Source organism: Hibiscus syriacus, unplaced genomic scaffold, assembly GCF_006381635.1.
Source record: "Hibiscus syriacus cultivar Baekdansim isolate YM2019G1 unplaced genomic scaffold, ASM638163v2 tig00110840_pilon, whole genome shotgun sequence".
Classification (NCBI taxonomy): domain Eukaryota; kingdom Viridiplantae; phylum Streptophyta; class Magnoliopsida; order Malvales; family Malvaceae; genus Hibiscus; species Hibiscus syriacus.
In genome coordinates, this window is record NW_024062887.1 from 794,023 (window position 1) to 860,774 (window position 66,752).

At 33.7% G+C, this 66,752-nt stretch overlaps 5 protein-coding genes and 2 long non-coding RNA genes across 7 annotated transcripts; 4 read left to right on the top strand and 3 right to left on the bottom strand.

The window, feature by feature from the left end:
* Positions 1 to 2,840: 2,840 nt before the first annotated feature.
* On the top strand, positions 2,841 to 4,876 carry LOC120143244 (putative protein NRT1/ PTR FAMILY 2.14). Its single transcript, XM_039157619.1, has 4 exons — positions 2,841 to 2,967; positions 3,066 to 3,283; positions 3,374 to 3,948; positions 4,048 to 4,876. The coding sequence occupies exons 1-4, from the start codon at positions 2,841 to 2,843 to the stop codon at positions 4,874 to 4,876; spliced, it is 1,749 nt and encodes a 582-aa protein (XP_039013550.1).
* A 1,989-nt stretch (positions 4,877 to 6,865) lies between these two features.
* Positions 6,866 to 10,908, top strand: LOC120143234. The gene is made up of 4 exons (XM_039157614.1): positions 6,866 to 7,687; positions 7,773 to 7,963; positions 10,105 to 10,179; positions 10,264 to 10,908. Exons 1-4 carry the CDS (start codon positions 7,015 to 7,017, stop codon positions 10,657 to 10,659), a joined length of 1,335 nt encoding a protein of 444 aa, XP_039013545.1. The 5' UTR covers positions 6,866 to 7,014; the 3' UTR covers positions 10,660 to 10,908.
* A 4,077-nt stretch (positions 10,909 to 14,985) lies between these two features.
* LOC120143295 (thioredoxin H2-like) lies at positions 14,986 to 15,963 on the top strand. The gene is made up of 3 exons (XM_039157653.1): positions 14,986 to 15,163; positions 15,388 to 15,510; positions 15,745 to 15,963. The coding sequence occupies exons 1-3, from the start codon at positions 15,068 to 15,070 to the stop codon at positions 15,880 to 15,882; spliced, it is 357 nt and encodes a 118-aa protein (XP_039013584.1). The 5' UTR covers positions 14,986 to 15,067; the 3' UTR covers positions 15,883 to 15,963.
* Positions 15,964 to 16,665: 702 nt separating this feature from the next.
* Positions 16,666 to 17,756, bottom strand: LOC120143297. Its single transcript, XR_005517921.1, has 3 exons — positions 17,477 to 17,756; positions 16,952 to 17,301; positions 16,666 to 16,859 (listed from the first exon to the last, which is right to left on the bottom strand). It is a non-coding gene; the product is annotated as an uncharacterized LOC120143297 (long non-coding RNA).
* An 8,226-nt stretch (positions 17,757 to 25,982) lies between these two features.
* LOC120143235 lies at positions 25,983 to 31,976 on the top strand. Its single transcript, XR_005517917.1, has 4 exons — positions 25,983 to 26,182; positions 26,288 to 26,358; positions 27,336 to 27,487; positions 31,803 to 31,976. It is a non-coding gene; the product is annotated as an uncharacterized LOC120143235 (long non-coding RNA).
* A 668-nt stretch (positions 31,977 to 32,644) lies between these two features.
* Positions 32,645 to 34,763, bottom strand: LOC120143333 (glycosyltransferase family 92 protein RCOM_0530710-like). Its single transcript, XM_039157682.1, has one exon. It carries the CDS (start codon positions 34,640 to 34,642, stop codon positions 32,843 to 32,845), a length of 1,800 nt encoding a protein of 599 aa, XP_039013613.1. The 5' UTR covers positions 34,643 to 34,763; the 3' UTR covers positions 32,645 to 32,842.
* A 14,413-nt stretch (positions 34,764 to 49,176) lies between these two features.
* On the bottom strand, positions 49,177 to 51,992 carry LOC120143286 (TORTIFOLIA1-like protein 4). Its single transcript, XM_039157648.1, has 4 exons — positions 51,069 to 51,992; positions 50,757 to 50,865; positions 49,805 to 50,316; positions 49,177 to 49,720 (listed from the first exon to the last, which is right to left on the bottom strand). Exons 1-4 carry the CDS (start codon positions 51,879 to 51,881, stop codon positions 49,217 to 49,219), a joined length of 1,938 nt encoding a protein of 645 aa, XP_039013579.1. The 5' UTR covers positions 51,882 to 51,992; the 3' UTR covers positions 49,177 to 49,216.
* Between the last annotated feature and the right edge of the window lie 14,760 nt (positions 51,993 to 66,752).

Consider the following 66,752-nt stretch of genomic DNA (forward strand, 5'->3'; position numbering starts at 1 on the left):
GAGTTTAGTAATAGTGTCCTTACGCTCTCTCGAGTCAAGGAACTTGACATATACAAATACCACTGTAATACCTCTTGACGTAAACAATAATATCGAACCTATCGAATCTGCACTACTCCTTTTAGTTGCTAAAATCCTAGCCTTATCTCTAAGGTGGATTAGGTTCTAGTTGACAGCTAAAACCCGTTGCTCACGTAGATCCTCTTTTAGTTTCTATCGAACACTTAGGATCTTAAACCTTGTTTCTCTCGAACACTAAGTAGTATACTTAAGAAATGGACACTCTCATGCCTCCTACAATCTTAAGTAATTAAGCATAATGAGCAAAACAAATAGATAAACACAAACAACTCAAATCATTCATTAAAGTAAAAAATTAATTATCCATGATAACACACACCAAATAAAGTTTAGTTCATGGTGGGGTTCGAAACATCCATGAAAATATTTCAAACCATACAACCCAATAAATCAAAAGAAGAATAAAGTATAAGGGTGGAGGACACTCCCAACAAATGCTATCGATTACTTATCAGACCACCACGAACGACACCTTAGTAAGTTAGTTCCTCTCGGTAACCTAGCATGCCACTCCCTTGAGCTTGACTATAGAGGAACCCTTCGAAAATATTAAAGGGGAAAGAAAGTTGGCAGCTTTCTAGTCATCTTGCTTAGCTCACTATTTCCTTTCAAGAATCATTCTTTATTTTAATGGCCACATTTTCTATTTATACTAGGGGAATATCCTAGGTTTTAGTGCAAAAATTCTCATAGTACCCTAAGGTATATTCCTCTCATATGAATTATGGTACAAATGTGGTAGTGATGTCCTCCAAGGTGGTTAACAACACATAACACATGATTGTTGGATAGTTGGCAGCTCATATGAAATTATCTTATTCGTTTTTATCTTTTCTATGTACATGAGTCATCCCAAATTGCCATGACAATTCTCTATGCTTACCCTCTGCTTTATCGACTTGCACATAACCAACAAAGCACAAACCTTCCCCATAAAATAACATAATTTACACAATAATATACCACGATAAAGCCAAACCACTAAATACAGTTATATGCTCCTATATGCATTTAAATAACCCTATATACGCCTTAAGATAACCAACAACTTAATTGAAAAATCCCTAAATATAGCCTTTTTATAGAGTTATCAGTTATATTCTCAAATTTCTGCAACTTGGATTGACAATCGATATTTCCTTTAAAATCAAAATGTTTTCATTTCAAAATGTGCACGTTGACTTGATTGTTGTTTCGATTTAAAGTTGAATCGGCTGGTAGCAAGTTCGACTTCCTGGGAATACACTTAGTGGCAGTCTGTTAAGAGAAATTGAGATCAAGTTCGATTCTCATTGAGACAACATAGCCCAGGTCATGTTTTTTCAAATTTTAAAATGAGTTGGCGCTAACGACGATAGTCGTCGTTAGTCCAAATAAGGATTGAGATCCAAAGATTGATTTTGGATTATCGTTTACCTGAGAGAAAAACAAGTTACAAGGTTGCATGTTATCGATTACTTATCAGACCACCACGAACGACACCTTAGTAAGTTAGTTCCTCTCGGTAACCTAGCATGCAACGTTCGAGAGACTATCGTTAATTTACGGTAATTTTCGCCCAAATCAGAATCAAAAGCCTATTATACCATAAGCTTTAAAGTCCATGTGGATCAACCCTTTTTTCTCTCTACTACGTTAATTTACTATTTCTTTTATTTGAGATTAAGGAATATTATTTGAAAGTAAAATGACGCTTGAATTATTTATAATTAAAAAATAATTTTATATACTATTATGTTATTTTAGAAATTTAAAAAAGATATTCTTGTTTCTAATAGTTTTTATTTTTATTTTTTGTAATTTTTAAAATTATTTAAAAAAATACATTTTCATCAATCATATGTTATCACATCAAAATTCTCAACAATCAATGGAAAGTTCTCACGTTAACACTTTAATGTACATTATATATAAGTCAGTTGAGATGCATTGTTTCAATAATTTATTTGATTGTAGATTTTTAAAGGATAACCCAACTAATATGTCGTATCAACGTATACTTAAGATTATCGTATTTCAAAAAAATCATTTACACGAACCAAATTACCTCAATAATTAAAAATATTATTGTTACTTTTAGAGGTATTAGTTCAAGCACGAGAGATAACATAATATTTGAGTGTTCATTGTTAAATGGGTGAATTTTTAGAATAAATAATACCATTTATAAATACCCTAGATTAATAAAAAAAATCAAAAAGTCGAATTTATTATATAAACAATTTAAAAACTTAAATTTGAGTCTTAAATTTATGTCAAAGAAAAAAATAATTTAGATCGTCTGAAAATATTTTTAAAGTTTACTTGTAAATCATTATTTAGTTTAGCTTTCATGTTAATGAATAATTCTTTTATCAATTTCGAAACGAATAAAATTCTAAAACCAAAAATAGAAAATAATTTTAAATTAGTCCAGGTGTGTGTAGTTTGTAATGAATGAATGAATACAGAGAAGTATCGGCTGGGTCTTGATATCCATGATCACATCTTTATTAAGAAGTTAGATCGTTTAATTAATTCAATTATAAATAATTAATATACGCAGACACAAATACAAAAACAAATCCAAAAGAATCCAAGTGAGTTCTGTTCACCAAATAAAGAACACAAATACAAAATCAAATCCAAGATTTTGTTCCTCTTGAATCAGTAACTTATTCAATACCTCATTCTATTTCTCTATCTGTTATAATATATATATATATATATATACCTGAGTTAATTTCATCACTATCGTCTGAGTTTCTTATTCAACAAAAATGGTGGACGAGACTGGCAGGAAAATTCCCGATACCTGCAGCTTGATTCCTGTTTCAGATGAAGAAAACGGCTCTTGTTCAAATCATAGAAGGCCTGCAGGATGGAAAGCTGTTCCTTTCGTATTAGGTGATGTAATTATCGTATTTAATTTACAAAATTTGTTATATAATTTAAATATTTTCTTCGTATATAATAACGTTTTCGTTTTCAATTTACGGTTGCAGCAAATGCAACGTTCGAGAGACTTGCGTCGTACGGATTGATGGCGAATTTTATGGTGTACCTACAGAGGGAGTATCACATGAACCAGATTCAGGCAGCTACCATCCTTAACGCCTGGTCAGGCGCGTCGAACTTTGCGCCGGTTGTTGGAGCGTATGTCTCCGATTCATTCATCGGCAAATTTTGGACCATCGTTCTTGGATCCTTTGCATCTCTATTGGTACATGTATCTCTTAATATTTTATATATTTCCTGTAATTTTAACACCGTTCTTAACATCGATTTCAATTTTCAACCCACCAATTGGCAGGGAATGATGATCATGACGTTAACAGCTTTATTACCGTGGCTGCGGCCTCCGCCTTGCACCGGCGAAGAACTTAAACACGGCCAATGCATGCCCTACAATAACGAGCAACTTGGCGTTCTGATCGCCAGCTTATGCTGGTTGTCCATCGGCACCGGTGGAATCAAACCCTGCTGTATTCCCTTCAGTGTCGATCAATTCGATTTGACGACGGAAGAAGGCCGGAAAGGAAACAACAGTTTCTACAATTTATACTACACCACTCAAACAATCGTCTTGATGATCACTCAAACTATTGTCGTCTATATCCAAAATGATGTTAGCTGGGCGTTAGGGTTTGGGATCCCAACGCTTTGCATGATCTTCTCAATCGTTTTGTTCTTCATCGGAACAAAAGTTTACGTGTACATAAGGCCGGAAGGAAGTATTTTCACCGGTGTCGCACAAGTTTTCGTCGTTGCTTATAGAAAACGTCGGCTTTATCTTCCGGTCGACGGAGTTGGTGACCGATTCTATGATCCTCTATTGACGAGAAGCTTGCTTAGGGTTAAAGAACTTCATCTCACTACACAGTACAGGTAATGCATTTATTTCTTACTTTATGCGCGCGCGTGTGTATATAGATTGTTTAAGAAATGAAACTAAAAAGAAACTATTTTATTGTGGATATTCATCAGTTTCTTAAACAAATCGGCTCTAGTGATGGCTGATGAAGTGAACTCAGATGGTTCATGTGTAAATCCATGGCGGTTATGTACTATCCAACAAGTCGAAGATGTTAAATGCCTTTTAAACATCATCCCAATATGGCTAACCAGCATCCTCGGCTTCCTCGCCATGAATCAACAAGGTACGTTCACCGTCGCCCAAGCCCTAAAAATGGACCTCAGATTCGGTTCCCTCTTTAAAATCCCCGCCGGTTCGATCGGCATCGTTACACTCATCGCCATCGCCATATGGCTACCGTTCTACGACCGAGTCCTGGTTCCAGCCATCGAGAAAATCACGAAACTCGAAGGCGGGATAACGGTCCTTCAACGGATGGGGATCGGAAACCTTTTCTCGGTCCTAACGATGCTGGTTTCGGGACTCATCGAAATGAAACGAAGAAGCTCGGCCCTTTCCCACGGTGGCGCAGACGGAGTTTCTCCCATGTCGGTCATGTGGTTAGCACCGCAGCTCATCCTTATTGGCTTCTCGGAGATCTTCAGTATCGTGGGACTCATCGAGTTTTACAACAGACAGTTCCCTGAGAATATGAGAAGCATTGGGAATTCACTGATTTACTTGACGTTTTCATTGGCGAGTTACGCGAGCAACTGGGTGATCGCTATTGTTGATGATGTTACGGGGAGAGATGGAACCAGCTGGTTGACGGATGACATAAACACGAGCAAATTGGATAAATTTTACTTCTTGATAGCTGGGATTTCTTTGCTCAACTTTGTCTTCTTCATGTTTGGAGCTCGAAGGTATCATTACAAGGGCAGTGTTACAATCGTGTAGTAATAACTGGTGAAATTTGCCTGGAATACTTTTTACTTTGTGGTTTTTTACATATGAAGTGAAAATGCATAAATCTATGTATACTATTTATATAAAATTTAATAATTGAGTTGGTGTGATTTTATATTTTTTCGTTACGAAAATATTATATTATTGTTTTTAAATGATGATAATATTATTATATAAAAATAATTATAATTCACGTATTTAAAGTCAAACATATGTTTGATAAATATTTATATTCTTTACCGCTCCGCTAAAAATTAAATACATAAGTTCCTCTACTAACAATCATAAATCTTACACAATCTAACCGCATACATAACAAGATACACTACAAATTATGAGGGGAAAAATATGTAGAAGCATAGTATATTTACGCATCATTACATCAACAATGTTTACTAAAAATTATGTAGTCTTGTTTCTTGATTAAATTTAATTTTTTTCTTGTATGGTCGTTATGTGATCTTAAGTTATTAGTTTTGTTTCAATGATTACAGGAAATTTTCTTAACTAAATGTTTAATTTACGATTGTGATTGTAAATATTTATTATAATTTGTGATATTTTCTATTTGAATAAAATTAGTTGTTTCTATAAAATTTTTTTTATCTAGTATCATATTGAAATCAATTAAATAAATTAAAATTTTAATTATTTAAAAATAAAATAAATATATAAGAAATTAAAAAACTTTTAAAACTTTAAATATATTAAATTATTAAATTTTATAATTAACCTTTTTACATGTGGTGAAAGATAAGTTGCAAAAAAAGTGAATGGTAGAACAAATTGTGCATTTGTACAGTAGTAAAAGTTAATTCGAGATAAATTAAAATTCTAATAATATATGTGTATCATAGGTAAAATGAGTCATTTCCATAAAGAAAAAAACCCTTTTCCTAAAGAAAAATCAATTATCTTATATTATAGGTAAGGTAAAGTATATAAATAGTCCCCAAAACATTTGTATTTTGATCACTTAACTTTTGAAATTAATAATACAATTATTAAACTTTTAGTTAATTTTTAATAAGGTCTTTGTTATTATCTCCAGTCAATTTTTACTGATGCGACACTTAAGTCTCGTTAGCTCCTCATCATCTTCTTCTTTTTCTTCTTCTTCTTCAAGTCCATGGCTATGCGTGATTCAAACTTTTGGTCTTCTTCTGTAAAAGTCCATGGCTTTGCGTGATTCAGACTTTTGGCTTTTAATTTTTAGTTTGTTTTACAGCAGCAAATAGTTTTAGGTCTTGATTTACATTTGGAAATCTGGGTTCCAAGTTTAGCATTAGCTAATCATGTCCATTCCTCCTTTGAGTTTTTTTAGAATTGCAATTCTATAGAAACATGTTTACTACTAATGTTTTTAAGTTTCATTGTTTCATTCAACAGGAAAATTTTATTGTGATTTATGAAAATTTGTTATGGGCTTTCTTTGTCGTATATTTCCCCGTTCTTTTCGACGAAGCAAACAAATATTTTACTGATCTTAAGATTCTGTATAGGTTTGAGACTGTCTACCTTGACCACGAGATTCGTGAAGGATATCAGGGACGATTTTTAATTGTCGAGCTTGCTCCATATAGCTGGAAAGAATAAAGTTGAAGCACCTTGTTTCTCAATGGAAATTAGGGACGAATTTTAGGATTTATAGGGGAAGGTTTTGGGATTCTTGAGTCGAATTCTCCTATTTTATTTGGATTTAAGATTTGGGATTTTGATAGAGGAAGAAAAAGAAGAAGAAGGGGGAGGAGGGAAGTTAACGAGAATTAAGTGTCACATCATCAAAAATTAATGGGAGGTAACGGAACTGATTTTATTGAAAACGAACTAAAAGTTTAATTATTGTATTGCAAGTTTCAAATGTTAGGTGAGCAAAATGCAAGATCTCTAAACAGTTGGGACTGTTTATATACTTTACCCTTATATATTATCATTAAGTTGTAACTATTACTTGAAGCAGTGTTTTACCCCCCAAAAAAGCCCAATCCAAGACTATTCACTTTCCCATTCTTTTCCCAAAAATCTTCTCTTCCCGCCGCCCACTACCACCAGCGCTGCCGCCACCACATCCCAGTGGTTCTCTTTCAAACTACGATCGGGTCGTTACCACAACTGGAAACAAACCTTAAATGGCGACCGCCGCACCGACAACTGTTTCCTCTGACACAACAACCACCACTCCTTCTGACGGTCCCGTCCTTAACCTCATCAACAAACGCATCCGTGCGTTACGTAAGAAATACAACCGCATCCTCCAAATGGAAGAATCCGTCTCGCAGGGAAAAATCTTAAACAAAGAGCAAGAAGAAGTCCTCCGTTCAAAACCCACCGTCTCCGCCCTAATCGACGAACTCGAGAAGCTTCGCCAACCTCTCTCCTCCGCCGTTTCCGAAGAAATATCACTCGCGTTACAGCGTCAAACCATTTCGACTGAAGAAACTACCTCGCAAACCCAAGAGCAGCCGCCCGATGAGCCTGATCATACCATTGAGGATCTCCTCAACCTGCTCTATTTCGGGTCGTTGTTCGATGTTAAGACTCAGAATGATTTCACTTCGACGATGTTGACTCGGACTCACGAGAGGGGCTGTTGCCTGACCTACGATTACGTCACCGACGACGCCACCGACCTGCTTAGTGAGAAAGATTTGGATTCGATTTCGTCTCTGAGTGGACTATTGACTTCGCGTCCTGCTGATTCCAGTTTGTCTCACAAAAACGCTTTGCACCGTTGTGTTCAATATGCTAAGCTTTGGCTTTCGAACTCTGACCAGCCCATCGACCCCAATGCCGGAGTTTCCTGTAACAATTCACTCTAATTGTGGGGTTTATTTTTGTTAAATTTCTGGGTTTTTTTTTTCTAACTTGGTATTTCTATGCGTTGCAGATGCTGGGTTGAGAGAGAGGCTTAACAAGATTATGGCTTTGGAGTATTTTACAACCACCCCCGAGATGAAGGCACCGGTTGAAGTGGCTGCGGCTGCCGGGACTTATACCACTTTTCAGGTTCCACTGCAGAGTGTCCCCATCTCTGTGCCTGTTGAGGTGGAAGATTCAATTGAGCAGTATCAGCAGAAGGTATTATTCTTTATATAAATGACTAAAGAACCACAGAATCTGACCCTGCCTCTGGAACTAGGAGTCCAGGCACTCTACCAACGGACCACTTGGTTGTTGGCATTGCTATTTGTTATTTATGTATGCATAAAAAGCTGAAATACTCTATATATTTTACCAGACTTGATCAGTATGTTAGTTTGTCGGCTATCTATCATTATGAATTTACGACTACTATTGGTATTTTTCTGCTGTCTGAAACTATGTAATTTGCACTCGGGAAGTAAAGGGAAACATTAGTCCTTGGTTGCGAGATCTTTTGGATGTCATCATTGTCAAACTCTATCAAATCTTATACTCATATGCACACACACACACACACACACACACACACACATTATTGGACATGATGCCTAAGATTGAGCAACTTAATAACTATTCTGACAATCTCTGGAAATAATTTCTTATTAGTAGGAAAAAGTGCCTAAATATCCATTGAGTTCTAATATTATACTTCTTGATTCCAAAGTAGAGTTTGAGCCAATCCAAAAGTAGAGATAAAATCTTAAACTCAACAAATAAGATGATAAGAATTAAGAAGAATTATCTACTCATGGGGATTTTAAGACTGTTTTTTCTCTGGACTTGGGTGCACGCAAACACCCTTGAGAAGCAATGTTGTCTTTCTATTTTTCCTTTGACTTCTTCATGTGTATGTATATGTCCTATTTGGGGTCGATGAAGGTTGCCCTGAATTCCTTGATTTTGTTATTTTGCATCCTGTATGTGTTGCATTCTGAACATTTAGGGCTTTTGGACCTTCCGGGCTACTTTTTTTGTTATATTTAGGGATTTGTAGCAATAATGAATATTATCAGGACAATAGTAATTTTAAAAGTGGGGATGGATTGGAGCAAGCATTTACCAAATTTGCCCCACTCATCTTTACATATCCATCCTTTTTAAAAAAATCCATTCAAAACAGATCAGTGCAAGCATTAGGGTTTTGCATTACTAAGTTAAGTTATTGGTGGCTGTGACTTCAATCAAGTCATCTAAAAGTTGGGTTCTAAAAAATTTGTTCGATCTGAATGATGTGATCAGTTGTCACTTGTCAGTTGTCACATTAAGTATCCTTGCTCATTCATAACATTTAGTTGTCTTTACTCATTCATAACGTTTCATTCCTCGCTGTTGATTATTGGAATTGCCAGCAGATTTGATTGAATTTATTCATATGTTAGTCCCTTCTAATACATCAAAATTCTGTTGGTTCACTTGCTTGGTGCTCACCCTTAGAACAGTATCAAGCAGCATGATGTACCTTTTGTGGGTCTCGGTGACATTTGATTCTACACTTTTGATACAAAGATTTGCGGAAGGGCAAGGTTTTAGGTTTTTTTAGAAGAGAATACTCATAAACGAGTTGTAAATGCAGAAGTTGACTCTGAAATAATACATGGCTATTTCTTTTGTTAGGTTGTCTTTAAAGAAAGAATGTCATTTATTCATTTTTATTTCACAAGGTGAAACTTAAAAATCTCGATTATGAGTTTGGATTGTGTAGGATGGGTTCATGAATTGGCTTAAAGATAGACTAATGGAACCCAACTGAAACTAGATTCACCTAAAGAAGTCACGTTGTTAGAGGAAATACAGAAAGGAACAGAGGGTTGCCTTGAGTTTTTACCTTCAGTTTGTCAAGGAGAGCTGTGAGATACTACAAATTTGATATAATTGAGTATTCTGCTATTCTTGATTAATCAGTATGGGGTTTTAAACGATTCTTATGATTCAGACCTATAAATAACACATTGGTCTGATGGTCTCTAGAATAAAATCTTTTATGGTAGCTGGATTCCTCTGCCTTTGCATGACAATGCGATGGTTACGTTTTTTTACATGGTGAAGTAGGAATGACTGTAGGAAGGATTTGCATGTCCTGGATGTGATGTTTCGTAGTTTTCATTTCCCTCAGACGGACATAGGACTTGATTTAATTGTTTGGGATGGCTTCTTTTTTAAGGCCTTCCATTGATACAGTTTATTTGTTTAGCATTAACATACATGTTTAAATTTCAGCTGGAGCTGTCCTTTCCCTATTAGTTTTATGATTCCAAATGGGGATAAAATGTTTCAAATTGTTTTTGTATTTGATGTAGGAAGCAGATACATCCAATTATCAAGAAACTGAGACCAGCGGCAGTCAATTTAGTCCTGCAGAGGAACTTCAAAAGGTTCTTTCAGTTAGCTGTAACATTATATATGTTCCTTTAGGATTCCATTTATTTGATTTAATATAGGAGGTTTGTGCTCGTTAGGATGAACCGGAGTTGGAAAATCATCCCGAGGCCACTGCTGTTCAACAAGAAGGTGGCAAATTTCAGTTGGATATGGACCCCAATCAGAGAGATGTAGAACCCAGGGAGCAGCAGTATGTTCCTCGAAGACCCTATCACAACCAAAGAGGGAGTCGTGCTACTGGAGGTGGTCGTAGGGGTTACTCCAATGGTCGTGGAGGTCGAGGCAGTGGAAGGGGTGGTGGAGCCAACCAAAATGGTCGAAGCCAATACTATGATCAGCCCGGCAACAACTATTCTAGGAACTATTATAACAACCGGGGAAGAGGTGGCAGAGGCAGTGCCCACGCTTACAACAATCAGAGCTCGACGGCTCAGGGTGGTCATGCCTCGGCCGATGCTAGTGTCGCCTCATGAGTGCTTTAGGCCGTGTTTATGAGGTCGGCCTCTCGAAGTGGGTGGTGAAAATGCACCTTTTGGCTTTTGGCTTTTGAGTTTGCTCAGAAAGCATGTTTTGAAAGTGGGTTCATGTTTATATGGTATCATCCAGGACAACCCTAATTTACTCATTTTGTAGTTGAGAGAGTCGGTGACTTGCATTGGAAATCATTGAAAACCATAGACTTCTACCAATATCCTCCTTGCTTTTTAACATGCACTTTGTTAGTAAATAGCCGTCGTCGGTATTACCTCTTCATGGTTTTGTTCGTATACATCGGTATTACATGTTCGTTCCAGTCCAGTCTGAAATAGCTTGTCCAAATTCCTCCTTGTTTGTATAATTTAGGTTTATTTATTACTTCTTTAACTAGCTTTTTTCAAATATAAATATATATTTTTTTAGGTTATTATCTGATATATATGTTATTTAAAAAATTTTAGATTCAATCTAAAATTTTGAATCTTAAAGTTTAAAATTTTAAATTATAAACCTTAAAATTGACAATATTATATAAATCAAAATTTATACCATCCTATCAAATAATTTCTTATTTTTTTATCTAATATTATTATCTTTATATATGTTTCTCTTATATTAATTTTAACATAATTTTGTTTTATAGAAATATTCAGATTGTAAATTTATTTTTTATATGATTCAAATCCTATAACAATAAAAAGGAGCATCTGGGAGATTTGAAAACGGGTCAAATGATTTGGGCTTGGGCCCTAAATATGAAATCTTAAGCCTGACTATGTTTTAAAAAATGCCTTTTTCTCGGGTTCAAAACGGGTCAAACTTGTTTAAGGGTCGATAATCGATTCAAGTTTAAAGGAAATTTAAAACGGAATGAGAAAAATATTAAGTGTGAAAAATAGATCCGATTTAGGCTTTTTAAGATTTAGGGTTCGAGTTTAATTTAGTTTATAGTATACATATATTTATAATGTTTGTAATACGACAATATTGTTCATTATAAAAATAATATCAACGTTTTAAATACCTGAAAGAAAAAATATTACTAATTTATTTATAATAGTATAAATTTAATTTTTTGTCCTCTCTTAAATTTATTTACATTGATGTAAATTGATACATCATAAAATAAAAAATGGGTAATATTTCAGTAAGGTCACCGTTTAAAGATATAGGTTAAGAAAGATTTAGAGTTTAGAGTATTAAGAAGAGTGAACATCGAAAAAAATCTTAAAACATTTTACATAAAACAAACATACCCTTAAAAATCATTTAAAAATGTTGAAAAAGATTTAAGATCATATTTCAAATTGATGCATGAAGCGTGATAATACCGTTATGCAACTGATTCTGATGTAGATTCATCCAATGCCATTGATAGGTAGCACTAATATTGAGCAGCAAGCGATTGACTCATTGGGTAAATTTAATATGAATACTTTGGGGTTTCAGTATACAATTGATGTTTAAGTCAACGGTTGTCGTGGGAAGATGGTTGATGGGAATCTCTAAGATTAGCAATGTTAAGTCTCAATAATTAGGGTTGTTCATTCGGTTAAAATCGAACCGAATTAACTATAACTGAATTAACTAATTTTTTTTAACCGTTAACTGAACCGAACTTTTTTTCAAACATATTAACCGAATCGAATAAATTTCGGTTAATTCGATTAATTTTTGAATTAACCGAATTTTTTTAAAATTTTCTAATTTATATAAAAATTAAATGTTTTTTAATTAAAAAAAGTTTATAATTAATTTAAATAATATATAATTATAAAATAAAAATTTCAGATAAATTTTTTAATTAATTAATATTGATTTAGGTTTAAAAGTTATTGGATCTTAAATTATTAATTGGGTTTTAAATGGTTTGAGCTTAGCCCATATGTTATATATATAATATATTTAATATTTTTTAATTAAAAAAACAGTTTACAATTAATTTAAATAATATATATAATTATAAAATAAAAAATTTATATAATTTTTTTAATTAATTAATATTGATTTAGGTTTAAAAATTATTAAATCTTAAATTATTAATTGGGTTTTAAATGGTTTGGGTTGAGCCCATATGTTATATATAATATATTTAATATTTAAAATTTAATTTCAGTTAATTCGATTAATTAACCGAATTCGAACCGAATTAACCGTTAACCGAATTCTAAAAATTTTCTTAACCGTTAACCGACCGAACTAATTCGATAACCAAACCAAATTAACCGAATTAATTCAGTTCGATCGGTTAACCGAATTAATTAAGTTATTTGAACACCCCTATCAATAATGGCCACAACTCCAATTCTATTCCCCATACGTACCACGATTCCTGCTAAAACCCCATTACTACACTATGTCAAAATCAAATTATTCTCCACATTATTCTATCTTCTAGAAATATATATATATATATATATATATATATATAGACTTTTCAAATTTTTGAAGAGCCAAAATATGTTATTAATAAAATCTATTATAAAAATTTAAAATATACAATAATTTAAACTTTTTAAGAGAGCGATTACCTTCACTCATTCTTTCGATCCATCCTTGTATATGTTGTCATCCTCCCTTTAGTTTATCAGGCGTGAGATGCTCCTTCCGTAACAAAACTCCTTTTCTAGTGCTTTGGACAACTCCTCTACGAGATAAAGGTTCCTTACGGCTGGAAATGAAAAGAAAATTAAAGAATCTTAAAAAAAAGAGGCATCGAAAATCAATTCCTAATTTACGTGATTGTTTTTAAAATATAAAATTTGAATAATTTTAAGCTTTAATATAATATATGTTATAATCTTTTTCTTATACCCGATGTTCTATATTCATTATTTATTTAGGTGACATAAAAATGTAATGTTTTTGTTATATAAAATATACTTAAAAATTGATTTTACTCGCCGAAAATATATTAAATATGACACTATTGTAATTTATAAGTCCAAATCGATTGAAATTAACACATAATTATTAAGAGAAAGATTTAAGATGATGTCTTTTACTCAAAATAAAAAATTAAGATGCTGTCTTGTATCAGCCCCAAGTGAGTGGGTGAGGCATCTCCTGCTTTTATCGACTCGGTTACGTGATATGTACTCTTGTATCATCCGCACGTATAATTATTCGGTACAAAATATATAACTAAAATTCAGCTCATAATAGCCCATCAAATAGTTTACTGTTGAAGAGAGTATTTTTTTTAAAGATTTTAAATTTGATACCTATAATTATAGAGTGTGTGTTGTTAATAATTAAGAATTTTTTTTTAAATAGATACTACATTGTAATTATCTCAAACTATTAAAAAAATCAATTCATTAAGTGATTTCAGTTATAGCAAGAAATATTTTTTCAATAATTTTCAAATTTAATGAATTGTATATGAAAAAAATATATGGTCAATTGCATCAAATACATCAAATTTTATATCATGACATTAAATATTATTTTTATTCACCCGACCCGACCCGACCCGACCGAAACAAGGTAAAATAATAATAAAAATATTATTTTTATTCAATAAAAACAATGACTTAGTTGAAAAAAATAATATATAGAGGGGTATTATTGAAATTATTTCTAAATATATATAAGGTAAAATTATTTTTTTCGGGTCTAGTCGGGTCGGGTATTTTTCACTCTAAACTTGAACCCGACCAGAACATCACATTTTAAAAAATCCCAATCCGACCCAACTCAAACCCACTTTTTTTATAAAAAAAAACTTACCCCGATCCGATCGGGTCGAAACCATTCGAGTTCGGGTCGCATGCCCATCACTAATCTTATATAGACTATTTAAAAGAAAAAAACATATGATGCCACCTAGAAGAATCATATTCTTATATGTGTGTATATATATATATATATATATATATATATATTATTCTTTTACAAAAAAATTATGTTTAAAGCATTAAATTTAAATTTACACTCCAAATATTTACATTTACGAAACACTATCTTAGTATTGGTTTTTAATAATATCGAGTGATTATAAGATAATATTTTTTTATATTTTTTTGTCTAATTGACAACGCGCGCACACCTTAAAAATATAATTAGTTAAACCTGATCGAGTTTTCATTAATAGTATTACTTTAAAATATTATATATTTCTAAACATCGAATAGGTTTTTAACTACAAATTAGATCGAATATTTACCTCTTAATTTATCTTTTCTTTTTCCTTTTCTCCCTTCTTTAAGATGACCAATCTTTATTGCCCAAAAAGAATGCTAACTTATTATTTTTATAATTACTTAATTTATATTTTGGCTTGGAGATTTTAGAATATGAAGGCTTTCCTTGGCATCCCAGAAATCAAAACACAACTACTTACAAGAAAGCTTTTTTTACCTCTCATTTTCCCTCTAATTTCAAGCTTTTTATATTAAAAAAATGGGAAACAAAGCCTCCACAGCCAAAATCGTCGAAATTCACTCCAGCAGCGAGTGGACAGGTCACCTAGAGGCCTCCAAGCAAAGCAACAAACTGGTATCATGTATTCGTGTGTTTATATATATATATATATATATATATATATATATATGTATGCATTTGGATCTATTGAGTTCAATGGTCGAACAACTGATATGTATTTACAGATTGAGAAAATTTTAAACGTATATTATATTCTGCAATTTTCCGTTTCTTTGGTACTAATTGGTAAAAGTTTGGGCGATTGATGTGTGTAATTTTGTTTCCATGGATTGTTGAAGGTGGTGGTTGATTTCTCGGCGACCTGGTGCGGACCCTGCAAATTGATGGAACCGGCGATTGAAGACTATGCCAATAAGTATGCTGACGTTGAGTTCCTCAAGATTGATATCGACACTTTACCCGTAACACTTCCTTTTCCATTCTCTCTTTTATTTTGTTTTATTTGTATACATGTGGTCATGGATGGATAGACATAAGGTGACAAGTCGATGAGTCGTCTGTTTCAAAAATTTTAAATTATCATATATTTTATATTTTTTATTAATAATCTATTTGCTCTTAAAATTTTATAAATTTATTATATTTGGAGTTTTGTAAATTTATTCTTAACATAGAATCATGTGTCGTCCCGGTAGGATGTGGCTCGGGAATTCAAAGTAGACTCGGTGCCGACATTCGTTCTTGTTAAGAAAGGCACGGAGATATGCAGGCTGGTGGGAGCTAAAAAGACTGAACTCCACGATCTCATCGAGAAACACAGGGTTTTTAATTAGCCATCTTTTTCAGTTGGGAGAATTATGAGAGCATATATAAATAAATAAATACTGGCTGATGATGTATAAGCATTGCTGTGAGGTTATGTTTGGTATATAGACACCCATTGATGGGTCAATCTCACTTGTTTTCGTATCAAATAGGGTTGATCAACAATTCAAACTCTTTATTATCATATAGCAAATACATCTTCCCAAAGTTTATTATTGATGCACGCGATAAATATTAAAACTATACATTAACCTTGGTTAAATATGTGATGTGATATATAAATTTTAATTTGGTGTTATATATATGAAATTTTAATTTTAATTCAACCATACATACTAAATTTATATTTTATATCAATTGTGTCTTAATTCTTCGTTTTGGATAGATATAATTATGTGTATATGATCTTTAAACGTAGTATAATGCTACGTATGTAACAATTTTAATAATCGATGAAAATTAGATAAAATTAGAAATTAATGTATATAGTCGCACCAAATCTAAATTTGTATATAATATTACACTTTATCAAAATTCATGTGTAATTTTAGTATTTATACCTTGATATGTCGATGTTTATTATTAATATGAATTTAGGTCCAATATGTAATTTTTTTTAATAAATCGAGGTGATTACAATATTAGTATCTATTTAGAGTCTTTCATAATTATTAACAATGTACAAAAACCTTACAGACGCATCTGTTCGAATATGAGAAAATACATAATTTCAAAGTTTGATTAGAATTGAGAGCAATACAGAAGTATACCGATCACGAAGGTCTTTTTTTTCTTTTCCAAAAATAAATTCATGATTATATTTGTACATATCATGACAAATAATGCCATCGGAGCGGACGAGTTTCGAACAAAACACCCCCTTGTTCATTACGAGACGCGTTGTAAACCGGAAGTAGCTCTTAATGTCCGAGTAGGAAGATGAGCGGATGAGGAAGTCCAATTGTCGTCTTCAAGCTCAGAAAGTCTAGTACCGATAAAATAAGAGCAGAAATTTATCCAGGATTAGCGTTTTACTAAATCGTGGCAATATAAGCATTAAAGCATTTCAAAACTTACATAACAAGGCTCTTGCATCAAACCCAGTTGGTGGTGCTTCATATAGTCGATTCCGCTCAAGCGTAAACGACATAAGATCTCTTCGGGCAACTCTTCAGTTCGGTTCCCCTGTTTTCAAAGGCAAACAATGTTTAAACGTCATTATAAAAAGAAAAGAAAAAATTAAAAAAATCAGGGGAAAGTGGGGAGGGGGATCTTGAAGTTGCAAGCGAGATATCGGAACTTGCCTGAATAGTTAGACCGACGACTAAGATGCAAAGCTTTAGCCTATCTAGGAATGCATCAAAACCTTTCCTAGAGATGTAACTGAATCTGTGCATATCTATATCGATCTCGAAATAGTTTTCTCCCTGTGAAAATTCAATCGAGTAACTAGTGACCCTAAGAAAGAACCATAACGAGACAGTGTATCCATGCGATTCTAAGGCTACCCAAACGTGCTCCATTAGGAGCACATCATTCAAATATTAGGTATGTAAATATCTACACTATCTATGTCAACCCTTAGCGTACAAGCATGCGTACCAAGCAGAACTCATGCCGAGGGCGTGAAAGAAAAGGCTTTTCATTGTATGCCTGCATAAGTTTCCTCTCTGCAGCATCCGTGTGAATATCTTCTACATTTGCAACACGGCCTAATATTTTCAACCGTTCTCGAAGTGGCACAATTGTATCTACAGGGAATCCTTTGACTTTTTCAACTTCGTCATCGATCAACCTCTGTTTTCAAAAAAGAAATGCAGACTCAATACTGTAAACTTGAGTGTAAATCAAATTATGAAACAGGGAAGGAATCCACGAAGAAATTGCCAAAATGTAAAAACATAAAGGAGTGAAGACAATCAAACAAAATGTTGAGACAGGTACTTGATTCTTGATTCCTACCTGGATTACATAATGAAAAAGGCCGATGAAATCCGTAGGAAGAACCGAGACAGGCTGTTATACACCAATTCTCCAGGTGGGTCTTGGGATTCCAGGGTACATCCTTGGGAGGCGGCTCCATTTAAGCATCCAAGCACCTTTGACACATTGGCTATGGATCCCGTGAAGAAGCGAGAGATCATGGATGATCTCAAGGATTTCGCCAATGGCCAATCCTTTTATCAGAAGACCGGTAAAGGGGCTTCCTGTATGGTCTCAGGTAGAGATGCACATAGCCGGATTTAAATCCGATCCGGATCGGATAAAAACCGATCCGGTTTTTTCATTAAGCCAAAAAACCGATTTATAAAAAAACCGGTTCGAATCATAACCGGTTTGGAGGGCCGGATGATGTAACCGGTGTAACCGGTTTCGGTTTGAAAAAAATCGGTTTTAATCCGGTAAAAAATCCGGTCATCCAATTTTTTAAACCCCAGACCGGATTTTTTTTCCGGATAAAAAACTAATTTTTTATCCGGTTTTTTTCAAACCGGTTTTTAATCTGGTAAAAAATCCGGTCGTCCAATTTTTTCCCAAACCGGTTATACTATCCGGTTTTTAAAAAATCGGTTTTTCTCAAATCCGGTTTCGAATATTTTTTGTGCAAAATCGGATATTCGGATTTTTTGTGCACCTCTAGTCTCAGGGTGTTTTTACCGAAATATCATCCTTAGACCCAAAAATTACATGTCAGGCACCCTCTCCCCAAATATTATCGATTTAGTACACTTTCTGACACGGTGACAATAAATCATGGGATTCTATCCGAACTGGCGCCACGTAAAGGAAAGGCGCGGCAAGTTTTTGACATGTACGGAAGACGTAAATCATGATTCACGCCTTCCATTATGCACGTTGAATTATTGGTACTCCATTATCACCTGAGTATGAAAACTTGGCTTTTAAATGCTCCCCCTACACTATAAATAACAATCCCTCTGAATACAAACATGACCACACCAAAATTTATTGCTTATTCTCACTTCTATTAATTCTTTCTAATAAGCTAAGTAGATTTTGTTATTGTTTTTATAAGGTAAAATTATTTTTTATTATATTATATTATATTATATTTATTTTATATTTAATTATTTGAATAAATTTTATTGTGCTAATTATTTTATATTATTTTTCGGTTGTAAAATTGGAAAGCGGGATCATACCTCGAGATATTTTACAGATACGGTAACAATATGAAATTGTGTTATTTAAATTATTGTGAATTTTTAAGTTTTTTGGATTAGTTTATATTTTAATTCATATACTATTTATTTAATTAAGTGTATTTCAGTTATTGTTTTTGTAAATATAAGACTCTCAATATTTCGAACTCTCAAAATGATGTGTATTTCAGCTATTGTTTATTATGATGGAGAAATCCGGGAAGATAAAATCAGCGGCGTCTTCGTATCAAACCATTATGTCAGAATATCCTTAAAGAGAAACATCACTCTTGAGGAACTGATCACTAAAGTTTCAAGGAATGTTCATGTTGGAAGTACTAGAAGACTGTCTTCACTTCAGTTACACATTTCCAGCAACAATATTTCCGTTAACTTATACAACGTTCGAACTCTCCAATGATGAACATGTTGCTATGATGGTTGATTCCCATAATCAATATTCAGACGCTGATACATAGATGTATGCGATATTTGTTGAAGTGTCTGCAGTTCGTGGTATGTCATCATGCTCCCACTATGGGCTCGCTTAACAAGCTGATCAAGTTGACAGCCCAACTCAAGTAATGTGCAATGATTTTAACTCGTTAATGGGAAATCTACATCATGGTGTTATCCCATCAAGTTCAATGAGGAGACATTAATCAGCAACTTGTTACAATCCGTACCGGGGTGGCTTCACCAACAATCTGTATGGCAACATCGCTTCTAGTTCAAGGGGAATACATTCATCTGCCAATTTCTTTAACCTGAATATGGAGGTGCCCTCGTCGCATCAATAGGTACAGTACCTATTTGACATAATGCCTTCAAGTTCCAGGGGGAGGCATTCAACTGCGAGCTTCTTCGACCACAATTTCGAAATGCATTCAAGTTAAGGGGAATACATTCAACTACCAGTTTGTTCGACCTAAATGTCGACATCGTGGAGGAACCCTCATCTCCACCAGAACAACCTCTTCGTGAGCTACTGTGAATGATGCTGAGACTGGACTATTTGTTCAGCCAGAATCACCGCAATTTAATATGGACTCCGATGATGTTGATGTAGATGAAGTTTCCACAAATAATGTACACATCGAACCTCCAACACACATGTATGAAGCTAACTATGGTGCAATGTACAAGCCAAAATTTGCAGATATTCCTAATGTTGGTGATTACGGATTTAAATCACCAGTCAATGATGATGAGTTATATAAAGGAATGAAGTTTCCATCCAAAGAAGAAGTGATAATTGCAATTAAGAATTTCAACATTCGTAATTCTATTCAGTCCAGAGTCGACTGTTCCATTATCAAAAAGTATGTCTACCACTGTGTCCAACGTGATAACGGATGTAACTGGATAGTTCGTGTATCGAAGAGGAAGAGGAAAAACAATATATGAGACTAATAATATACAACGGTCCTCATACATGTTGTGCTGGAGGGATCAACCAGGATCATCCCAACTTAGACTTCGACATTATCTACCAAGTCATCATGCACATGGTCAAAGCAAGCTCCCATATAGCTATTGAGGTGTTGATTTCAGCTATACAGTCGCAATATGGGTACACAGCCTCATACAAGAAAGCATGGAAGGCAAAGCAGAATACCATTAAAAAACTTCACGGTGAGTGGGATGCAACTTACAAAGAACTACAAAGTTGGTTTAGGGTAGTGCGCAGATTGAATCCAAGGATAATTGTTGACTTCGAAACTTGCCATGCATACCACAATAATAGAGTGCTTCCCGATCGATGCCAATTCTACTGGCTTTTTGGACTTACCCACAGTGCATTAGTGTTGTAAAATACTGTAAGCACGTGGTCCAAATCGATGGGACATTCTTGTACGAAAATACAAGTAAGTTTTACTATTGACAGTTGTCCAAGATGGTAATTGCAACATTCTTCCAGTTGCTTTTGCTCTTGTTGAAGGAGAAGATACAAATTATTGGACTTTTTTCCTCAGGAACTTACGCTTACATGTTGTAACGAGGGGAAAAATATGTGTCATTTCAGATCGTGAAGCTCGAATCAAAGCAACAATGAATTCTTTGTGTCCAATGTGGCAACCACCCTATGTCCAACATTAGTATTGTATCCGACACATTGCTACTAACTATCATGGAAAGTTCAAGAAGAATGATGAGCGCCAATTACTTGTGTGCATGAGTATGTCAAAATGCCTAATTTTATTTCTCAATTATTTTCATTTTTTACGGAAACTTAACAGTAAGTTTTACATTTGACGCTTAGGTTACGAACTATTACCTGAAACATTTGAGTAAATGCTTCAAGATTTTCGAGGAAAGAACGAGGAAGGATACAGTTACATCATCCTCACTAAAAAAAAGAAATGTGAACAAATGCATATGATGGTGGATATCGATATGGACACATGACGACCAACTTTGTTGAGGCTATCAATTCGACCATAAAGGGGGCACACAATTTACCAGTAACGGCTTTGGTTAAAACAACATATTTTCAATTGGGAGAGCTTTTTTTCCAAACTTGGGGGTCGAGCTCAAAATTGGATGCAAAACGGTCATGCATATCACCCAAGATTAATTGCAGATCTACAAAAAAAATTGTTGCATCAAATGGAATATCTGTAACAATTTTTTCTAGAACCCATTAATTACTTCGTGTCACAAAGATGTCACGACCTCTTCAAGGGATTCAAACTAACTCATTTAGAGTTAATCTACGAGACAGATGGTGTGACTGTGAGTTTTTTCAAGTTCTGAAGTATCCATGCTCTCATTTCATAGCAGCTTGCTCTCATACCCTTCAAGATTGTAACTGGTTTGTGGATCTCATATACCGATTTTCAGAAGTATTTAAGGTATAATTTGAGTTCTCCCCATATGTAATGAGAAAGACCCTGATGAGGTTCAAAATTGGTTTCCGGTTGTACCAGATTCGTCCTTATTAAGGGAGTCTGGTAGTCCAAAATCCACTCGAATTCATTGTGATATGGATATTCGGGAGACGTTTAGAGAAAACAAAAGATGTGGGCATTGTAGAAACCTAGGACACAATAGGAAAAAATGTCCATCTCTTTTGTAATCAAGTAACTGTTGATGCTATGATGATGTAATATTTGTTTATAAAATCTAAGTGTGTGTTATTTAATTAAAATTTACTTTCAATTAATGTCATTTGAGCATCACCGAGTAATTGTCTACTCAAGTAAAAATTAAATAAAAACATTACAAATTAAATACAAGAAAACGATACAATTCAAATAATAAAAACAATTAAATAGAAACATTAAATGCAGACGATACAATTCGAACAATTAAATAATAAAAACATTAACAAACAATATAAATAAAAAGTTCATAATTAAATAAAAACTTTAAAATTACTTTTCAACAAACAAAATTAAATAAAAACATTACAAACTAAACAACTATTTCGATGCATGCGTTTTGAATGTGTTCCGCAAGGCGGTGGTTATCTGTGTCGATGAGGATTTCTTCATATAACTTGTTATTCCTCTTTAGTCTCATCATCATCATCATCATCATCATTATCATCATCAGGAGCAGTTACATTTTGTTGATGAGGGATAGATGACGATGTAGCACCTCCATAGAATAAGGACTCTGGAAGTGTATGGCTGACTATCCCACCGCTCATAGGAAACTGTGAAAACGTTGACATTGATGAGTGCGAAAACTGCGCCGTAGGTGTCTGTGTATGTGGTGCACCTTCACCTGTCAAATAAGCAGCATATGAACCCCACACTGAATCTACAAGCATGGAAGTATAATATCCGCCAAGAGGGGTCATCAAACCTTGCGGCGGTGACATTTGAACCAGATGCGGTGTCATCTGACCCAACAGCAGTGGCATCAAATATGGAAGCGGTGGCTTCTGATCTGACTACAGTGGTATCTGAAATGGCTACAGTGATATCTGATACGACTGCGGTGACATCTGAAACGGTTACGAAATGTACACTGGTGTAGAGGATGGCTGCTGTGATGGTTCCGATGCTACAACTGAGGACGAGTTGGAAGTGCCTGCTCTCCGTCCATGAGTCAGGGGACGATGATGTTGTGACAGTAGACGTCTTTATCGGCGCTGATGAATGCTCCCTCCAATCATCACCGAGCTTTACTTTTTTTCTCCTACTTCACTCATTGTACTTTAAATCCATTCAATTTTCTAATTGAACTTAACATAATTAGAATTTTTGGTCACTCAACCGTTAAATATTTAACAGTGTTAAAACAACTTCGTTTTAGAAAAATAATTTTTCACCAAAACGACGTCGTTTTGCATCTATATAACAGCTCATTTATAACGTTGTGTAGTGAGAAAACGGTTGAGTGACAAAAAATGCTAATTATGTGAAGTTCAGTGAGAAAATTGAACGAACTTAAAGTATAATGAGTGAAATAGAAAAGAGAGTAAAATTCAGTGATGATTGATGTTTACCGTATATAAAATTCAAGTAAAAAAATCTGAAATAAAAATTAATAGTACTTGACAATGGTCAACAAAATTTGAGTTCGAATCTAAATGTTACATCACTTTCTCCTTTTCAAAACTATAATCCCTTTTAACGAACGAAAATGCTTAAATAATAATACCCCATATTCAACCCAATAATATTACTATTTTATATTTTTCTTTAAAAAATAAAAATTCATCAGCGAGTATCTTAAATACCTGCTTAGAATTTACTTGGCGTACCCAGAACATATGCAAATACAGAGAAAAGGTGTTATCGTTGAAATTGCATACCAACTTGCATTAAAATTAAATTGACTTTGATTTTTATAATATATATATATATATACTTCTCATGTCTCGACGACCTATTTGTTAGTAACATGTAAGTCTTCAGAACAGTATACTATAAAAGCAAAATTATAGCTCAAACATTAAGCAGAAACAAAGTAACTAACACATTGAGCTGAATTCTGAAATGAGTCGCAAAATAAGGCATTACAGAGTATCAAATCATCGACTTCTTTGATTTGTTTTGCTTTTATCCAAGGGAGCCAGGAGGAGTGAAGGGCGTTCGTTGCCCCTTTGATTTTTTAAATATGTGAAAATAAATGACTGAGATTAATTCATTTTTTTCAGTAAATATCTTTTTATTTTCTATTATTGATTTCAGCTATCTATTTTCATCTACCAAAATATTATAAATGTACATAAAACTAAAAAAATTTATATTGTAAAAATAGATTTAAACTCATACATGAACAACACGAATGCGACTTTCCTAATCTTGACCTTCTTTAAAGCGTTTTCACTCTTTTTACTCATCTCTTCAAACAATTTTTTTCAATATTAAACTACTTTTACTTTTTACCAATTTCCTTATATATTATCACTTAAATTTCATTAGTATGAGCAATCTTTTATCTAGGGCGGGTTTATTTCATGTAAAATATTTAACTTAAAATATTTTAATTGTTGGGTAAATTACACCTTTTCATCAATGAACTTTAATTTTTCTCTTATTTCACTCACTATACTTTCAATTTTCCCAATTTACTCACTTAACTTTTGAATTGCTCATGTTTTAGTCACTACAAATTAGGCCTGTAAATGAACTGAACGTTCAGCGAACCGTTCATGAACCGTGCGGCGGGAAGTTCGTTTATGTGCGTTTATTTATTAAATGAACGAACATGAACAAGATTTTTTGTTCGTTTAATTAAATGAACGAACATGAACATAGGTCTCGTTCGTTCATTTACGTTCGTGAACGTTCAGTTATGTTCGTTTATGTTCGTTCGATTATGTTCGTTTATGTTCATTCATTTATGTTTACCCAATCTTCTTAAATCAATTTTGGTGACCAATTTGTTAGTATCTTAAAAATATTAATTAATATGATATTCTGATGACCAACTCCATAATTAATCCAATTTTATTTGGAGATTAAATCCAATATGTTAACCTGTGAGGCACCTCGCACCTATATTCATTTCCCCCTTTTTTCCCCAAACCCTAGTGTTCACTAGAGAGTGGAGACGATCGCTGAAAGCTTCAAAACAAGTTATATTATAGTGCAATATGAAGTTTTACATGTTTGTTTTCATCTCTTTCTCTGTTTTATTTGGCTTAATAGTTGATATGTAAAGTTATTGCAGGTATCTTCACATCTAAAACTCAAGAAAACATCATACTTCTTTCTAGAAATAGATAGGAATATAAAGGTAACAATCGGAAGTATACGAGCATCAGTATACTTCTTTCTAGAAATAGATGGGAATATAAAGGTAACAATCGGAAGTATACGAGCATCAGTAAAGAGAAAAATATATAGAATTTGCCAGAAAACAAAACAAAGGTTTCTATGCAATTTCTGAAAAAGAGTGTAATAGCGGAAAATGATTGTTCATATGTAATCATGGACCACTAAGATAAATGTTATAGCGTTAAATTAAAGTTGTGTGAATCATTTAATATCTTTAAAAGATCGATCGAAATATTTGATATCTTCAAACATTTCATCACTGCTAATCAACTCTTACGCTATTTATCACTGTAGATTTGGTTGATTTGCATTGTCGCCTATTTTTCATCAAAGAACAATGGAAGGTAGGGTCTCCAACGTTTATGTTCGTGTTCATTTATGTTCGTGTTCGTTTATGTTCGTGTTCGTTTATGTTCGTTTATTTATTAAATGAACGAACATGAACAAATTATATTCCTTAATAAACGAACATGAACAAATTTTTTTTTGTTCGTTTATGTTCGTGTTCGTTTATGTTCGTCTATTTATTAAATGAACGAACATGAACATACATCCGTTCGTGTGCGTTCGGTTCGTTTACAGGCCTACTACAAATTATTTTATTATTATTAAATTTAAAATGATTTAAAATAATCATCGTCCCTTCTCGCCACCGTCAACCATTATATTTGGTTCTTGTGTTCTGTTTTGAAATTAAAGGTTGCTGTTGTTTCTCGTTTACAGGGCTTGGGAATCTCTTTCCTCTGTAACATGCTGCAGGTCTCTAGTTTTTGTTCATGACTGCCAGTGTTTTGTTCAGATTGGTGTGGCAGCTAAATCAATGAATGACGGTGAACCTTTGGCTGTGGATGCTGCTAAACTGATGCAGGGATCACTTTGCCAAGGTGTTTTCAAGTCTGGAGCACGTAAGTTACTTGTGTTTGGGGTTTCATTGTGTCATAACTATTCAAATGATTTGTGTGGAAAGGGGTTTTGGCTATATTCCCATTACTCAATGCAATTCTTTGCAGAGAATTACTTGGCCAGTCTGTCTCTTTACCCTGGAAGGTCTGAGCTGCCATTTCTGCCTTCAAATTCCCAGGTCTCTAATCATCTTTACCCTTTATCAAATGCATCTTCTTTCCATGCACCAGAGAGCTAGGCTTCCTTTAATGCACTTTGTAGGATCTTTTCTCTTATTTTTTGGAATTCTAATTTCTTCAATACAGTGTAAGAATACTCTTCTTTTATTTTGTTTTTCACGTAACATTATTTGTGAATTTTGAAAATATTAACTCAACTTCTAAAAATGGATTCTTTTTTTAAACAAACTGAAATCCAAGTAAGGTCGAATTGCATGAGGTTTTTAATCAAAATTGAATTTACATCTCAATTAAGCATTTACATAGACTCACAAGTCACAATTAAGTAATAAGAAATAAATTATACTAATGTAACTTAAATTGAAAATTTTCAGAACACAAAAATTCTTAACATTCAAAGAAGGTAAGCAGACTTGAGTAAACCTTTAACATTTCATCCTCCGTTGCATGCAACTACGATTGGGCAAACTGGACAACGAACTAAGAGTAAACCTTCAGTAGAGTAATAATAGCTAGTCTTATAGCAGACAAAGGGAGTTAAAAAAATTCCGACTTTTCTCTTAGGAAAAAAGGGAAAGGTTACTACACAACTTAAGGAAGAGAACACTATTGTAACCCCCTCTACCAAATCGGTATGTATATTCTGCTACATTCGGATAACGGAGAAAAATTGGATCAAATCAAAATTTAATAAAGCTTTGAAACAACATAGTAAGTATGTAATCAAACAATAAGGACCAAATTGCAGAACACATCAAGCATATGGATAAACAAACAGATTATACAAATTGCAAGCACCAATTATCATTTTATACATTTTATAAATTGAGTATCGATACAAGTCTATAGGGTATCAATACTCTTGGACTGGTATCGAAACCAATTGAAAATACCAATTATCATTTTATACATTTTATAAATTGAGCATATGGATACTCTTATTGATCTGATGGTGATGGTATTCCTCTATTTTCAGGCGTGGATTACTTTCATTGGAGAGAAATTGGATGCAACACTTGCAAAATAAACGAGTAACATGCCATTAGCAGTGCAAGAGTGAGTATGAAACAAATCAAACTATGAGCATTGATCTCTTGTTCATATCATCTGTCGCATACTTTGTTTCAGGTAGTTCTTTATTTCGTTTTGGCTTTCTCAATTCAACAATATGAGACATTTTTAAAAGAATATGTGTTACTTCTAAAATATAGAAATAGGGTATTTTGTCCATTCTTTTTCAAAGATTTATTTTGGTGACACGTTGATTGATTGGGCAAAAATTTACCTTTAATGACATAAAATGAAGCTGGTTCCGTTCCAACTTTTTGTTATTAACCGAAGGAAATAGAGAAGGTAAGATCGAAGGAAGGATTTAGAAGAAGAGAAGAAAAGAGATTACAGGAAAAAAAATTCATTCATCAAGTAAGTTTTTCTCCTGCAGTACACATTTTTATTTTCAATGCAATGTACTATGGCCACTATTTCGTTGACAGCTGGACAATGTAGTAACTAACTCTAACAGCCTCTTTTGCATATGACAACTAAGGTATTTTCTCCTGTGGGCAGCTGATTGGATCTACTTCTGAGCCCATGTTCTTTGTCCAATTCGACTTCCAATCCTCCCTACGAGTATCCATTTCCAGGTAATTGTCTTCTGTCTTAGCCTTAGGAATTGAAATTCCTAATTCCCTTATTCCTCTTTTCATAATCCCTAATCCCTCTTTCATTTCCCCCAATTCTCTCGCTTCGATTCTGAACTCCTTGTCTTGTTCTTCTCTTTCATTCATGACAATACCCCCTCCATGAGTTGATCATTGTCCCTAAGGATCAAAACCTAATAATTATGCCTTAAGCACAATATAGTTTACCCCAATGACGTTTTCCAACCTTAAGTTCTTCCACTGCAGCTGATTGTACTTCTTCTCCTTATGTTTGTCAAACTTCATAGCAGATTGGACCTTCAACTGTCATTTATGTCCAAACTTGAAAGGCTTCAATAAGGTAATGTGTTGATCTCTAGATTCCTTTTTCAAAAAACTATCATAATTCATTGTTTGCACCTTCAAGGACTCATATAACAAGTTATATGCTACTAACCTCATGCAATGTAAAACGAAGTAGGTACCATAGACCCTTGCTGCCAGCCTTAATCCTTTTTGAAGAGCAAGTGAGGTTTGATGGTAAGACCGAAACTTCAGGTAAATTCTGTCCTCTGTCTTTATACCTCTGTCTGTCAATTTTGTATTCACTTAAAGCTTCATCCTTCCTTGAGTCTTCTGAAGTTGTTGTTTTAGTACCTGATTCTTGCCTTCTCTAGTGTCTACCATTTTCTGTTACTAATTGAACAATAATCTGTCTACCATTTTACTTGCTCACGATTGTAGCAATCAACATTGTTATTTTAAATTCCTAGAATCTTTTCATGCTATCGGTAGTCACTTCTGAGCTGCAAACTTCATATGTGCAATTAGTTAGAATTGTACCAGGGAATCTAATCTCAACATGATCTTTGACTTCTACTTGATCTTTGATGCCTTTAGTGTTGGCTTCCTCTCCTTTTATGACATTCACCCTTCCTGCAGATGATCCTTGTCCCCAAGGATCAAACATTTTCCACATTACAACTATTTGCATCACATTTTGTTTCCTAAGAAGACCTAATATGAGATATATAGTCATTTTGGCACAAGATGCCATATTTCCAGTAACACCACTAGGAATTTGGATAACTTTTATCCCACCCTTTGTATCAACATTGTTGTTATTGTATTCATTGGAATCAATTTTCATAAGATCCTTCTTTTGTGGTTCTATTGATTCATGCAACAAATGTTTGATATCAAAAAGACATTGTTCAATCTTTGTAGGGGCCTTATGCCTTTGTCCGAAAACATAAATCGCATCTGATGTTGGAATCTTAGCAGCATGTTTATCAACTTCAACATTCCCAAACAATTCTTCAAAATCCCAAACTCTTGAACTTGTGAAAAAGACATTGTTCCAAGATAAAGCCTTGTGAATACCATACTTAGGCTCAAAGCCATCAGTCTTTGTTCCTTCTTCATGTTGTTTTAGTTCTTCTTTCGAAGCTGTAATTAACCTTAAGACATAAGCACTAAGTTTCTGTGGTGCTAAAAAATAGGTGATCATGTTCCTACCAAGCTTCAGTATAGTAGCACTAGAGATTCTTAGCTTACCACCTTCATCCGGATCCCCATCAACTAACTCCAAATGAGACATCAGATTTTCAGAATATGTAATTAAAGTTGATACCTCAAGTAGACCAGTAACAAAGACTCTCCCACTATAATGAGCAGCAATCCCTCTTTCAACTATCAAATCCATCTCGTCAATTCTAATATGAAATTCTAGGCAAAACATGCTTTCATACAAAAACAAAATTACTGTTGTATGAAGACTTTGATAGCCATTAAGCTTTGATGTTGCTATTGTATTCTTTCATAGCTCGAGGAACAGGAGTCCAATTGCTATAGATTAATCAAAGAACATAGTAACAAATCTGTTGTGGACTATAAAAAGGTTGGTCGACGTTGTCCATATCATAAACATTGAGATTGCTCCATATACCCAACTTCAATATAATAGAAAGCATAAGGTGCAAACTTTGATTCACACTACAATTCTTAGCCAAATAAATTATACTCCTTCCCATCAACAAAAGTCTAAACACATAATGATCAAGGATTGATATATGTTCACTGACATTCATAAACACTATGAAATAATTTTTCCTCAACATTGATTGAACTATAGAATTCAGGTTTTTTGCGTTACCCATCAATTCTTCTGGAACCTTAATTTGATTTTGAAATTGTTGTGCAAATTCCAACTCAACCCTCATAGGAGCCTTGTAATCTGTCGTGGCTTGTTTTTGCTGCAGTCGTGAATTAACCTTCATGGAACCGGTGATGGATGGGAATACAACATGATCTACTCTTTCTGACACTTTATCGAACACTTACGAAACATCATATGTTTCTTCTATTGTCACTGATAATATTTTTTTAGGAGTGAAGAAGAAGGGGTTAGACTCACTAAGTGAAAGCTGACCCATTTTTTTCTCTCCATGAATTTGCTCAATTTCAGGGCTTAGTGATTCTTAATCATCTGTCCTTCCTGTCAAGTCCTTTAGAATCAACTCCAAACGACCCTTATTCATTGCAATCCTTGTCTTCAAGTACTGATCTTGCTTCACTAGCTTTGATAAGTTTTCAATCAGCTGTTGAATCATAGAAAAAACAGAGGATGCAACTATTGCTTTGCCAGGAGTTGTGGCTCTAGATACCAATTTATTATGAGCCGAAGGAAATAGAGAAGGTAAGATCGAAAGAAGGAAATATTTAGAAGAGAAGAAGAGAGATTACATAAAAAGGATTTTCATTCATTCATCAGATACGTTTTTCTCCTCCAGTACACGTTTTTATTTTCAATGCAATGTACTTTGGCCACTCTTTCGTTGACAGCTGGACAATGTAGTAACTAACTCTAACAGCTTCTATTGCAGATGACAACTAAGGTATTTTCTCCTATGGGCTGCTGGTTGGATCTACTTCTGAGCCCATGTTCCTTGTCCAATTCGGCTTCCAATCCTCCCTTCGAGTATCCATTTCCAAGGTAATTGTCTTCTGTCTTAGCCTTAGGAATTGAAATCCCTAATTCCCCGATTCCTCTTTTCACAATCCCTAATCCCTCTTTCATTCCCCCCAATTCTCTCGCTTCGATTCTGAACTCCTCGTCTTTGTCTTCTCTTTCATTCATGACACCTTTCTAGAGTGTTGAAGAAATTTTTGGATGTTCTTCCCGTAAACACCAACGATAACAATCCAAGATCACATACTGCCCTTCTTTTACCTCTATATATCACTCAAAATTTCCTCTCTAACTTTAATGAGACTGTTCAATTGTCGATGAGACCAACTAATTAATCATATATCTTAATAGATGCACGTAACATGAGAACAGTAGCATGATATTCTTAAGGACAATTTGATTGTATTTGGTATCTGAATATTTAAACTTGGTGAAAAAAACATCCGGTTTTCATGCCATGTGTAAACTGCAGATATCATTTAGCCAAAATAATGATTAAGATGACAATACAAAGATTGATTGTAGTTTCAGTCATGCTTTCAATGACAGTGTAATGTTTGGTATGCTTGCCTGTCTATGCTATAAGTTGGATTATTGCTATGCGAGATGGGCATGGGATAAGCTTGGATTGACTGCAATATTGGCAGCCTTTCGGGTCACTTATAGCGATCCTGCTCAACAACTCTACACCTGAAATATAAACTGCATGCTCTTTTGGTCTATCCTTTGAGATTCTATAATATGCTATTTTGGTTGTTTGTTTTATTTACTTTGTGGATTTTATTCTCCCTCAGACTCTCTGAATTTGAGGGTTTTTTGTTCTTGTTTTCAGATTTTTAGGTTCTCCAGGCGATGTTTCTTGAAACCAAGGACAGAAGATATCCAGATGCAGGGCCTTACACGTTACCATGTAATTGATAATTCAATTTTGCTCTGTTCTCTGAAAATATTTATATTACATTGCTAAATGTCTAATGCTTGGCATTGAAAGTTGAAACATTCTCGAATATGCATTTGAAAATCTCTTTTATAAAGAAAATACATATGCTTAGTATTCCCGTAGAACACGCAATGACATGTTTTTAGCTGTAGATAATGTGCCTTTAGGCCGTGTATGAATACATATATATCCTCTGCATATCTATGTTGAACCAGTTCTTCATTTTTGGAGGTACTCACATTTTACACTTGTCCAACTTATATCGACACATAGCTACGTGAATATCTCTCCAAACATGTTAAAAAACTTCAAAAAAAAAATAATTGAACACACTCACATGAGACACTCAGACACATAACCGTATTTGACTTTCTCATGCAAGACCAAGTACTAGAGTTGCTTGTTGCTTAACTTCCGAAATTGGCAGTTCAGTTCTCCAGCTTACATGAAGTTACTAATGAACAAGCTATGCGTGGTTATGTTGTACTTCAAGATATTTGTAACATTTTACATCATGCATTCAGTTCTTCATCCCATTCTTATTAATAAAATAGAACTATGAGCTTTTCCTACTTTCCTTTATCTGAATTGTTCCCCTTAAATTCATTGAACTGTTTGAAGTAGTCTCCTAGTCTAGGCAATCTTACTTGTAGGGAAACATGATGTATAATTAGCCACATTAGCAGAAATAACCATGGTAGAAATCATCAATACCACACTCCTTAGCTAGCATAGAGATGAAAGAGATGGGAAAAAATGTTATTTCATCATCACAAAATTTACAGCTGTGTTAAGAACCTATAATCAATTGATCTCATATCTAAAAAAATCAGATAAAAATACCAAAGAAAAATGGAAAGAATGTATTTTGTCGTGGTCATTACTGTGTTTTCCGTGGGCACCAAGCTTGGGAGCAACCGTATTTGGTCTTGTTACAGAAGAGGCTTCTCCCAGGGTAAGGTTCCAGTGGCAGGATCAGCTAAATTTGCAAGGACAAAGTCTCTCAGACCGGTGTCCCACACTTCACAGAACTGTTTTCGCCAATTCGGTGGTTCAATGGCCTCGGTTCCAAGCCCTGGGGCTCTGTCCTTCGACCCTTGGTTTTGGTTTTCTTGCCAGTCAACAACATAAGTTGCTACCCTTCTGAAGAACTTTGCTCTAAAGGTCTTCCATACCTGGTACTTGTAATGGTTTATTATGATAGAACTTTCTGGAACATTCAGGTACCTGAATCCCTTTTTTAGCTGAAAATGGTGCACCACATTGAGAAGAGTTTCGTTGAGAAAATCAGGGCGCACGATGGACTTGTGTCGCTCAGGGCTTTGGAGCCGGCAAGTGTAACCTACAGTTACTCCTTGCAATGGAGGTGAGCTCAATCCAGATGGTCCAAAGCTGTGACAAGCTGTTCGTATCTCTGCAACCGTAGGTGACCAAGAATAATTTGCTACTAGGGATCTTAGTAAGTTCTGACCCCGTAAACCTCTCCTGTGATGATAAGGGAAGTAGTAGAACTCATCGACATCGAAGAATCCTACCCATTTGCACTCATTTCTTGCTCTCAAAGCGCAGTGTGAAAACCCTGCTTCTTGAGTTTTAATCCATGGCCAGGTATGTCTGCTAACATTATAGTCTTGAAAATCAAGTTCTTCGACAACTTCTTGAATTCTATCATCACTGTTATTGTCATAAATGAACCAGCGTTCAACTCCGAGCCAGGCATGGTACATAATCCACTCCTGCAGTGCCGGTGCTTGGTTCCAGAGCATAGTGCAGGCGCAGAGCTCGAATTTCCCCTGGTTCCTTTTTGTCTGGTGGGAAGTAGGATTGTATAGTTTAGCCACAGAAGGCATAGGTACATTCTCCTTATGCCTTCTCTGATTCCTCCCGTGCTGATAGGATCTGGAATTGCGAGTTCTAGCTGCCGATGGCATTGGGTGATGTACAATAGTAACTCGAATTCCCTGGGCGGAATCCGGATTATTTCTTATACTCCTCGGCAATGAACACCTAACAACCTCTTGAGCAGCCACTATTGCTCCAGTCATTACCACAAACCCTCTATCTTCTTGATCATCCCGGTTCTTCAAACCAAATTGGCACATGAACCTAGTAGGATCGGATTCTTTATGCGGTCGAAGATTCAACCCTTTAGAGAAAACAACGGCGGTTTTCCCATCAAATGCCGCTTCATAAACCAATCTGTCCCATGAATGAACCGTCCGATTACTCCTGAAAGACCACCCATAATCATCAACCTCATCTCCTCTCCACATCAAACCCGCGGCAGCCGTGTAATTCCAAGGAGGAATAGGGCACCTAACAACCGATCGAAACCCATCGAATTCGTCAACAGACAAAACCCTTCGACGAACGACATCCTTGTCATTCAAAACTTTGTGGTAAACACAGTCCAACTTGTCATCCTCATGGATCTTGTCGGATACAAGCAAGAGCAAGTGATCGGGGAACAAAACACGGTCATCAACTCTCAAAGGCAGCCTTAGTTTACCATGAAAAGAATCTTGAAAGGAAGTTTTGGACAGGATTGAAATGCTTGGGACGGTGAGAACGGGGTGGAACGACACCGTTCGGATTGGGAACCATTCGGAGGACAAGAACATGAGGAAAGCGAAGAAAGAAAGGCACAATATGAAGGACCTGAGAGACAAAAACTGAGCTCGGGAGTAAGGCCTGTACGTTCTCTTCCGCTTCAAGTGCTGCTCCGACTCCATTATCTTTTGAGAATCCGAATACAAAACCGAAACCAAGAAAGAAAGAAATAGAAAAAAGAGAGATCTGGGTAGTGAAGGAGTTGAGTTCTTGAGAGAGTTGAGATCTGGAGTACTTGAAGCAGTGGAGATACGCGTTAATGGCAGCCGTAGAAGTATAGAGCGAAGGTGGAGTGGAGAGAGAAGTTAGCTTTTTCTTTTTCTTCTATTTTTTCCTCTACTTTATGGTTTCCTATTTTCAGTATACAGTTTTACACTTTATTTATTGGTCTTTAGACAGGTGGATATGCTCAATCATTAATGTTCAAAGGAGATGTGCTGTGTTGGACTATTCTTCTTTTCAAATTTTATAAAATTTATTTAATTTGCTTCATTATTAATTTTAAAAATCTATTATATGTTAAAATATATATTTTTTAATATGATTCCATAATATTAATATACAGTACTAGATTTATGGTGTGCATGCGTATTCTTTTTTAACGTTTTTAGAGGGTAATTATTGTAATAAATCCGATGGGACAGTTAAAGAGAGTTATAATTCAAGTATGTAATTAATAGAATTGTACAATACTTTTGAACATTTTTATCATATTTATATTTAATATATTTAACAATGTATGTAATTGACCAAATCTGATAATATTGCATAAAAAATGTTTCCTAATTTTTTTGGTAGTTGTACGTGCAATAAATTTAATATACGATTAATCGAATATGTTATTAATTTTGTTATTATTTTTTTAACAAAATCGATAAAAAATTATCTAAAACGTTATTATTTATACTTAAAACATCAATGTTTTTTAACATTTCCGGTAAAGTGTCTAATAATAACAAAATTAGTAGAAAAAATAACAAAACTGGTAACGTTTTACCGGATATGTTAACAAAACTGAGAAAGCACCCTATAATAAAAAAATCGATAGAAATAATAATGTTTTAGGTAATTTTTTACCGATTTTATTAAAAAAATAAAAATAAAACCAGTAACATCTTTCTTTAACCGTATATTAAGACTGTCGCACGTGAAACTTACTTTAAATTTTTATTCTTACTGTCGGAAAAGGTTCCATACACGCATTTAGTTTCATTTTTCTTATTTATTTAGGCGTAATGCCAAAAATAACCCTCAACATTGATCAAAATGATCATTTTGGCTCTTATTCTTTTTTAGAATATCTTGGCCCTAACATTTAATTTTAAGGCAAAAAAACTCCCTATATAGATTAAAAACATTAGTTAAGATACGATTAAAACTCCAAAATATGAGTTTTTTTTAACATAAAATGAAACGTTGATGGCTAAAATGTTTCAAAAAAAAGGTATAAAACGATTATTTTATTAAATGTTAAGAGTTTTTTTATCCTAAAATAAAATATTAGGAGTAAAACACTCCAAAAAAAAATAGACAATGACCAGTTTAATAAATAATAAGGGACTAATTTTCGTATTATGTAATTTGTTTATTATTAAAAAAAACATAATTATTAGTTTCTTGGGTTAGTTATGAAGTTCCTTTCATTTTACTCAACAGTTCTGATGCTTTAGGGCAACTTGTTTCTCTATCAATATTGAGAGATTAGGATTAAGGTTTTTTTATCTTGTTAGTAAATATTAAACCTAAGACTTAATTTGATCAATTTACCCATATGGTATAATAGTAATATCATTAAATTTGATGATTTTTTTTTGTAAAAGTAATTTTATTGCATAAAATTATAAAAGAAACGACCCAAAATGAATCTATTTTGCAACCTTATTTTATTAGGGTAAAGTACATAAATAATCCCTTGACTATAGGAAGTTGCTTTATTGAGTCTTGTGATTATAGGATATTACTTTGGTGAGTATCTCGACTATTAAAAGTTACAAAATGGTCACCCGGCTATTCATATGTTCCAAACTCATTCTTTTTTCTTTAAAAATGAATGACAATCTGAATTTGAAGTTAATATGTTGACTGAAATATGATAGTCGTTTGTGATTTTGAGATCATATTTTATCATATCACATTCAACATGTTAACATCCAGCATAGATTGTTGTCATTTTTTAACAGAAAAATACGAATTTGGAATATATGAATAGTCAATTGACCATTTTGTAACTATTAATAGTTGGGTGACTCAATAAAGCAGTGTCTTATAGTTAAGGGACCATTTCATAACTTTTAATAGTTGGATAACCCAACCAAATATCACCCTATAGTACGGGTCATTTGAGTACTTTACTCTTTTCATTATTCTAATGAGCAAGAAGATAGAGATAAGACAGGTGGTCCAATTGAGGAATAAGAGTAGCCAATCTCCGTCTTCCCAAACCTAACGTTCCAAAAGAAAAATGAACACATAAGATTTCGTCTTTTTATATCTCAATTTGATTGTCTTTTACTTTTAACTCAACCAATAACCTGCCATATGCTACAAATTGTCCCTTAACTGCATCCTCCTTGCTTCAACTTGAATCTAACTCCTTAATATATAAATCTTAATAATCTTTTTTAATATTTTTCCTTAAAGTTTGGGAAGTAATGACATATGATTAATGCAATTTTCTTTAAGAAAGAGTCCAGCAAAGTATTGATTCAACCGGGGGATGTATGTGGCTACCTGGGAGAGACTGCCCCTCATTATTTTGAGAAAAATGTTAAATTTGGTTTAATTTGTTAATGAGATTAGAAAAAAATAAAAAAATTTGCAAACCCAAAATTTTTAGAATAAAATATAAAAATTTTGGACCTCCATTTTTTAATTTCTAGATCCGCCACTGGATTCAACTAGCTCTTCTTCCCTTTTTAACATTTGTTTGTTGTTTGAAAAAAGGGTAAGAATTTTGTGAGTAAGTTTTTCCACAACTCTTTTATTCCTTTCATAACGTCACAAATTTCGGGGTAGTAGTTCGGGTCAACCAGAGACCCAAAGATTGAATGCGAAAGATCTTATAAAATAGTTGGATCAAGTTTAGTGTTAGTGAGCTCGAGTTGGGCCCAAGAGTTTTAATGGTTGGTGATAAGTATTTTATGAAATAGAAAGTTGAGGGTCTAAAAGTGAAAAATTCCCTTTTTAGTTGAAAACTGAAAATCCCATCCCAATAATATGATTTTCACATAAACTACACCTCATTTTTAAACTCACTAAACACTCATCTTTTACCTCATTTTTCTTCTCTTCTCCTTCCTTCTTCAAGGAAAGAATTCAAAGGTTTCAAGCTTAGTTGGGTTGGAATAAGCTATGATTATTAATCATCAATCCATGAGCAACCTTTCAAGCCCTATTTTCCAAGTTTTTCTTTTAGCTTACAAAAATGGGTTTTTGTGAGGTTTAAGATAATCCTTAGATTCTAAGTGGTTTGATGGATTCAAGTGATAGGAAGTGTCTTTATCTTTAGTCTATATACCTAGTTAAGTTAATGATCCCATTTCCTTACTTTTGATTAGTGAAAGAAGTTAGGGAAAGCTCAAGGGCAAAGGAAAAAAAGAAATTGTTTCTTGAGTAATTTGAGGACTTTCCTAGCAAACCAAATATTCAAGGTAATACATTTCCTAGAAATTTTAAGTTGGGAAGCTTGTATGATCATTCATGGTAAATTCTAGCATTTGATGTTATTTAACTTGTTTTAAGCTCTTTATGACCCATTCTATCATGTTTAAACTTATATTGATCGATTAGAAATGTTGGAATGGTTTTGTAAAGGTTTTGAAGTGTTTAAACATGTGAAAATTTGAAGTTACATAAGAGGTTTCGAAACCCCCTATGGTTGGTTCTGAAACCGTTTATCCATAATGTAAATTTTCACAAAGGTTTCAAAACCTCTACAGAAGGTTTTGAAACCCCTGTCCATACCCTAAAAAAAATTACTATGGTTTGAAACCTCTACAGTAGGTTTCAAAACCCCATCCTGAATTTAACCAAATAAGCATAGAATGGTATATGGATAGTCGTTGACTTATATGCTTCAAATTGGGTAAACTTCCAATAAAACGTTAAGTGGGTACAATAATAATGCTTAATTACATTTAGAAACGAGATAAATTAAGGGACATAAAACTAGCCTTGATTGATGCTTGGGAAACAAACAGGACACCTGAGCCCTTTTAGTAAGATTATGATGTCGAAGTATAGAATTAGTCCGAGTATCCTTAGGTAGTGTGTGAGGCACTTTAAACTGACCAGCTAGGGCTGAAGTTCGACAATCGCGAGGGGTGGGTTAGTTGAGGGTGTTGATCGGTGTAGAGATTTCGGGTAATCATCCTCGGTAGACTAGAGGGGTACGTGAGCTCTGAGATGTAGAACCCTCAGTCGTACCACGATGACTACCACATAGTAGATAGTGAAGTATGCGAGTATACTCACTATTGCAGTTATTTATTTAGTTTGAGCATGACATGAACACTTTTAGTATGATTGTTAGTGTGGCATTGGGTAATTAGCTCAGTGTTTGGAATCTGTTTCCTTATGCAGATTAGTCGAGGAGCAGTCAGATGACCCTTTTTGCCAGCAATGATCCAGATCAGTCTAGTGCAGAATACTTCTCGAGTTCATCTTTAGAGGGCATATATAATTGTAAACTCATTTTATATATTCGAGTCGTAACTTATTTTAAACGATGGTCTGTATGATTTGAATTATTATTTTTTTGGGAGCTCCTGAGGTAAATTATTTTATTTAAATTATGGTTGATTTATCTTAACATGAGTATTTATAAATGGTCGTTTTAAATTGAGAAATTAAAGAAAAAAAATTGGTTAGCCACTTCGGTGGTCCTGTGTGGCATTCTTATCGGTCGACTGTGTCGTACTGGTTTAGGGTGTTATATTTAGTGGTATTAAAGCATTAGGTTTAGACGTTTCTAGGGCTCGCAGGTCAGATTCAGTAAAAGTTTTTGAGTATACTTGTCTCTAGGGATGTTAAGAGCAATTCTACTTTTGAAATAGTGATAGTAACTCCTCGTATTATTCTAATTTCAGAGATTATACATGGATAAGAGCCCATGTCATAGTCAGAAGGGTAGACACAAGAGTAGAGCTTTCTTTGCGGGTGATTTTGGTGATAAGTTTATCCCGATATTGAGTTTAATGAGCCCGGGGACGCGGGAGTTGAGGAGGCAAATTTCTTTAGAGATATGACTCTCACCCTAAGACGTATTGCTAGAGCCATACCCAGGATGCCAACTAACCTACCTACCCAGCTAGTTTCGACAACCCTACCCGTTGTAGCACCACATGAGTCCCTTGTTGAAAGGCTCTAGAGGTATCAGACCACAAACTTTTTCGAATCAGAAGATAATGACCCTGTGGTATTTGATCAGTGGCTGAGAGAGACCTTTAGAACCCTTCAACAGTAACACCTCACTCCTGAGGGTTACTTGAGTATGTCACCTCCCTGTTGAAGGGTGATGTAATAGAATGGTGGGAGGCAGTTGAGATATCTATGGAGCCCAAGCGACCAACCTGGGAGCACTTCTTGGAGGAGTACTGACATAAGTATATAAGATAGGTTCACATGGACTATCTTAGAGATCAATTTTTACAGTTGAGACAGGGGGTCGTTCTGTGTTCGAATATGAGGTAGAATTCCTTCGACTTAGCTGGTACGTACCAGAGTTGGTGGCGTCGTAGTATTTCCACTATAGAAAATTCAGAGAGGGCCTCTGTCAAGATATCCTCAGTCATCTATATGCCAATCCACTTAGAGTTTTTATCGAGTTAGTCCGTCAGGCAAAGGCTCTAGAGAGGGTTCTGTGAGAGAAGTTGCAATGGCGAGTGCTACTTTCAGGTAGGTTAGGAGAGCAGCAGAGTCGTATAGACTATCTCACTCATTTAAGAGGGTGCAAGACTCTCAGGGTTCTTGGAGAGCCTTGTCAAGGTAGTCTAGTATACTTGGGCATCAGGCGAACAGAGGAGGTGGTAGGTCTGACTAGAGCAGGAGGTCGTTGGTCACCATATCAATAGCGAGTTCTGAGGTTCATCGAGAACTCAGTCTTAGTCTGCTTGTTCAGTTTGTGGCCGGAGGTATAGGGGTTTTTGTTAGGGTCCAGAGGTTGTTATCGTTATGGTTCCTTGGACCACTTCATCAAAGATTATACAGAGGCATGAGATATAATGCTAGCTTCAAATTAGAGGTTAACACTGCCAGTTTAAATAGATATAGGGCCCTAAAGAGGTGGGAGTTATGCATCAGGTCAGAAAGGTAGGGGTGCAGGCTGATTTGGGGCTAGTACTGAGCCCAGAGTTATCACTTGTCAGTATACAGTCCAAGCCCAAAAGGACTGCGATGCCGTTGATGTGATTTCATGTACCTTTAAAGTGTTTTCTCTTTTAGTCAATGTATTAATCGACCCAAGATCTAATCATTCCTATATCTGTTATGACTAAGTTTAAGAGAAAAATATCCCAGTTGAAAATCTCAGGATAGGGGTTAGAGTGTCTATCCCTTTTGGCTTAAATGTCATAGTGAAGAAAGTCCATCACAGATGTCTGATTGAAATTCAAGGTAAAATTTTTCCCATCGATCTTTTAGAGTTCCATTCAAAGAGTTTGACTTAATTTTGGGTATAGACTGGTTATCGGAGCAAGATGTGAGCTTGAGGTGTAAGCTTCAACGAATTAAGCTTAGGAAGGAGGATGAGACTAGGATCGTGATGTTTGGCAAAAAGCCCAAAAGTACAAGGGTTCTATCGACCCTCGGGAAGCAAAAAATGTTGGAGCAAGGTTGTGAAGCTTTCTTGTCCCACATAATCAACACCAGAGTTACAGTTTTGAGATTAGAGGACATCCGAATAGTTAGAGATTTTCCAGATGAGTTTTTGGGTTTATCACCATATCAAATGTTAGAGTTTGGTATAAAGGTAATGTCAGGGTCTGCTCTAGTGCTCATCACTCTTTATCATATGGTACCGATTGAGCTAAAAATTACAGTTGTAAATTCAAGAATTGCTCGAGAAGGGTTTATCCGGCCAAGTATTTCTCCTTGGGAAGCGTTGATTCTCTTCATCAAGAAGAATGATGGATCGATGAGGTTGTGCATCAATTACCGTCAGTTGAATAAGTTAAGCATAAAGAACTGGTATCCCTTACCTAGAATCAATGACCTCAGCTCAATGGAGCATTTGTTCGATCTAAGATCCGGGTATTACCAACTAAGGGTTAAGGATGTGGATATAGCAAAGACAACGTTCAGGACAAGATACGATCATTATGAGTTCATTATAATCCTGTTTGGACTCACCAACGCCCCGATGGTATTCATGGACCTCATAAACTGAGTTTTCCGCCCGTACTTGAATCAGTTCACGGTGGTATTCATTAACAATATTTTGGTATATTCACGATTAGAGGATGAGCATGACCGACACCTCCATATAGTTCTGTAGACCATTCGTGATCGTCACATGTTTGCTAAGTTTGAAAAGTACAAATATTGGTTATTTGAAGTTTCATTATTAGGGCATGTAGTGGTTTCGGAAGGTATTAGAGTTGATCCTCTAAAGATTCGCGTGGTACTCGAGTGGGAGCCACTCAATAGTGTAATTGAGGTCGCAATTTCTTAGGTCTCGCGGGTTATTATCGCCTATTTGTTAAGGGTTTTTCGATGATAACAACCCCAATGACTAAGTTACTTTAGAAGGGAGTGTATTTTATGTGGAATGAGAAGCAACATAGTAGCTTTGAGCAGTTGAAATCCCTTTTAATCCAAGCCCTAGTCTTAACCCAACCTGAGTCAGAAAAAGAGTTCACAGTGTATAGTGATGCTTCGTAAATGGCTTAGGATGCATTCTGATGCAAGAATGAAATATGGTAGCTTACATATCTCATCAACTTAAGCCTCGTGAGTAGAATTACCCCACCCATGATTTAGAGCTTACAGTCGTAGTCTTCACACTTAAGAGTTTAAAGTATCTGCTTACCCAAAAAGAGTTAAATTTGAGACAGCGTAGATGGGTTGAGTTATTAAAGGACTATGACTTTGTTATCGATTACCACCTATGAAAAGTAAACATTGTAGTAGATATGCTGAGCCGAAATTCGATGTCAGAGCTAAGAGCCTTGTTAGCGAGACTGAGTTTATCCAGTGATGGGATTTTATTAGATGATCTCCAAGTAGAACCTGAGTTAGTGAATGAAGTTAAAAGACTGTAAAGTGTTGATATTCATTTAAGGGCTCAAGTAGAGCAAGTCCGCCGGAGCGAGGCCCCAGGATTTGAGTTGCGATAGGGAGATGTGTTGTATTTTAGGTATCATCTTTGTATGCCCAAGGACAAGAAGTTGCATAATAAAATCCTCTATGAAGCCTATTGTAGTCCACTTTCGGTCCATCCTGATAACAATAAGATGTATCAAGAGCTTCGACTGTTGTACTTTTGGCTAATGATGAAGAGAGAAGTGTTTGAGTTTGTTGTAAAATATCTAGTGTGCCAGTAAGTTAAGAAGGAACATCAGGTTCCCTCAGGGTTACTCTAGCCAATTCTGATACCGCAGTGAAAGTATAACAAAATAATTATAGATTTCGTAATCGGGTTACCGATTACGAGACAAAAGCACGATTCAGTTTGGGTTATACTATATTGATTAACCAAGTGCGCTCATTTTTTATCAGTTAGGATGGATTTCACCCTAAAGAGGCTAGCGCAGCTCTACATTCGTGAGATAGTGAGATTACATGGAGTCTCAACTTCATTCATCTCAGACAGAAACCCCATATTCACCTCTCAATTTTGAGATGCTCTTCATATTTCCCTAGGTATCAAACTTCATTTCAGCACCGCGTTTACTCTCAGACAGACGATCAGTCATAGTGCGTTATTCACTCTCAGACAGATGATCAGTCAGAGTGCGTTATTCACTCTCAGACAGATGATCAGTCAGAGTGCGTTATTGATTTTGAGGGTAGTTGGGAGGATCACATGCCTTTAAAAGAGTTCGCGTATAATAATAACTATTAGTCAAGCATCCAAATGACCCCGTATGAGGCTTTGTATGGGCACAAATGTAGAACCTCTCTCTGTTGGATTGAGCTTAGTAAATGAAAGATAATATGACTAGATTTGATTAGAGAAATCGATGAAAAGGTCAGAACAATCCAGAGTAGACTAAAGGAGGCATCAGATAGGCAGATTTGAAAATAAAAGAAATCAAGTTTGTTGTGGGCGATAAAGTATTTCTTAAGGTGTCTCCTTGAAAAAATATTCTTCATTTTAGATGCAAAAGGAAGTTGAATCCACGTTTCATCATTCCCTATGAGGTGTTTGAGAGAATCAAACTAGTAGCCTATTGTTTAGCCATACCCCCAGAGTTGGAACGCATTCATAATGTGTTCCATGTGTTCATGCTTCGAATATATTGTTCTGACTTGTCTCATGCCTTATCATTAGAACAAGTTGAGTTGATCCTTAACATGACTTATGAGGAAGAGTCGATCTAAATTATAGCCAAGAAAGTGAATGAGCTGAGGAACAAGAGGATTCCCTTAGTAAAAGTACTTTGGAGAAATCATGGGGTTGAAGAAACTACTTGGGAAATCGGGGAATCTATGAAACTCTAATATCCGTATATTTTCTATCCATGTAAATTTTGAGGACGAAATTTCTTATTAGGATGGGAGATTTATAACGCCCTGAATTCTAGGTTAGTAGTTCGGGTCAACCCGAGACCCAAAGTTTAAACTCGAATGATCTTATAAAATAGTTGGATCAAGTTTAGTGTTAGTGGGCTTGGGTTTGGCCCAAGAGTTTTAATGGTTGGTGATGAGTATTTTATGAAATAGAAAGTTGAGGGTCTAAAAGTGAAAATTTCACCTTGTTAGTTGAAAGCTGAAAATCCCCTCCCTATAATATGATTTTCACGTGAACTACTCCCCATGTTTAAACTCATCAAACACTCATATTTTACCTCATCTTTCTTCTCTTCTCCTTCATTTTTCAAGTGAAGAATTCAAAGGTTTCAAGCTTAGTTGGGTTGGAATAAGGTAAGATTATTAATCCTTAATCCATGAGATACCTTTCAAGCCTCATTTTCCAAGTTTTTCATTTAGCTTCCAAAAATGGATTTTTGGGAGGTTTAAGAGAATCCTTAGATTCTAAGTGTTTTGATGGATTCAAGTGATAGAAAGTGTCCTTATCCTTAGTTTATCTAACTAGTTAAGTTAATGATATATTTTCCTTACTTTTGATTAGTGAAAGAAGTTGGGGACAACTTAAGAGTAAAGGGAAAAAAGAAAATTGTTTCTTGAGTAATTTGGTGACCTTCCTAGAAAACCAAGTATTCAAGGTAACACATTTACAACCTTTTCAGACTAATTGTGAGATTTTAGAATGCATTCAAGCTAGAAATTTTAAGTTGGGAAACTTATATAATCATCCATGGTAGATTCTAGCATTAGATGTTATTTAACTTGTTTTAAGCTCTCTATGACACATTCTATCATGTTTAAATTTATATTGGTCAATTGGAAATGTTGGAATTGTTTTGTTAATATTTTGAAGTGTTTAAACATGTGAAAATTTGAAGTTGCAAAAGAGGTTTCGAAACCCCCTATGGCTGGTTTCAAAACATTTTATCCAGAATGTAAATTTTCACAAAGGTTTCAAAACCCCATTCCCATACCCTAAAATTTTATGCTAAGGTTTTGAAACCTCTACAGTAGGTTTCAAAACCCCTGCTTGAATTTGGACAAATAGGCCTAGAATGGTACATGGATAGCCTTGAACTTATAATATGCTTCAAATTGGGTAAACTTTCAATAAAACGTTAAGTGAGAACAAGAATAATGCTTAATTACATTTATAAACAAGATAAATTAGGGGACATAAAACTAGCCTTGATTGATGCTCGGGAAACAAACAAGACACCCGATTTCTTTTAGTAAGATTATGATGTCGAAGTATAGAATCAGTTTGGATATCATTAGGTAGTGCGTGAGGCACTTTAAGCTGACTAGCTAGGGCCGAGGCCCGACATTCACGAGGGGTGAGTTAGTCGAGGGTGTTGGCCGATGTAGAGATTTCGAGCAATCATCCTCAATATACTATACGGGTATGTGAGCTCTGAGATGCGGAACATGCAGGCACACCATGATGTCTACCATAGAGTAGATAGTGTAGTATACGAGTATACTCACTATTGTAGTTATTCATTTAGTTTGAGCATGACATGGACACTTTTAGTATGAATTAGTTGTTAGTGTAGCATTGTGCTATTTAGCTCAGCGTTTGGAATTTGTTTCCTTACACAAGTTAGTCGAGGAGCAGTCAGAGGACCCTTTTTTCCATCAGTGATCCAGATCATACTAGTGCAAAGTACATCTCGAGTTCATCTTTAGAGGGCATGTATAATTGTAAACCCGTTTTGTATATTCGAGTCGTAACTTATTTTAAACAATAGTCTGTATGATTTGAATTATTATTTTTTGGGAGCTCGTGAGGTAAACTATTTTATTTAAATTGTAATTGATTTATCTTAACATGAGTATTTACAAATGGTCGTTTTAAATTGAGAAATTAAAGAACAAATTTGGTTAGACACTTCGATGGTTTCGTGTGGCATTCGTATCGGTCAACTGTCTGTCGTACTAGTTTAAGGTGTTACACCTTTAGTAGTAATGGGAGAATGGACCCCCTGGCTCTCAATGTTGTTATACCTCACCATATTAAATGCTTAATGAGTTCTTGAGTCAAGTCATATCCGTTTATTCAAAATATTAACATATTTTTATTGATTAAATTATTATTTAAATTCAATAAATTTGTTTGGAATAAATTATAAACTTTTGATTTAAATCGATAATCGATAAATTTAATAATATTCGGTCTATGAAACTATAGATTAAAATAAGTTTATCACTATAAAAGATAATAGAAAATTCAGAATAAATTAAAATAATTTATGATAAAATGGGTATATGTTCTTCATTTGAATAATAATACTCAAGAAAAAAAAAACAATGCATACATACCTATGCAATTATATTTGTATTATTAGGTAAGCTAAGGCTGTTTAAAATGTGAATAAAGAACATGACAGATAGTGGTCATAGCTGGCTTGGGAGTAGTTTGGTTCTTCTCACACAAAATTGGTCCAATTGGTGCTTTAATAAATCCAACATGTGATGAGAAATATTCCTTCCTCTTTTGTTTTTCTTTATTTTCCTTAAGAAAAACAAAACTAAATAAAAGGAAGGGGAGAAACATTTATTGGGAACCAATAATAGTAGTGGCTTATTTTAAGAGGAGACTGAATAATGGTAGCAATTATTTTGAATTATCTTCTAGACATTGGTATGTAGAGTTGGGCAATTATTCCCTAAATTATCCTATACACTCATTTTTGTTGTTTGGATATATACTGTGTTATATGTCACTACACTTATTATTATAGGTTGATTCTATTTTTATTAAATAAAAATGATCAATTAGGTCAATAAACTTTTAATTTAGTTTTAATTAAGTCATCAATTGTTAATTGTTGATGTATCAGTCAAATAACTTTGTTTAACAACAAATTTGATCTTCGTTACTTGCATTCTTTATCAACTTGATTCTAATTTTAATCATAAATAATTTAATAAATCTAATTCTCTACTAAGATGATGACATATTATTATACAAATTGATAGAATATGTAAGTAATAAGGACCAAATGTGTTATTATATAATTTTTTTTTAACTAAAATCAAAATAATTTAATAAATTTAATCTTTTAATAAGATGATGACACACTATTATACAAATTTTACGAGTATGTAAGTAACAAGGATCAAATTTGTTCGTAATTTCGTTAACAATTAAATGTCGGTGGTGATTGAAATCAAATTAAAATTTATTGATTTAATTGACAATTTTTTTTATAATTTATCATTTTTCACTTTACGATTCAGAGTTTAAAATTATGAGTATAGAATTACGAGTTCAAAAAGTATCATTTTACTATTTGAAGAATGGAAGAAATAAATCAAATTTTATGTCGATGTTTTTTATATTTATATAACTAAATTAAGACAAATTTCTTATTTTGATTATAAAATTATTATTTTAGTTAAAAAAATTTGGAAACAAGAGCTGGACCAGTTCAGAAAATCTTACATCCTTCTAGAGAAAGTCGAGAAGGAGAGGGTAGGGGATTCTTTTTCTTTTTCTTTTGAAAGTAATAAAATTTATGAATGTTTATTGGAAAAACGACTAAATGCAGACATTTTATATAATAAAAATCGGCTATATTTAGGAATAACAATATTTTCTTTACCACGAGGTCACTTGGTTTATGTTTGTACAAAATATTTTATAATTATTGACAATGCTCTTATATCATATGATAAATGTTATTAGAACCAAAATCACTATAAAAGTAACATTTCCTTTTACTACTAAGGATGATAAATTCTTCAAAAGATTACAATTTATAAATTAGACAACTTACTATAAATTATATTATATGTCGAATCGATAGATAAATTATAAATTATGCGTCACTCATTGGTAGTTTTCTTTTGTAAATTATACGTAGTTTTCTCCTGGAATTAAACAACTTAGGGAGTTTTATTGAACAATTGGTTATATACTGATTGAAGTATTTCATATAATAAGGAATTATGTATGAACTTTCCTGCTAAAAATGTTTTGGAAATTAGTCCTAAAAGGAACTTCCAGTGGAAGGGACTGCCTTCTATAATCTTGTTTTCAAGTTTAGAATTTATAATATATTTGTAAAGTAAAGATATACTTATTATTATAGCTTCATTTACACTTCACCTGCCACTGCTTTGCAAAACTAAAAAGATGCTCATGACATAATGTGTCGGCAATTGTATTTTTAATAATATTAATGATTATTAAGACCATATTTGTTTAGAATATTTTTATCAATTAATAATAATGTACATTCACCTTGGCCTAACTGCTCAAACACAATTTCTAAATATGATATTCTCTTTTACCATTACCATCAATTAATGAATTCATTTGGCCGCAATTGTTAATTCCTTTTATTGATTTACTGTTTCTTCTTTAATTTACTTTGCTTTTTTTAAGAGGAAAATGCTTTTTCTTTTTTAATAAACCCAACTTGTACAAAACACAATTCAATTCATATTTGTTTGCCTTTTCCCTATTAGGATTCAATGTACATATATGGAGCCTCTAAAGGCCTATTGCTAAACTTTAAGGAATACACCATATTTGAAAGTCCTTGCTCTAATTATACACTTAATAGATCCGACCTGAAAAGTAACTAATTTGATATTGACCCGATTTGATACCTAGCCCGACTTACCATATATCCAAACTAAATTCAAACCGGAAATGACTCGACTCCAACCTAACCCTACCCAATCAAGTCTAAACACCAAGTAGCCCAATCCAAATGATCGGTCTACCACCTCTGGATTCTACACCATATTTGCAAATCCTTGCTCTAAAACTGCATTTAATAGCGATCCAATACATGCAACACTTGTTCACACTAAGTAACCGACTCCGGTACAAGAACCATTCTAAACAGTCCTGAACTATATGTATTGACCAGAATAGAGAGGATAGAATTATAATAAATTACATACAAGACAATTCACTATGGAATTACATTACATTACCTGCTTCTAAGGTTTATTGGTGCAGGGCAACGAATCAAGGTCGTCCCATCAGCACCACTAGAATTGCCAACCCGAACCCTTTCATCACTTCGAATGGTATCATTTGATAATCTATTTGAGAAGAACCCTGAATTCTCGGTCATGCCACCACAACCATCCGCTGCTGGATTCATTATAAATCCACCACAATCTTGATGCTGGTGTCTTTGGCTGACCGCTTCTGCTGGCTTATATGTTTCAGCACCAGAATCTTTATAAACCATGCGGCCCGAGGAAGATAACCTTGAAGTTGAAAACCAACCTTCAGTTTTCCTCCAGAACTTGGGACTTAAAAATTCTGTGCCAGGCAGCTTGCAGCACGTGTTATCTGCAGAATCCATGTTTGGAATCCTTCCACTTGAAACAGCCAAGTCATATGACATTTCATCCAGAGCCATCTCCAGGCTATTCACACGTGTCTCTAGTGAATTGATCCCACTTTGGGAGCTCCCAATGAATTTCTATATCCAAAAGCATTCCATGGTAAGTGCAAAACTAATGTAAAGAAAGAGAGAGGATGTTCAAGTTCAGGTTCAGCAAACTACCTGGAGGAGGTTTAATAGATTGGACTGCTGGTCTTCAATCTGAGCAAGCCGTTCACGTATCAAAATCAGACCCTCAACCTTTTTGGGGTTCTCACCAACTTCTGCAGCTGCATTTTTCTTATCAACATGAAAAGGAACCACCCGGGAACCAGATTTCAAACCTCCACATTCCTCATCATTTTCACTAGCAAAGAGTAGGCGTTTAGTTTCCAGGACTCCAAAGTCACTGTTTTTGATATTATCATAGGCCTCGAAAAACAGAGACTTCCTGGGTTCAACAATTTCAGTCTTCAAATAAGAGGGTTTTGTGCGATCCAACCGACAGAAAGTCGATGCATTAACATTCCTATTATTACTCCTTGCGGGAGTCTCTTTTTTGGCAGTGGAATCAGTTGAAGAATCAGATGGAGGCGACCTGCTAATGGGGACTACTTTCTTTGATTGGGGAGTTCTAAAACCAGCACCATCTACACTTTTTGCAACTGAAGGAAAGCATCCAAAGCTAACATTATCTGTTTTTATGAGCAAAGCACATGAGCATGTAAATGATAAAGATGTTGCAGTAGTTATCAAGCATAAAATTTACAACACAATATTAGTAACAATTGATATTTCCAAAATTTTAAACTAAAAAGGGTGTAAACATATTTGAGCATTCTCATCGAAGAAGTATCCTATAACACTCGGACTCGCATATTACTATCAGATACGAATGTGTCCGACGCAGGGTATATTCAATTCTTTTCAAGCTGTTTAATGTATATGGAGGCTCCTTGTGATCAAATCTACATGTTCATGTTGACATAGGGATTTCAAGAAAAATGAAGAATCAAGCAACTTTTGGGAAGTATCAAAATATTTTTTATATGGTGCAAAATTTCTGGGTTTGGACATGATTAACTTCCTAATATCAGGAAATTACAAATTACACGAAATTAAATCTTTAATATACCAAATGAGGATGATTCAGACTGAGAAGGAATTGAGCCGTCCTCAGAAACTCCAGAAACTTCCTTCCATAAATCCAAACTACGATTCATTGTTTCCCGGACGATCTTTACCTGTACCACCAAAATTTCATAATATGCTAAATTGCTAAGCACTTTCGAACGAAAAAGATTTTAAAAACATTAGCAGTGTATAATATACAATTAAGTTATATTTTAAATGCTTAAAACACTCTTAAATCATAACACGGGAAAATAATACAGAAAAAATAACTAAATAAAAATTAATTTATTTACCGAGTAAATGATACACACACCTTATCAAACCTCCGATTTTCGAGGGCCGCCACACATGCCGATTTAAACTCCATTGTCAACTCTTTCTCCGCCCTCACTAGTTTCCCTAACGCCTCCGCTGACGCCTTTCTCGTTGCCCAATCTTCGCTGCTCAAAGCTTCCACTCCACAAGGCACTAACCAATCCAAAATACCTTTACTACCGGCACCGCCAACACTAGCGACGCTTCCTATAACTCCAAACACCGCTGCTTTTGCCTTGAAACTTTCGTTCCTCACTAACTTCCCCAACTTCGGCAACACATTCCTAAGCTGCTCTGTCTCAGGATCCGGCGCCGCCTCTATTGCCGCCGCCAAACACATGGCGGCTCCGACCTGCGAGTTGGCGTCTTGCTCCACAACCAGCATTTCGATCAACGGCTTCGACAAAACCGAAAACGGAGGTTTCGTGATGTGAGACGACATGGCGGCACTCGCCTCAACACAGGTGGACCGGACGGAGGAGTCGGGGTCTCGGAGGCGGCGGGAAAGCGTGGAAACCATCTTAGAGAAGTGAGGAGACAGTGCGTTACCGTGCGAACGAGATAACAACGCCAGAAGGCTAACACATTGTCTCCGAACCGGAGACTTGGACGAAGAATCGGTGTTGTGGAGGCAGTTAAGAAAGGGAGCGATGGAATCAACGGTTAGGTTCCGAGCGATGGACTCGAGCTCCGCGGAAGCTACGGCGAGAGTGTCGCGGTCGGCGAGTCTGTTAAGGCAAGTACAAACGCGTAGTTTGAAATCCTGCGGTTGCGGCAGAGGAGTCGTCAGAGTTCGGTTCTTGAAAGACATTGCTGTTTTAGCGTTCCGTTATGATTTTGGCGATGTATTTTTCAGAGATGATACTTGAATTTGAGGGCAAAAAAGCGGTAAAATTTGGTGGCTTTTGGAAATGGCGGCAGCGGAGGGGAAGCTATGGTTGTCTGTTATTATACTCCACCATCTTAATAATAAATGAAGTTTGCAGGAGAACTTTAAATGTTGAGGTCTTTTCTTTATCCATTATTACAATTTTGGATAAACTACACGTTTAGCGTTTAAATTATTTGTTTTAACACTTAAACTTTTAATTTTTTTAAAATTATTCATAATATTTCATTTTTATTTCATTTTAGTACTTTGATGATAATGTTAAGTTTTGAAAAAATTGAAAGTTTAGCTGCTAAAACGGGCTAAAATTGATAGTTTACGTACTAAATGTGTTAAGTTTTTAACGACGGTTATTAAAGTGAAACAAAAACTAATCATTGTGTATAGTTTTGAAAAAATTAAAAATTTAAGTACTAAAATGAGAAAAATTTGATAGTTTATATACTAAATGTGTAATTTATCCTTTTCAAATATTTTAAGGCTTAATATAAAAATGAGTATACAAACTATATTCAAAATTGATTTTTGATACTTAAAGAATTTTTCATTAAAATTTTTCTCCGTTACACTTCAAGTATCTGTCGTTAAAAACCTGTTAAGTGACACATGTCATATTTAGATTTTTTTAAGACAAATATTTTTAATAAAATTTAAAAAATATAAGCATGACATATGTTATTTAACAGTTTTCAAACGATATTCAACTAAAAGTGTAACAGAGAAAATGCTAGACACTTAATTTTAAAGAAAAATTTTTTAGATACCAAAAATATGTTTTGAGTATAATTTAGGTACTTATTTTTACCTTAAGTCATATTCTAATATAGTCTATTTTTGTATGTTTTATTTTAGCGAATGTCACGCACCAATGTGCATTACTACAAATATATAAATAGCTATTAAACTATGATAAAATGATCTTTTTAGTCATTAAATTTTTAAAAATTATAAATTAAGCATTAAACTTTGAATTTCGTTAAAAACATTCACATTTAACAATTGGGTTAATATGACACACTAAATTAAAAAAAAATCATTTGCTCCTTCAATTGAGACTAAAATTTTGTTTTTTTATTTTTTAATATTTTTAAGTAATAATTCTAAAATGAAAAACATTTTTTAAATATATAAAATTTTAAAATTATAAATTTATTTTTAAAATTATATTAAAACTATTAAATAAAAGTTAAATAATTAGTACAGTGTTTAATAAACAAAATTGATTTTATTTTCTGATATCTAAAATTATTGAATATTAAAAATTATAAATTTTTAAATATAATTACAATTAAATAAAAAATTAATTATAAAATAATTTTATGACTTCACATATGCATAAAGTTATAAATTTTAAAAATAATTTTATAATTTTAAAAATAAATTGTGAATATATATATATAATTATTTTTAGAATTATTACTTAAAAATGTTAAATGATATTTAGATAAAATTTTAGTTATAATTGACAGGGCAAATGAGATATTTTTATTATTTTAATATATCACGTCATCCCTTTATTAGTAATTAAAGATGCGGTATATATTTTGTAATAAAATTTAAATTTAATATGTATTACGTAACTTTAAAAATTCAGTAGTAAAAGAATTGTTATTATTCCTTAAGGTCTCGGGTTCAAGCATCAACAATACTAGGGGTGTGAGTGTTCAATGTCAAATGATTGAGAATTATCTTTAAACATATATTATATTGTACTTACACATATTAATAAAAAAAATATTTAAAAAGATTATTTTGACATAGTTGAATGACTATTTAAAAATTATTCTCCTATAAAATTAGTGGTATATTTCAATGTATGACATATATTCTAAAATTTTCTCATCATATAATAATATTATTTGAATCTAAATTATATAAAATAACGTATTTTTTCCAGTGAAATCGCTTATTGGATTTATTTTTATATTTTCAAAGGAAGCATGTATATACAAATCATTGTTTTTGCTTATTAAAAAAATCATTTTCTTTGTATATACAAATCTTTAAATTATACAGATTGACCAGACTTCCTCAATGAGAAGGAGCAGTGTCATATGAAAGCGGTCAAAACTCTTCAACATGGATGAACAGTGTCGTCTTTAACACCAAATTATCTCCAGATTGACCCGACTTTCTCGACGCGAAGAAACAATGTCATCTTTAGCAAATAATTTACCTGGAAGCGGCCAGAACTCTTCAACATGGATGAGCAGTGTTGTCTTTAGCACCAAATTATCTCTAGATTGACCCGAAATCCTCAACATGAAGGGACATTGTCATTTTTTTAAATCCTTTGTTTTCAGACAAAGAATTTGAGCTCAAGATGAAGAACGAACATCATAGCTAGATAAAATTAGTGTCTATGGTCTTTGCCTTATTCTCATCTTGCGACAATGGGAACAAAGATAAATCATTCGGTCGGAAGATCAAGGCGAAAATCAAATAAAAGACTGATGAGGAATATTAACACCCGAAGATGGGTTGCCAACGTGCTCAAACAAAATTAGGTCATTAGTTATCTTTGTTTCGTCATTGTTTATACAATAGACGAGCAAAGAGAGGCATCTGTAATACCCTAATTTTATCCAACAATTAAAATTAGAGTGAAGATTAGGGACCAAACTCGTAATTGCACTATTTGTAATTTTAGGGAGCTTTAAAAACCAATAAGAAAGCAAAAAAACTCCCCTCTGATTTTGTATGTTAAAAAAGAAAAGCAAATAAACAAGGTTTGGTCTTTCCTTCTTTTTTCAGTAACTGTTTTGGTGCAGGATGTTTGCCTTGGTCGGTGGTCGGTCTCCATGTATTGAGGAAGAGCGTGAGTAGTTGTTAGTCACCGGTTTAGGGTGGTTCGAACGATAAGGTTGATGTTTTGTTTGTCGGATTAGGGTGTCGGTGTGCGTTTGGATGGGTATTTTAGGATTCCTACTTTTCGAGTTTTCTTAGGTCTAGGTTGTGGTTAAACCGACCGACCATCGTTAGGCTAGTCAGAGGCTTATAACGGTGCCGATGTATATCTGAAATGTGGAAATCGTGCTCTTTTATGGGTTTCGATCGAATAAAAGTGGGCGTCTAAGAGCCAGACTTTGACTTTTTATTCACTTTTGGGGGATTTAGTTCCTCCGGTCGATTTCGTGTCGGTTGAGAGTTGAAGGGCCACCGAAATAGTCACTAAATTAGGGTTTAATTTCATTTTGGGTCCTCATTTTTAGTGTATTTTGCATTTTAGCCATCTATCCAAGGGAAAATACCCATTAGTCCTCCTACCTCTGTCGTTTATTTACAAATTGGTCACATGATCTTTCCTTTTTATTTATTTTGATTTTGACTCACTGTTTCATTTTATTTTATTTTAATCATCATTTTTGCCACTTTATTTATTTGAAATCTGCTATTGTTGTTTTATTTTGGTCATTGACTTATGCACTTTATATTTTGAATTAACTATCAACTCTCATTTTATTGCATATTAACCACTAACTTTTATTTTATTGCACTGCTATTTATTTGTTGTTTATAATATTCGATTCGACCTTGTGGTGACCCGATCCGTGGTATGATCCACATTATTATGGTCCGGACTCTGCTAACTCCTAACGGTTTTTTTATTATTTCTATTTTTATTAATTTGTTTGAATTATTATTTGACCTTGTGGTGACCTGATCCGGGGTACGATCCACATTATTATGGTTCAGACTCTATGAACCATTAACAACTAACTTTTCTAACTTCTAACTAACAACCGCTAACTACTAATGTCGAAACGGTTTTTTCAGAGAGGGAAAAAGGAGGGTCTCATTTTGAAATAATTTTTGGAACGACCAGATTAAAGATAAAATGTGGTTCGAGGAGTCACCACCAATCTTTGATAAGGGTGTGAATGGGCACCCAAAAACGTATTTTCCATTTTAATAAAGTATTAATTTTAATTAAAACAACAAACTTGTGGAATGAGTTACCAAAATTTGAGTTCGGGAGTCGATTACATGTGGGGAAGATTAGCACCCCCACAACGCCCTAAATCGGTACCTAGTCGATTAATTAATTATCTTTGCAATGAATTTTACATGTTTGAGTCTAATTTAATTTAAGATCCCCTAAAAATAATATTCTTTGAATTTTTGGATGAAACATAATAATATTTAATTATTTCCTATCGAGAAGAATTAATCTCTCATACGTTGAAGCAATCGATTCTTACTCCGATAAAAAAAAGAGAAATATTAAAATTTCATTCTAAATTTCACCATTAATTTCAAAATAATAACACCGAAAATAATTTTAAGAGTGAAACGATAATATCTAATTATTTTCAATCAAGAATAAATGACCTTTCGTGCATTGAAACAGTAATTTAGTACCCCAATTGAAATAAAGAGATATTACTATTTTGTCTTAAAATTCAATAGCGATTCGAGTGAAAATGATAATATCTAATGATTTCCAATCGAGAATAAATGACCTTTCGTGCATTAAAACAGTCATTTATTACCCCAATTGAAATAAAAAGATATTACTATTTTGTCTTAAAAATCGGTATTAATTCGAGAGAAAACGACAATATCAAATTATTTTCAATCGAGAATAAATGACATCTCATGCCTTAAAGTAATCATTTATTACTCCGACCGAAATAAAAATATATTACTATTCTCAATATCGATTCAAATGTTTTTTATTTTGAAAACCTATCGGGAAAACACATGCAAAAATAAAGAGAATAAAAAGTGCATATCAAGCAAGTAAAATTAATAATTTATTTTACCAATATTTAATGAGAATAAGGATGTTCAATTAATTAAATATCTCGAGACGAGACCTTAGATTTGATCTAACAGTCTTTTCTCGATGAATTTAATTAAAAGAACATGGACTTTTTCTCAATCCCCGAATTTTAAAAATAAAATTTGTAACACTCTTAACCCGTATATGTCTCGATATATGAGTCAAAGATGTCACATCAACTTAAAAACATTTACTGAATTGAAATTTCCTAAAAAATTGTTTCATTTGAAAATACTTCTATTCTAACTTTAAAAATATATTTTTAAAGTATATCTCAACTTATAAGTTATTTCTTTGTTACATGAAAATAAAATCATTTGTTAATCAGTAATTTTACTAAATCATGTTTTTCGTAAACTCTTTTAAAAACATAATAATGTAATAAATTCTTGTCATTCATAGATACCGATAAAACTAAACTAAGTAAAATAAACTAAAATAGTTCTAGTTTACTATTACAGATTATTAAAAATAAATATGATAAATATAAATCACTGACATAATTATACATGCCACTACTAGTCAAAAGAAAATTCAATGATGTCTTACTGATACTGGTATTATAGATGATATGCACATGATGCTTGGAAGTCTCCTCATAAAACGTATGAATCTCAATCAAACCCTACACATGAAAATCATCACGCGCTAAGTATAACTTAGTGAGACAATAATAATCTAAGGTGAGAAAAATCTGAAAATATCATAAACATAAATAAAATAATTCGAATTAAAATATTAAACTGACAAACCAACTTTTCCAAGTCGATTTCTTCACTAAGACTTGAAATTTCTTTTTAAATCATGAAATCATGAAAATTCTAATAAAGCATATTAGATAAAATAATCATATCATGCTTTCTGGCAACTGGAAACCATTCACAACTTGCATATTCATTTTCGTAGCCCAATGCATATTTATGAGAACATAAGATACGTGAGTAAGGTGCGCACTATGCACAACACGGTGCAAATCGTAACTGATATTGAGATATGATTCACTTCAGTGCCATCATAACCTGAATAAGCACCAACGGTGCTGGACATTGATACACGAATGCACCAAAGTTGATATGATAACATTGATACACGAATGTACCAAAGCTGATATGATAACATTGATACACGAATGTATCAAAGCTGATAATACTCAACTAATGGCATATCAAGTGTACCAACAGCTCTCACTATAATACACAATGGGGTGATATATCATAATAAATTCATCATAAAAATATCATGTTTGGGTAGTTCATACCCTAAATCATTCATAAAACTGATATAGAATATTATAAAAATATTATTTATAAACTTTATAAATCATACTGTAAATTGGAATGAGGTTGACTTATCGCAAATCGTCCTCGATCAAAATAATTAAATAAATAATTGCACTCACCTTTGTCTCACTACAGAACTTTTATACAATAGTCCTATTCACGAGCTTTGTCCTTTCCTTTTGGATCATTCGGATTGCTAGATTTATCGTAGTCCGACAATACCAAATTATAACACAAAATGTTCGAACTACATATTAGTATCGTATTAGCATAAGTTGATTTTAACATGCGAAAATATATAAAAATCGAGATTAAATCGATATCAACTAAATCACATTCCCATTATAATTTCCAACTTCTCAAAAATACTCTTCCAAATTCATGAATATTTATTTTCATCTTTAACCTTTCCATTTCATTCATAATGATCCTTCACCATTATGCTCATTGTACATTAAATATAAAAAATTCATCACTTTAATAAAATGCTCAAATCAATACCTCAACATTTCAAACATTTATAATTTCAACTCAAACTTCCTAACTTTCTATTTTCAACCACTAAACTCAATAAATTTGTAATTCAACTTCAACTCAATATTTAATTCAAAATGGTCTGTTTCCATTTAACTTCAATTACAATCATCCAAAAATATATTCAAGCATTTAAACATTACTCTTCAGCTTCTAATCCATTTCCACTTAAATTCTAAAATTTTATATTCAGACAACTCGCACTACCTCTAAAGAATCAGTATTATGTATTGGTATAAACACTGTAATTTAATTTCGTTTATTCTGTTGAAAACTATACTCGAATACAAATCTATCCATATAAAGAACTCTTTCTAATTCATTATGTACAATTTATGGTGAATTTCCAAACTTGACCGACACAATCTGTTTTGTGCAGAATCTGTTGCCCATTTTTCTGACCTTTCCTCGGTTAAAAATTCATATATTTTTGTATACACCTTGAAATTGATCCCCGTTTATTTTAAACAAAACTAAATTGATATACGAACACAATATATAAAAAAACTCTAAATAATTTTTATATAATTTCTAGTGAATTTTCAAACTCACTGCGAGATTCGAAAATCTAAATTGTTTTCATTAATTTGCATCCTTAGGTTCTTCATCAATTCTTACAACACTTCTAATATCAAAAATCATCTTTAATCATAAAAATAACAGTTCCCCTTCATCAATATCTTACCAACTTGAGCATGAAACATGAAGATTTTTATACTAAATGAAATAGAATTTCATGTAGGTTATTTTATCCTTAATAACCTAACTTAAAATTCTAATAAAAATGGACCAAAAATTGAAAACAAAGCTTCTCACATTGGCTATGGTTTCAGCACCTTGTTGGAGAAAAGAATATAGTTTCACGAGAATTCTCCAAACATATCTCCAATTATTAGCTTTTAATACTATTCATTGATATTTTTTATTCATTTTTGGCCAAATACCAAAATTACTCTTAATAAATCTTGAAAATTACCCAATGCCATTGTATTATCTTCGATTAAAATATTCCTTGGTCAAAGATAAATCAACTTGGCTTTGACTTTCGAATTTGGTCATGCAATTTTCAAAAATTGCATTTTAGTCACTAAAATTCCATTGTTTGGTCAAATCTGATAGATTGCACTGTTCTGAGCCAATTTTCTCTGATATGAAATATGAAAATAATATTTCAACCATTTTCTAACATCCTTCAAATTTTGGTAAAATTTCGGTTCTATCCGATTATCTGATTTTAATATCAAACTTTACCGCTTTATAGCTTTTAACACAAATCACGTACCAAAAATCTGATTTCCCCAAAAATATCTGTTTTAATCCAAACTGTTCATTTACAGGTTAAAAAATATAACTTTTTAAAATTACAATTTTGGGTCATAAACTTTTCAAAGTTTATATTTTAGCCACTAAACTTTCAAAACTTACATTTTAGTCACTGGTCAAATTTTGGGTATTACAGTTTCTCCCCCTTAAAGAAAATATGTCCTCGAATTTTCTATATGTATATATATATATATTAAATAGATGAGGAATTTTTTTCCTTCATGTATTCTTCTTGTTCCCAAGTTGATTCCTCAACTTTATGGTTCCGCCAAAGAACTTTTATCAGTGGAATCGTCTTATTTCTTAGTTATTTGACTCCATGTACTAGAATTTTTATTGGCTCCTCTTCGTTTAATAAATCTGATTGAATATTAATTTCCTCCGGTGTAATTACATGTGAAGGATCTGATCGATATCTTTGAAGCATCGATAAATGAAATACATTACGAATCTTGTCCATCTCTGGAGGTAACGCCAGTTGATAAGCTACTAGTCCAACTCTCTTTACAATCTCGTATGGCCTGATAAATCTTAGTCTCAATTTCCCTTTTCATCCAAATTTCAAAATCTTTTTCCAATGTGACACTTTAAGAAATACCTTATCACTTATTTGATATTCAATCTCTTTTTTATTTTTAAATCAGCATAAGATTTTTGTCTATCGACTGCTATCTTGAGATTATCTTGGATTACCTTCACTTTGTCTTCCACCTACTTAATCAGATATGGATCATTTTCATCTCAATCTTTTAGTTCATACTAATTTAGTGGCGTTTGACATTTTCTTCCATATAATGCTTCAAAATGAGTCATTTTGATACTTGATTGATAACTGTTGTTATAAGCGAATTATGCTAAAGGCAAATACTTTTCCCATGATTCTTTGAAATCAATAACACATTCCCTTAACATGTCTTCAAGTATCTAAATAGTTCGCTTAGACTGACCATCTGTCTGAGGATGATAAGTTGTACTGAAATTTAGTCTTGTTCCCAATGCTTTATGCAAATACTTCCAAATTCTCGAAGTAAATCTCAGGTCTCTATATGAAATTATCGAAATAGGTACTCCATGAAGTCGTACTATTTTTTTATATATATAACTCAACATAATTGTCCATAGAATAATCCTTTCAAACTGGGATAAAGTGTGTTATCTTTGCTAATCTATCCACTATAACCCAGATAAAATCTTTCCTACTGGGTGTCAAAGGTAAACCTGTTACGAAATCCATGGTAACTTTTCCCATATCCACTGGGGATGTAGATAGGTTGTAACAACCCCGAAGTCACTTGGTGTTCTACTTTTACCTGCTGACAGGTTAGACATTTAGAAATAAACTCAGTGATAGCTTTTTTCATACTTGCCCACCAATATCGACTCTTTAAATCTTGATATATTTTATTTCCTCCTGGATGCATAGTCAAAGGACTATAATGAACTTCAGAAATAATATTTTTCTCCAATTCTTCGTCATCTGGTATGCAAATTTGATTGCGATAATACAAACATCCATCATACTTAATTTCAAAATCTGTCATTTCTCCTTTCTTTGCTTGCTCCATTCTATCTAAACACTTCTTATCTTTATTCTGAAGATCAATGATTCGATCTACTAGGGCAGGTCTCAATCTCAATTATGCAACCAATGCATCATTTTTGTCTATTGATAGTCGTGCATCTAACGCTCTCATAGCAGCAAATGTTTTTCGACTAAGTGCGTCAGCTACCACATTAGCCTTCCCAGGATGATAATCAATAATCACATCATAGTCTTTGAGAAGTTCAATCCATCTCCTTTGTCTTAGATTTAACTCTTTCTAAGTGAGCAAATATTTTAAACTCTTATGATCTCTATAAATACAACATCGCTCACCATATAAATAGTGGTGTCATATCTTCAGCGCAAACACTACAGCTGCTAACTCCAAATAATGTGTTGGATAATTCCGTTCGTGTGCCTTTAATTACCTTGAAGCATAGGCTACCACTTTACCTTCTTGCATTAGAACACATCCCAAACCATTATGGAACGCATCACTGTAGATTACATAATCCTTTCCTGACTCTGGTTGCACTAACACCGGGGCCTCTGTCATAATCTTTTTAAGCATATTAAAACTTTCTTGATACTTTTCAATCCAGACAAATGGTACTTCATTTCGAAGTAACTTATTAAGTGGATATGTAATTATTGAAAAATTCTTCATAAATCTCCAATAATATCCAACTAATCCCAAGAAACTTCGAACTTCCGAAATATTTTGCGGAGGTTTCCACTCCACTATCATTTGCATCTTCTTGGGATCTACTATAATTCCTTCTGTTGAAATCACGTGGCCCAGAAAGGTGACCTCTGACATCCAAAATTCACATTTTGATAATTTAGCATATAATTTTTTATCTCGCAACGTATAAAGTATAATACATAGATATACGTCGTGCTTTTCCCTAGTCTTAGAATACACCGAAATATAATCAATAAACACGACCACAAATTGATCTTAATGCGACTGAAATAGCCGATTTATCAAATCCATACAATGTTGCTAGAGCATTGGTAAGTCCAAACGGCATCACAATAAACTCATAATGACCATATTGGGTTCTGAAAGTCGCCTTTGGAATATCTTCCTCTTTTATCTTTAGCTGATGATACCCTGATCGAATATCAATTTTCGAAAATACTAAAGCACCTTTAATTTGATCAAACATGTCATCGATCCTCGGGAGAGGGTATTTGTTCTTTACTGTTACTTTATTCAGTTTACGATAATCTATACATAATCACATCGATCCATCTTTATTTTTAACAAAAACTACCGGTGCATCCCATGGAGATACACTCGTCTAATAAAATCTCGATCAAGTAGCTCCTGTAATTACGCCTTTAATTCTATGAGTTCCGTTAAAACCATCATGTACGAAGCCATTGAAATAGGTGCAGTGCCCAAGAAAATATCAATTTTTAAACTCTACTTCTCGATCAGGAGTTAATCCGGGTAATTCATTAGGAAATACATCTGGAAATTTTCGAACTGTCAGAATATCCTCCAATCGAATTTTAGATGTCTGGGTATCAATCAAATTTGCTAATAAAGATGTACAACCTTTTTCAATCATTTTCGTTGTCGTCACTGTTGATATTACATTAGACAAAGATCTCGTTTTTTCTCCAATTACTATTATCTCATTACCCTCCACATCCTTTCTAATTAATCGCTTCATGCAAAAATCTACCCAACCATAATGCCGAGATAACCAATTCATGCCCAATATAATCTCAAACTCGTCTAACTCTAACTCTAAAAGATTTATCGGGAATACGACCCCTTGAATCTTTATCGGACAATTTCTGCTAATCCTTGAAACTCTAGTACTATGACCCAATTGATTTACAGCTATCATATTTCTATTGATGGGTTCTAATAGAATGTTTTTATTTTTAACTAATTCCGAACTAACATAGGAATGCGTAGAACCTGGATCAATCAAACCAAATATAGACTCATCATAAAGATAGAAAATACCATTTTCATATTTATTTTTGTACCTATAACCAAATACCTCAACTTTTTTAGACTGAAATAAGGATGACACTCCTGATCTTTTAACTTGTCATCTTCGCTATATAATATAACTCATTTTGCGCCATTTCCAAATCGCAGCCCATAGAAGTTCCCTGAGTCTGGGACGAAGACATCGAGTAAATTTCTGACATATCTCTCTTTCGATGGGAACCATCTCCGAGGCATAGCGAGCAAGTTTATTAAACTCACATTCATACTCGTACACAAATTTACCACCAGAATCAGATTAAAGAAATCCTGCTTCATCTGGATAATAAACTGTTCACCGATATATTTCTTCTGAAAGGCCTCTAAGAAGAATCACCACGTGATATGATCTGGAGGAACACATGTTGTCATATTCGTCCACCATATACGAGCCTAGCCTCGTAACAGTGAAACTACTCCATCCAATCTTTCATCCTCGAAACAGTGAAGACTGTCCAACATTATTTTCATATCATTCAACCACGTATCTGCCACTATTGGGCCTTCATTTGATTCGCCTTTAAATTATGTAGCTCCTAAAATTTTAATTCCTTCGGAATCGATATTCTCAGAACTAGAGGAGGAAGTGAAGGTATATGAATGAGAGGTGCTGCAACTAGCTGATATCGAGCCATGATAGCCCTTAGAGCTTGTAAAACGTTTCTAAATCTGGAGCTGACACTCCCTGATGTGTTTGTGTTCCCTATTATTGAGGTACATACTCTACATCGTTATTATTCCCTCTTGTTCAATGAATTGTCTTATGCCTTCCGAACCGACATATAAATACAATCACAAATTTACATTAGTAAGGAGCAACATCATAAATAAAATCTTCATAACATACCATATCAGTAATTTTGACATCATAGTGGTATGTACATATTTCTGATATAACATAGGCTTGGTTTAGGCCGAGAATCGGTTAAACATGTAGCTCTGATACTAATAAATGTAACACCTTTAACCCGTATATGTCTCGATATACGGGTAAAAGATGTCACATCAACTTAAAAACATTTACTGAACTGAAATTTCCTAAAAATTTGTTTCATTTGAAAACACTCCTATTCTGACTTTAAAAATCTATTTTAAAGTATATCTCAACTTATAAGTTATTTCTTTGTTAAATGAAAATAAAATCATTTGTTAATCAGTAATTTTACTAAATCATCTTTTTCGTAAAATCTTTTAAAAATATAATAATGTAATAAATTCTTGTCATACATAGATACCGATTAAACTAAACTAAGTAAATAAACTAAAATAGTTTTAGTTTACTATTACAGATTATTAAAAATAAATATGATAAATAGAAATCGCTGACATAATTATACATGCCACTACTAGTCAAAAGAAGATTCAATGATGTCTTACTGATATTGATATTATAGATTATCTGCACATGATGCTTGGAAGGCTTCTCATAAAACGTTTGTATCTCAATCAGACCCTACGCATGAAAATCTTCACGCTCTAAGTATAACTTAGTGAGACAGTAATAATCTAAGGTGAAAAATTCTAAAAATATCATAAACATAAATAAAATAATTCGAATTAAAATATTAATCTGACAAACCAACTTATCGAAGTCGATTTCTTCACTGAGACCTGAAATTTCTTTTTAAATCATGAAATCATGAAAATTCTGATAAATCATATCGGATAAAATAAGCATATCATGCTTTCTGTCAACTGGAAACCATTCACAACTTGCATATTCATTTTCGTAGCCCAATGCATATTTATGAGAATATAAGATACGTGAGTAAGGTGCGCACTATGAACAACACGGTGTAAACCGCAACTGATATTGAGATATGATGCACTTCAGTGCCATCATAACCTGAATAAGCACCAACGGTGTTGGACATTGATACGCGAATGTACCAAAGCTGATATGATAACATTGATACACGACTGTACCAAAGATGATATGATAACATTGATACACGAATGTACCAAAGTTGATATGATAACATTGATACACGAATGTATCAAAGCTGATAATACTCAACTAATGGCATGCCAAGTGTACCAACAGTTCTCACTATAACACACAATGGGCTGATGTATCATAATAAATTCATCATAAAAATATCATGCTTGGGTAGTTCATACCCTAAATCATTCATAAAACTGATATAGAATATTATAAAAATATTCTTTATAAACTTTATAAATCATATTTTAAATTGGAATGAGGTTGACTTATCGCAAGTAATCCTCGGTCATAAGTCAAGTCAACCTCGATCAAAATAATTAAATAAATAATTGTACTCACATTTGTCTCACTACAGAACTTTTATACAATAGTCTATTCACGAGCTTTGTCCTTTCCTTTCGGATCATTCGGATTGCTAGATTTATCGTAGTCTGACAATACCAAATTATAACACAAAATGTTGAACTACATATTAGTATCGTACTAGCATAAGTTGATTTTAACATGCGAAAATATATAAAAATCGAGATTAAATCGATATCAACTAAATCACATTCCCATTATAATTTCCAACTTCTAAAAAATACTCTTCCAAATTCATGAATATTTATTTTCATCTTTAACCTTTCCTTTCATTCATAATGATCCTTCACCATTATGCTCATTGTACATTAAATATAAAAATTCCATCACTTTAATAAAATGCTCAAATCAATACCTCAACATTTCAAACATTTATAATTTCAACTCAAACTTCCTAACTTTCTATTTTCAACCACTAAACTCAATAAATTTGTAATTCAACTCCAACTCAATATTTAATTCAAAATGGTATCTTGCCATTTAACTTCAATTTCAATCATCCAAAAATATATTCAAGCATTTAAACATTACTCTTCAGCTTCTAATCCATTTCCATTTAAATTCTAAAATTTTCATATTCAGACAACTCGCACTACCTTTAAAGAATCAGTATTCTATATTGTTATACACACTGTAATTTAATTCCGTCGAAAACTATACTCGAATAAAAATCTATCCATATAAAGAACTCCTTCTAATTCATTCTGTATAATTTATGGTGAATTTCCAAAGTTGACCGACAGAATTTGATTTGTGCAGAATCTGCTGCCCGTTTTTCTGACCTTTCCTCGGTTAAAAATTCATATCTTTTTGTATACACCTTGAAATTGATCCCCGTTTGTTTTAAAAAAACTAAATTGATATACGAACACAATATATAAAAATCACCTCCAAATAATATTTATACAATTTCTGGAGAATTTTCAAACTCACTACGAGATTCGAAAATCTAAACTGATTTCATTAATTTGCATCCTTAGGTTCTTCATCAATTCTTACAACACT

Coding starts and splice junctions, on each gene's coding strand:
- LOC120143244 (XM_039157619.1), top strand. CDS start 2,841: ATGGTGGACGAGACTGGCAGGAAAATTCCCGATACCTGCAGCTTGATT. Junction 2,968..3,065: donor AGCTGTTCCTTTCGTATTAG/GTGATGTAATTA, acceptor TTACGGTTGCAG/CAAATGCAACGTTCGAGAGA. Junction 3,284..3,373: donor GATCCTTTGCATCTCTATTG/GTACATGTATCT, acceptor ACCAATTGGCAG/GGAATGATGATCATGACGTT.
- LOC120143234 (XM_039157614.1), top strand. CDS start 7,015: ATGGCGACCGCCGCACCGACAACTGTTTCCTCTGACACAACAACCACC. Junction 7,964..10,104: donor TTGAGCAGTATCAGCAGAAG/GTATTATTCTTT, acceptor TATTTGATGTAG/GAAGCAGATACATCCAATTA. Junction 10,180..10,263: donor CTGCAGAGGAACTTCAAAAG/GTTCTTTCAGTT, acceptor TGTGCTCGTTAG/GATGAACCGGAGTTGGAAAA.
- LOC120143295 (XM_039157653.1), top strand. CDS start 15,068: ATGGGAAACAAAGCCTCCACAGCCAAAATCGTCGAAATTCACTCCAGC. Junction 15,164..15,387: donor CCAAGCAAAGCAACAAACTG/GTATCATGTATT, acceptor GGATTGTTGAAG/GTGGTGGTTGATTTCTCGGC. Junction 15,511..15,744: donor TTGATATCGACACTTTACCC/GTAACACTTCCT, acceptor TCGTCCCGGTAG/GATGTGGCTCGGGAATTCAA.
- LOC120143333 (XM_039157682.1), bottom strand. CDS start 34,642: ATGGAGTCGGAGCAGCACTTGAAGCGGAAGAGAACGTACAGGCCTTAC.
- LOC120143286 (XM_039157648.1), bottom strand. CDS start 51,881: ATGTCTTTCAAGAACCGAACTCTGACGACTCCTCTGCCGCAACCGCAG. Junction 50,317..50,756: donor GTCTGAATCATCCTCATTTG/GTATATTAAAGA, acceptor TCATAAAAACAG/ATAATGTTAGCTTTGGATGC. Junction 49,721..49,804: donor ATCTATTAAACCTCCTCCAG/GTAGTTTGCTGA, acceptor TTTTGGATATAG/AAATTCATTGGGAGCTCCCA.